The sequence below is a fragment of the Salvelinus namaycush genome, chromosome 18, assembly GCF_016432855.1.
Source record: "Salvelinus namaycush isolate Seneca chromosome 18, SaNama_1.0, whole genome shotgun sequence".
Lineage (NCBI taxonomy): Eukaryota > Metazoa > Chordata > Actinopteri > Salmoniformes > Salmonidae > Salvelinus > Salvelinus namaycush.
The window spans coordinates 38,054,932-38,115,879 of NC_052324.1; the positions used below are offsets into that span (position 1 = coordinate 38,054,932).

Below are 60,948 nucleotides of genomic sequence, written 5' to 3' on the forward strand. Positions count from 1 at the left end.
TTGGTCGAGTTCCATTGACCTCTTTACTGCATCAATACATTCCTTACGGTGCTGTCTAGCTCTAGAGTAGATCTCAACAAGGTGAAACTCTCTCAGCCTTTAGGGCTTTGCTCTGAACCCGTTGGTTAACTTAATTATCGTTCCTTTCCGTCCCTCTTTTTCCCCCTCCTCCCCTCTCCCTCCTCCCCCCTCCCTCCTCCTCCTCACCCTAGCCGAGGTGATCCGGCCGCTGCCTACCCCGACCACCGAACCCCAGCCCACCTTCCGTCTGGGCTCTATGGAGGAGGAGAGAGAGAGCCAGGCGGAGTGCCCCAGAGCAGAACCCTCTCAGCCCAGCCTACCCTCAGACCCCAGACCATTGGAGGAGTGCCTGACCATCCTGAAAAACCCTGAGGTATGGTGGGATGTACACGTACATAGCTATGGTCCACATGCACGCACGCACACTCACATACACACACACCGTTTACAACCAGGGCTATGGTCAATTACAGTCAATTTCAGTGCAGAATGGACTGTATTATGTATGATAAGTCACTCTGGATAAGATGGACTAAATGTAATGTAATGTAATGAAATGTAATGTAATGTAATGTAATGTAATGAAATGTAATGCAGAACTGATCCCCTTTTTCACAATGTCAATCCAGCGACAGTTTCTATGGTGTCCACCTGTAGGAGTATTGTATGTCTGTGCAGTAATAACCCCTTGCTATGGTCGATGGGTTTAACTATATCCCTAATGAGCTTAACTCACTTTACTCATTCACTTAGGCTCAACCTATTAGAGCAGGACAGTAATAGAGGACGTACATTCAGTGACTCCATCGTCGGACGGTCACCTGATCTACCTGTGACCCAGTGGAGGCTGGTGGGGAGAGAACATAGAGGCCAAGTTCCTTTCCAGCCATTACAATGAGCCCGTCCTCCTATTTTAAAGTTGTGGGGGGCAATGAGGAGATTTGGGATGTTTCCCACTCAGTATCTTTACCCCACTTGTTTCCATGGCATTTCCAATGTTTTGGACCTCTTTACCACATCTATCAGAGGTAGATCAGGTCACCTGATCTACCTGTGACCCATCGCCACTGAGTCAGAACTGTACAATTGAAAACCACAACTGTCACGAGTGTCCGTCTGTCATGTGTGAGATATGATCATTTTAATTTATTTTTTTATACTTATGTCACATGACAGTTAAATCAAATCATTTTAGATTTAAGATCTAGATCTTAAATAGATCAGTCAGACGATGGGTCACAGGTAGATCAGGTGACCGTCAGACGATGGGTCACAGGTAGATCAGGTGACCGTCAGACGATAGGTCACAGGTAGATCGGGTTACCGTCAGACGATGGAGTCACAGGTAGATCAGGTGACCGTCAGACGATAGGTCACAGGTAGATCGGGTGACCGTCAGACGATAGATCACAGGTAGATCGGGTGACCGTCAGACGATAGGTCACAGGTAGATCGGGTTACCGTCAGACGATAGGTCACAGGTAGATCAGGTGACCGTCAGATGATAGGTCACAGGTAGATCAGGTGACCGTCAGACGATAGGTCACAGGTAGATCAGGTGACCGTCAGACGATAGGTCACAGGTAGATCAGGTGACCGTCAGACGATAGGTCACAGGTAGATCAGGTGACCGTCAGACGATAGGTCACAGGTAGATCAGGTGACCGTCAGACGATGGAGTCACAGGTAGATCAGGTGACCGTCAGACGATAGGTCACAGGTAGATCAGGTGACCGTCAGACGATGGAGTCACAGGTAGATCAGGTGACCGTCAGACGATAGGTCACAGGTAGATCAGGTGACCGTCAGACGATAGGTCACAGGTAGATCAGGTGACCGTCAGACGATAGGTCACAGGTAGATCAGGTGACCGTCAGACGATAGGTCACAGGTAGATCAGGTGAACGTCAGACGATAGGTCACAGGTAGATCAGGTGACCGTCAGACGATAGGTCACAGGTAGATCAGGTGACCGTCAGACGATAGGTCACAGGTAGATCAGGTGACCGTCAGACGATAGGTCACAGGTAGATCAGGTGACCGTCAGACGATAGGTCACAGGTAGATCAGGTGACCGTCAGACGATGGAGTCACAGGTAGATCAGGTGACCGTCAGACGATAGGTCACAGGTAGATCAGGTGACCGTCAGACGATGGGTCACAGGTAGATCAGGTGACCGTCAGACGATGGGTCACAGGTAGATCAGGTGACCGTCAGACGATAGGTCACAGGTAGATCAGGTGACCGTCAGACGATAGGTCACAGGTAGATCAGGTGACCGTCAGACGATAGGTCACAGGTAGATCAGGTGACCGTCAGACGATAGGTCACAGGTAGATCAGGTGACCGTCAGACGATGGGTCACAGGTAGATCAGGTGACCGTCAGACGATAGGTCACAGGTAGATCAGGTGACCGTCAGACGATAGGTCACAGGTAGATCAGGTGACCGTCAGACGATAGGTCACAGGTAGATCAGGTGACCGTCAGACGATAGGTCACAGGTAGATCAGGTGACCGTCAGACGATGGGTCACAGGTAGATCAGGTGACCGTCAGACGATAGGTCACAGGTAGATCAGGTGACCGTCAGACGATAGGTCACAGGTAGATCAGGTGACTTTAGCTACACGTGCTGTAATGTTTGTTACCCAGATGTCACTTTTTGTTGTCACTTTTCATGTGAATCTGTCCACGAGAGATTACATGTACTGTAACTTTAAATGTTTGCACGCAGAAAGACCACTTGGCCAGGGTTTCTGAATAATTCAGATTTTTCAATGTTATTACATACATTTCTTATCACCAAGATCCATTGCATTGTATAATACTCGAGACTGTTTAAAAAGTGCTTTATACATGCGGTTCATTGGGTTTCATTGCATACTGCTGTACACAGAGTGTGTGTGTGTTAGTATTTGAGTTGACAAAGTCTCTGTGTGTCCTCCATAGATGGGAGCCCGATTCCTGAGCGATGATGAGGTGGTGGTTCTGGTCAACTCTAAACACATCCCTTCCTACAAGCTGGAGGCCATGATGGAGAGACCAGAGAGAGGGGTATCCATCCGTAGACACATGATCTCCTCCAAGCTCCCCAACTCCTCTGCCCTCTCCTCTCTTCCATACCTAGACTACGACTACTCTAAGGTGAGGATTTCTAGGCTTTTGTCTGAAGTTGTTGTGTTATTGATACAGTATGTACACCCAAAGGGCATTAAAACATCAATGCTTGATGCACAAAACAGTAATTCAGTTATTTGTTTGTATTTGCATAACCACCACACATACAGTACACGATGTAACGTTGATGGAAACTGAAAAACAATCTTTGTTGATGTTTTGGTTGCCAGGTGATGGGGACCTGCTGTGAGAATGTGATTGGATACATGCCCATTCCAGTAGGTGTGGCCGGGCCTCTTCACCTCGATGGGAAGCAGTTCCAGGTCCCCATGGCGACCACAGAAGGCTGCCTGGTGGCTAGCACCAACCGGGGCTGTCGTGCTATCTCCGTGAGTTACAGTGTTATATACTGTAATACAGCATACTGCACTAGACAATGGTAGAAGTACTGTATACCAGTAACTACATATGGAAGTATATATTAAACAGTACTACTAGGAATATTTCAGTGAAGTAGCTGTATCCAGTCTATGACCACCCTGACCTTTCCTTAACCTTTGCCCCCTCTCCTCTCCCCCAGTTGGGTGGTGGTGCCAGCAGTCGTATCCTGGCAGACGGGATGACCCGGGGTCCTGTGATTAGGTGCCCGTCGGCCTGCCTGGCTGCAGAGGTCAAGGGCTGGCTGGAGAGCACCGACGGATTCCAGGCCATCAAGGACGCCTTCGACCACACCAGCAGGTCAGAGGTCAAACTGTCTGGAATAAAAATACTTTAGATTTAGGGGATATTGAGGAGGAATGTCTCAGTTATAGAAATAGAATATAGGTGGAGTCTGTTATATAGAATGTGGGTGGAATCTGTTATATAGAATGTGGGTGGAGTCTGATATGTGGAATCTGTTATATAGAATGTGGGTGGAGTCTGTTATATAGAATGTGGGTGGAGTCTGTTATATAGAATGTGGGTGGGGTCTGTTATATAGAGTGTGGGTGGAGTCTGTTATATAGAAATATATATATATATATATATGATAGAAATGTAATTATTTTATAGCTCGGTCCACTCTATATGTTCTATTTCTATGGTCAACATTTGAAAACAGTTGTGAAGAGAGAAGACTGATGGCCTCGTCTTTTGGTTGTGTTTCCAGGTTTGCTCGTCTGCAGAAGCTCATGATTGGTCTTGCTGGTAGAAACCTTTACATCCGCTTCCAGTCCAGAACAGGAGACGCCATGGGAATGAACATGATCTCTAAGGTGTGCGTGCATACTGCGAGCGAATGTGTGTGTTAGACATGTAATGTGTGTGACTATCATGTGTCATGTTAATTAGCTGGTTATTGTCTCCCGGTGTGTGTTGTCCTGTATATGACCTGTGTGTGTTGCGTGTGTGTGTGTGTGTGTGTGTGTGTGTGTGTGTGTGTGTGTGTGTGTGTGTGTGTGTGTGTGTTGCTCTGTATATGTCCTGTGTGTGTGTGTGTGTGTTGCTCTGTGTGTAACCAGCATTGTCTCTCTATCTCGTCAGGGAACAGAGCAGGCTCTGGCCAGGTTACAGGAGCAGTATCCTGAGCTGGTGGTTCTGGCAGTCAGTGGGAACTACTGCACCGACAAGAAGCCTGCAGCCATCAACTGGATCGAGGGCCGGGGAAAGTCTGCTGTGTGCGAGGCCACCATCCCAGCTAAAGTGGTCAGAGAGGTACACCACTTTATACAGTTCAAGCTTTTTTTCTTTTGTTTTCTTTTTTTCATTCAAAATGTAATATTGATCGTCATTCCAGACCTAGGGCAAATACATATGTCGTATTTGAAAGTATTTGAGGTGTGCTCAAAGAGTGCACTCTATGGGAAATTCCATTGGTTCTATTGAACCAGTCAAACTACATCAAGCAAAGCTCAAATATTTGACATTATGTATTTGACCCATGTCCGAGCCGATCTACGCACTGTGTTTCTATGTCCGAGCCGATCTATGCACCGTGTTTCTATATCCGAGCCGATCTATGCACCGTGTTTCTATGTCCGAGCCGATCTATGCACCGTGTTTCTATGTCCGAGCCGATCTATGCACCGTGTTTCTATGTCCGAGCCGATCTATGCACCGTGTTTCTATGTCCGAGCCGATCTATGTGTTAAGTTCATGTTTTAAGTATCCCTATATTTCTGTTACTACGGGGCTATCACTCAGTCAAGAGTGCGCATGCGCAGGAAGTCTTGTCGTTGTTGGACCTAGCCTGGAGTGTAATGGCTACCTTGTAGTGTGTTCATATAGTAGAGTAAACTTTGTTAAACGGGAACCTTGTCGTTGTGTCATTTCGAGTTAACACTATGCACCGTGTTTCTATGTCCGAGCCGATCTATGCACCGTGTTTCTATGTCCGAGCCGATCTATGCACCGTGGTTCTATGTCCGAGTCGATCTATGCACCGTGTTTCTATGTCCGAGCCGATCTATGCACCGTGTTTCTATGTCCGAGCCGATCTATGCACCGTGTTTCTATGTCCGAGCCGATCTATGCACCGTGGTTCTATGTCCGAGTCGATCTATGCACCGTGTTTCTATGTCCGAGCCGATCTATGCTTTGTGTTTCTATGTCTTGAGTGTATATTCCCTGTCTATCTACCAGGTGTTGAAGACCAGCACTGAAGCCCTGGTTGATGTCAACATTAACAAGAACCTAGTAGGATCAGCCATGGCTGGAAGCATCGGTGGCTACAATGCCCACGCAGCCAACCTAGTGGCGGCCATCTACATCGCCTGTGGCCAGGTAAAAGAAGAACAGGATCTGTCTTTTCAAACGGGGATAGTTTAGCCTCATTGGATAAATGTTTAAAGTAGGAAGAATTGTACATGTATTTTGTTACATAATGTACATGGAGATATTAACATAGCTTTTTAGTCCTGAACTATAAAGCTATGTTTAATGTGTTAGGACTAGGCTAAATCTGGGTCCGGGAAACCTGCCCTATAAATGCTTTTAAATCCAGGAATATGTGTAATCTGGGTCCAGGAAACAAGTCCATAAGGTAACAAACTTTTCGTCGGGGCACTAACCGAGTCACCTATCTCTTTTAGGACCCAGCCCAGACGGTGGGTAGCAGTAACTGCATCACTCTGATGGAGACGTCAGGGCCTACAGGAGAAGACCTCTACATCAGCTGTACCATGCCTTCCATAGAGCTGGGTACTGTAGGAGGAGGAACCATCCTGGCACCACAGCAAGCCTGTCTGCAGGTAGGAACACACACACACACACAACAGTATCTAGACTAGACTACAATATTATATAGATTGGAATATTAATGTATTGTGTACATGAGTGTTTCATTCCATAAAAGAACCTCATAGCAGACATACATTTATCTATGAATGTGTGAAACGTATAAGCAAAACATTAAAAGCTCTACCTAAATACATAAACACACAGTAAATAGTTGTGTCTGCTGCAGAAGATCACTGTCCAATCAGTAAATAGTTGTGTCTGCTGCAGAAGATCACTGTCCAATCAGTAAATAGTTGTGTCTGCTGCAGAAGATCACTGTCCAATCAGTAAATAGTTGTGTCTGCTGCAGAAGATCACTGTCCAATCAGTAAATAGTTGTGTCTGCTGCAGAAGATCACTGTCCAATCAGTAAATAGTTGTGTCTGCTGCAGAAAATCACTGTCCAATCAGTAAATAGTTGTGTCTGCTGCAGAAGATCACTGTCCAATCAGTAAATAGTTGTGTCTGCTACAGAAAATCACTGTCCAATCAGTAAATAGTTGTGTCTGCTGCAGAAGATCACTGTCCAATCAGTAAATAGTTGTGTCTGCTACAGAAAATCACTGTCCAATCAGTAAATAGTTGTGTCTGCTGCAGAAGATCACTGTCCAATCAGTAAATAGTTGTGTCTGCTGCAGAAGATCACTGTCCAATCAGTGAGTGTGAGATGGTTGGCCTGCCCCTCAATGTCTTCATGTGATTCCACTCCCACTGTGTTGCTGTAGATGCTGGGCGTACAAGGTGCTAGTCAGGAGTGCCCTGGGGAGAACGCCAGGCAGCTGGCCAGGGTGGTGTGTGGCACGGTGTTGGCCGGTGAGCTGTCGCTCATGGCTGCCCTCGCCGCCGGGCACCTCGTCAAGAGTCACATGACCCACAACAGGTGAGGGTTAGGGATAGTGTGACGAGCGGTCTGTGGAGATGTAGCGATACAAATGGTTTTAATTGAAGTAGATAAAAGCGTGTCAGATCTCCACTCTACAGCGCCTTGGGAAAGTATTCAGACCTCTTAACTTTTTCCACATTTTGTTGCGTTACGTCCCCTCATCAATCTGCACACAATACCCCATAATGACCATGCAAAAACATAAATTGAAATTTTGCAAATTTATATAAAAATATTTAAAAAATGAAATATGACATTTACATCAGACCCTTTACTCAGTATTTTGTTGAAGCGCCTTTAGCAGCGATTACAGCCTTGAATCTTCTTGTGTATCACGCTACAAGCATGGCACACCTGTATTTGGGGAGTTTCTCCCATTCTTCTCTGCAGATCCTCTCAACTTCATTATGGGGTATTGTGTGTAGATTAATTTAATACATTTTAGAAGAAGACAAAACAAAATAACATAACAAAATATGGAGAAAGTGAAGGGGTCTGAATACTTTCCGAATGCACTATAGCTTAAATGTATCAATACTTTCTGTCATGTTTATTATGTCGTGTTTGTTAATTATTTTCTACAGGTCCAAGGTAAACCTGCAGGAAACAACCCCAGGTACCTGTACCAAGAAGGCATCTTGAGATGTTATGGATCATCATGGTTCTCTGGGTGTTGGGGTATAGAGAGGAGAGAGAGAGAGCCTGAGACCAACCCAACAGAACCGAGGACTTCTCTTCCCAGCACAATAGAAGGGCTAAGTCCCAAATGGCACCTTGTTCACATTGATAGGGCTCTAGTCAAAAGAAAGGGCACTAAAAAAGGAAATAGGATGCCATTTTGGACAAAGCCAAGAACAAGGAGCATCATGTCTGGACAGAAACACAGATACATATTGCATATTTAACACTATTTCATCATGTTTTTTAAAAAACATACTGTGATTCACTGTGTTTTCCTCCTCTAACATCAGTGTACTTATCATCATGCCTCATTGTGCTGGAAAGTGGAAACACAACATCTGAAATCAGACAGATTTTCCCTCTCTGGAGTATTTTTGTATCGTGAATGAACTTTTTATTTTTTACTTTAAAGCAGTTGACTATGAAGACTTACTCATCACTGACATGTATATGTTAGCACCAGGCTTTGTTTTTTTATTATGCTTGGGTTGAAGGTTCGATGCCCGAAGCATTTTACTGGGTAGCTAAGAGTTGAGTATAGCCACAGCAGAAGTGACACAACGGTGTAGAGTTCTGTTAGCCTGGTCCCAGATCTGTTTGTGCTCTTGTCTAACTGTATTGTCATTGCCAAGCCAAGCATGTTTAGCATGACAATTCCATACGGAGTTGGCAAGAGAGCAGAACCAGACTGGCACCCAGGCTGGAGTTCTGTACCGTAACAGAACTCAAATTATAGATTGGCAAATGTCTTCAAAGAAACAACGACATTCAACGAAAGCTGGAGATTGTAAATGTGAAAAAAGTATACCCAAACGTCTTGATTAATGTACTTGCAAATTGTTTTAATTGCCAAATACAGCCTTCGTAACCTAGAAAAAGTAATTCCCTAAAAACAAAGCTTTAGCCTATTTCTCTTATAAGAACTTGAGTTGTAAACAGTGTGTAATGCTAGGGAGAAAATGTAAAGAGACATTTAGCACTTGTTAAGGTTCGAGAGACACTGGTGTGTATGCAGATGAAGGTGCTATAATAAGCGATGACGTTGGCTTTAGTGGGTAGATGGGCCGTTGTTACTGTGGAAAAGAACAATGTGAACAAGTGGCACTGACTACACGCAAGACAACTAACCGGTTTGACTTCAAATGTCTGCCACTCATAAAAATGGATGCCGCCTCCTGTGTAACGAGCGACAGTATGTACACTATGTTCTGTTTCAAACCCATGTCTTTGGATGGTCAGAAACGGTGGGGAAAGGGAAACCATTCATGGTTGATTGTGTGAGTCACAGACTGCTGGTTTGTCCACATTTCTAATGGCGAATGTGGAGATCTGATCTGAGCATTATACTTCTTTAGTCAATAATGCACATATATTTTGTAATAAAAAAAGGGAATTTACAATAAAAATGTACAATAGAAAACAAAGTTACAGTTTTTATTGACTTGTTGAACTGAAGATATGATCTTTAAATGTTGTGGCAACCACTGTATTTTAGGTTTAACTAACTAAATAACTACTGTATTTTAGGTTCAACTAACTAAATAACTACTGTATTTTAGGTTCAACTAACTAAATAACTACTGTATTTTAGGTTCAACTAACTAAATAACTACTGTATTTTAGGTTTGGCTAACTAAATAACTACTGTATTTTAGGTTTAACTAACTAAATAACTACTGTATTTTAGGTTTGGCTAACTAAATAACTACTGTATTTTAGGTTTAACTATACCATGATTATTGTCTTTGAAACTCGAAGGTATCAAGGTTTCTCTTCACAGACATCACGATGTCCACCAATGGGACAAAGGGTGTTTTAGTGAACCGTCAGCACTTAAAACTTTTCCAACCTCATGAGGAACCCCTGTTATTATCTAAGTCTACGGAAAAACCACTGTGTCCTAGTTGAATTCCACTTGAACAGGTTATTGCAGACTCAGTTCAACGTTGGGGGTCATAGCTGATAGCTCAATCAATATTTTAGCATGTGAATACTGTATGGGAACTTAATGACCAGGCTTGGTGACCACACACACACACACAGTGAAGCTACTGTAAGCTACTGTCAGACACACAGGCAGAGCAGACCTGCTCTAGTAAAAGTGACTATTGAAACAGGATTAGAAAGCTGTTATTTTTTTCCCCCTTGACCCTAAACCCTGAATAGGGGCCGTCTGTATATATGGCTTTGAGGGCCGTTGGATTTCCACAGGGTTAAGGTTTCAGAATTCATCCTGAGTGATGTCACAATGGGAAGCCATCACCAGAGCGAGCGGCCAACCAATCAGCTCCAGGCTCATCACATCTCACCAGCACAGGGCCTGCTTATTGGCTGATTCTTCAGTGGGATGGCCACGGAAGGTTTATGAATAATGCAGTACTCATTACCTGCTTATAGGGTTGTGTCCCAAATGACACCCTATTACCTATAGGGCTCTGATCAAAAGTAGTGCACTATATAGGGAATATGGGTGTCATTTGGGACAAGACCCATGGAGTCTGGCACTAAGCAACAGGACAGAACAGGGAGTGTCCCCTTAGGTCTGGAATAAGCACTGACTGCAGTCTCTATGTTCACAACTACAGTTCTTTACTTGACAGTACTTTGTGTAGATATATTTCATCATGGCTCTCTAGTCTAGTATTTTATGTGTACTACATTTTTACATTGACTGTCTTGTGTATGTTTTTTTACTCTCACAAAACATATTCCTATGTATGTATTCCGATACCTACAAATGGCCAAATAAACTTTGAACAGCAAATATGCATCACATGAAAATCTACTGTGGCTCTCTGTGAAGCTCTTTGAGAAAAAACTCTGTGAAGCTCTCTGTGAAATTTAAATAACATTTCAGCAGAGCACAATATACACTGAGTGTACAAAACATTAAGAACACTTGCTCTTTCCATGGCATAGACTGACCAGGTGAATCCAGTTGAAAGCTATGATCCCTTAATGATGTACCTTGTTAAATCCACTTCAATCAGTGTAGATGAATGGGAGGAGACAGGTTAAACAATTATTTTTAAGCCTTGAGACAATTGAGACATGTATTGTGCACGTGTGGTAGGTGTGTGCCAGGCGCACCGGTTTGTGTCAAGAACTGCAACGCTGCTGGGTTTTTCACCCACAATAGTTTCCTGTGTGTATCAAGAACGATCCAGTATAACCAGGAGACAACCCTTCCTGATGTCACTTTACAGCAGTGGTGTAAAGTACTTAAGTAAAAATACTTTGAAATACTACTTAAGTCGTTTTTGTGGGTATCTGTAACTTTTACTCCGCAACATTCTTAAGGAAAATATTGTACGTTTTACTCCTTACGTTTTCCCTGACACCCAAAAGTACTCGTTACATTTTGAATGCTTAGCAGGACAGGAAAATGGTCCAATTCAAGCACTTATCAAGAGAACATTCCTGGTCATCTCTACTACCTCTGATGTGGCAGACTCACTAAACACACATGCTTTGTTTGTAAATGATGTTTGTGTTTGGAATGTGCCCTTTGCTATCCGTCAATTAAAAAAAACAAGAAAATGGTGCCATCTGATTTGCTTAATATAAAGAATGTGAAATTATTTATACTTTTACTTTTGATACTTAAGTATATTTAAAACCAAATACTTTTAGACTTTTACTCAAGTAGTATTTTACTGGTTGACTTTCACATTTACTTGAGTAATTTTCTACTAAGGTATCTTTACTTTTACTTTTAAGTATGACAATGTGTACTTTTTCCACCAATGAGACAGTATAACAAGGAGACAACCCTTCCCGATGGTAATTTACAGACAGTATAACAAGGAGACAACCCTTCCCGATGGTAATTTACAGACAGTATAACAAGGAGACAACCCTTCCCGATGGTAATTTACAGACAGTATAACAAGGAGACACACCCTTCCTGATGTCACTTTACAGACAGTATAACTGTCACGCCCTGGCCTTAGTTATCTTTGTTCTCTTTATTATTTTGGTTAGGTCAGGGTGTGACGAGGGTGGTTTGTGTGTTTTTGTCTCGTCTAGGGTGTTTGTACTGTCTAGGTTTTTTTTGTAGAGTTATGGGGTTGTGTTCATTATAGGTGTTTATGTAAGTCTATGGTTGCCTAGATTGGTTCTCAATTAGAGGCAGGTGTTTATCGTTGTCTCTGATTGGGAACCATATTTAGGCAGCCATGTTCTTTGGGTATTTTGTGGGTGATTGTTTCCTGTGTCAGTGTTTGTGCCACACGGGACTGTTACGGTTTCTTCACGTTTATTGTTTTTTGTATTGGTGTTCATAGTTCAGTTTTCTATATTAAAACATGGATACCTACCACGCTGTGTATTGGTCCGATCCTTGTTACACCTCTTCAGAGGAAGAAGAGGAAGACAGCCGTTACAGAATCACCCACCACAAAAGGACCAAGCAGCGTGGTAACGGGCAGCAGCGACAGCAGCAGCAGCGTACTCACGACTTCTGGACATGGAAGGAAATTCTGGACGGTAAGGGACCCTGGGTTCAAGCTGGAGAGTATCGCCGCCCTCGTGAAGAGCTGGAGGCAGCAAAAGCCGAGAGGCGGTGGTATGAGGAGGCAGCACGGAAGCGAGGCTGGAAGCCTGAGAGTCAGCCCCAAAAATGTATTGGGGGGGGGGGGGGGGGGGCTAAAGGGGAGTGTGGCGAAGTCAGGTAGGAGACCTGCGCCAACTTCCCGGGCTTACCGTGGAGAGCGAGAGTACGGGCAGACACCGTGTTATGCGGAAGAGCGCACGGTGTCTCCTGTACGTGTGCATAGCCCGGTGCGGTACATCCCAGCTCCACGTATCGGCCGGGCTAGAGTGGGCATCGAGCCAGGTGCCATGAAGCCGTCTCAAAGCAGCTGGTCTCCAGTGCGTCTCCTCGGGCCGGGGTACATGGCACCAGCCTTACGCATGGTGTCCCCGGTTCGCCAGCACAGCCCAGTGCTGGTTATTCCACCTCCCCGCACTGGCCTGGCTACGGGGAGCATTCAACCAGGTAAGGTTGGGCAGGCTCGGTGCTCAAGAGCTCCAGTACGCCTTCACGGTCCGGTATATCTGGTGCCACCTCCTCGCCCCAGCCCAGTACCACCAGTGCCAACACAACGCACTAGGCTTCCTGTGTGTCTTCAGAACCCTGTTCCTCCTCCACGCACTCGCCCTGTGGTGCGTGTCTCCAGCCCGGTACCACCAGTTCCGGCACCACACACTAAGCCTCCTGTGCGTCTCCAGAGCCCTGTACGCCCTGTTGCTGCTCCCCGCACTAGCCTTGAGGTGCGTGTCCCTAGCCCGGTACCACCAGTTCCGGCACCACGCACCAGGCATACTGTGCGCCTCAGCAGGCCAGAGTCTGCCGTCTGCCCAGCTCCGTCTGAGCTGCCGCCTGCGCTGCCCGTCTGCCCAGCGCCACCTGCGCTGCCCGTCTGCCCAGCGCCACCTGCGCTGCCCGTCTGCCCAGTGCCGTCTGAGCTGTCCGTCTGCCCAGCGCCATCTTAGCCGCCCGTCTGTCCTGAGCCTTCAAAGCCGCCCGTCTGTCCTGAGCCTTCAGAGCCGTCCGTCAGTCAGGAGCCGCTAGAACCGTCCGTCAGTCAGGAGCCGCTAGAGCCGTCCGTCAGTCAGGAGCCGCCCGCCAGACAGGAGCCGCCAGAGCCGCCCGCCAGACAGGAGCCGCCAGAGCCGCCCGCCAGACAGGAGCCGCCAGTCAGCCAGGACCCGCCAGTCAGCCAGGACCGGCCAGAGCCGCCAGTCAGCCAGGACCGGCCAGAGTCGTCAGCCAGGACCGGCCAGAGTCGTCAGTCAGCCAGGACCGGCCAGAGTCGTCAGTCAGCCAGCACCGGCGAGAGTCGTCAGTCAGCCAGGACCGGCCAGAGTCGTGAGTCAGCCATGACCTGCCAGAGTCGTCAGTCAGCCATGACCTGCCAGAGTCGTCAGTCAGCCATGACCTGCCAGAGTCGTCAGTCAGCCATGACCTGCCAGAGCCGTCAGTCAGCCATGACCTGCCAGAGCCGTCAGTCAGCCATGACCTGCCAGAGCCGTCAGTCAGCCATGACCTGCCAGAGCCGTCAGTCAGCCATGACCTGCCAGAGCCGTCAGTCAGCCATGACCTGCCAGAGCCGTCAGTCAGTCCGGAGCTGCCCCTCAGTCCGGAGCTGCCCCTCAGTCCGGAGCTGCCCCTCCGTCCGGAGGCGCCCATCAGTCCAGTGGGGTTAATTTGGAGGGTCGCCATTAAGAGGAGGCCACGGAAGCGGGAATTAACTATTGTGGGGTGGGGGCCACGTCCAGCGCCAGAGCCGCCACCATGGACAGATGCCCACCCAGACCCTCCCCTATAGGTTCAGGTTTTGCGGCCGGAGTCCGCACCTTTGGGGGGGGGGGGGGGGGGGTACTGTCACGCCCTGGCCTTAGTTATCTTTGTTCTCTTTATTATTTTGGTTAGGACAGGGTGTGACGAGGGTGGTTTGTGTGTTTTTGTCTCGTCTAGGGTGTTTGTACTGTCTAGGTTTTTTTTTGTAGAGTTATGGGGTTGTGTTCATTATAGGTGTTTATGTAAGTCTATGGTTGCCTAGATTGGTTCTCAATTAGAGGCAGGTGTTTATCGTTGTCTCTGATTGGGAACCATATTTAGGCAGCCATGTTCTTTGGGTATTTTGTGGGTGATTGTTTCCTGTGTCAGTGTTTGTGCCACACGGGACTGTTACGGTTTGTTCACGTTTATTGTTTTTTGTATTGGTGTTCATAGTTCAGTTTTCTATATTAAAACATGGATACCTACCACGCTGTGTATTGGTCCGATCCTTGTTACACCTCTTCAGAGGAAGAAGAGGAAGACAGCCGTTACAATAACCAGGATTCAACCCTTCCTGATGTCACTATACAGACAGTATAACCGGGAGACAACCCTTCCTGATGTCACTATACAGACAGTATAACCAGGAGACAACCCTTCCTGATGTCACTTTACAGACAGTATAACCAGGAGACACACCCTTCCTGATGTCACTATACAGACAGTATAACCAGGAGACACACCCTTCCTGATGTCACTATACAGACAGTATAACCAGGAGACACACCCTTCCTGATGTCACTATACAGACAGTATAACCAGGAGACAACCCTTCCTGATGTCACTATACAGACAGTATAACCGGGAGACAACCCTTCCTGATGTCACTATACAGACAGTATAACCAGGAGACACACCCTTCCTGATGTCACTATACAGACAGTATAACCAGGAGACAACCCTTCCTGATGTCACTTTACAGACAGTATAACCAGGAGACACACCCTTCCTGATGTCACTATACAGACAGTATAACCAGGAGACACACCCTTCCTGATGTCACTATACAGACAGTATAACCAGGAGACACACCCTTCCTGATGTCACTATACAGACAGTATAACCAGGAGACAATCCTTCCTGATGTCACTATACAGACAGTATAACCGGGAGACAACCCTTCCTGATGTCACTATACAGACAGTATAACCAGGAGACACACCCTTCCTGATGTCACTATACAGACAGTATAACCAGGAGACAATCCTTCCTGATGTCACTATACAGACAGTATAACCAGGAGACACACCCTTCCTGATGTCACTATACAGACAGTATAACCAGGAGAAACACCCTTCCTGATGTCACTATACAGACAGTATAACCAGGAGACACACCCTTCCTGATGTCACTATACAGACAGTATAACCAGGAGACAATCCTTCCTGATGTCACTATACAGACAGTATAACCGGGAGACAACCCTTCCTGATGTCACTATACAGACAGTATAACCAGGAGACACACCCTTCCTGATGTCACTATACAGACAGTATAACCAGGAGACAATCCTTCCTGATGTCACTATACAGACAGTATAACCAGGAGACACACCCTTCCTGATGTCACTATACAGACAGTATAACCGGGAGACAACCCTTCCTGATGTCACTTTACAGACAGTATAACCGGGAGACAATCCTTCCTGATGTCACTATACAGACAGTATAACCGGGAGACAACCCTTCCTGATGTCACTATACAGACAGTATAACCGGGAGACAACCCTTCCTGATGTCACTATACAGACAGTATAACCAGGAGACAATCCTTCCTGATGTCACTATACAGACAGTATAACCGGGAGACAACCCTTCCTGATGTCACTATACAGACAGTATAACCAGGAGACAACCCTTCCTGATGTCACTATACAGACAGTATAACCAGGATTCAACCCTTCCTGATGTCACTATACAGACAGTATAACCGGGAGACACACCCTTCCTGATGTCACTATACAGACAGTATAACCAGGAGACACACCCTTCCTGATGTCCCTATACAGACAGTATAACCAGGATTCAACCCTTCCTGATGTCACTATACAGACAGTATAACCAGGAGACAACCCTTCCTGATGTCACTATACAGACAGTATAACCTGGAGACAACCCTTCCTGATGTCACTATACAGACAGTATAACCAGGAGACACACCCTTCCTGATGTCACTATACAGACAGTATAACCGGGAGACAACCCTTCCTGATGTCACTATACAGACAGTATAACCAGGATTCAACCCTTCCTGATGTCACTATACAGACAGTATAACCAGGAGACAACCCTTCCTGATGTCACTATACAGACAGTATAACCGGGAGACAACCCTTCCTGATATCACTATACAGACAGTATAACCGGGAGACAACCCTTCCTGATGTCACTATACAGACAGTATAACCAGGAGACAACCCTTCCTGATGTCACTATACAGACAGTATAACCGGGAGACAACCCTTCCTGATGTCACTATACAGACAGTATAACCTGGAGACAATCCTTCCTGATGTCACTATACAGACAGTATAACCTGGAGACAACCCTTCCTGATGTCACTTTACAGACAGTATAACCTGGAGACAACCCTTCCTGATGTCACTATACAGACAGTATAACCGGGAGACAACCCTTCCTGATGTCACTATACAGACAGTATAACCGGGAGACAACCCTTCCTGATGTCACTATACAGACAGTATAACCAGGAGACAACCCTTCCTGATGTCACTATACAGACAGTATAACCAGGATTCAACCCTTCCTGATGTCACTATACAGACAGTATAACCAGGAGACAACCCTTCCTGATGTCACTATACAGACAGTATAACCAGGAGACAACCCTTCCTGATGTCACTATACAGACAGTATAACCGGGAGACACACCCTTCCTGATGTCACTATACAGACAGTATAACCGGGAGACACACCCTTCCTGATGTCACTATACAGACAGTATAACCGGGAGACACACCCTTCCTGATGTCACTATACAGACAGTATAACCAGGAGACAATCCTTCCTGATGTCACTATACAGACAGTATAACCAGGAGACAACCCTTCCTGATGGTACTTTACAGACAGTATAACCAGGAGACAACCCTTCCTGATGGTACTTTACAGACAGTATAACCAGGAGACAACCCTTCCTGATGGTACTTTACAGACAGTATAACCAGGAGACAACCCTTCCTGATGGTACTTTACAGACAGTATAACCAGGAGACACACCCTTCCTGATGTCACTATACAGACAGTATAACCAGGATTCAACCCTTCCTGATGTCACTATACAGACAGTATAACCAGGAGACAACCCTTCCTGATGTCACTTTACAAACAGTATAACCAGGAGACACACCCTTCCTGATGTCACTATACAGACAGTATAACCGGGAGACAACCCTTCCTGATGTCCCTATACAGACAGTATAACCAGGATTCAACCCTTCCTGATGTCACTATACAGACAGTATAACCAGGAGACAACCCTTCCTGATGTCACTATACAGACAGTATAACCAGGATTCAACCCTTCCTGATGTCACTTTACAGACAGTATAACCGGGAGACAACCCTTCCTGATGTCACTATACAGGCAGTATAACAACCCTTTTCAATGCACACAATCCATTAAAGGAGATAGAGAATTCAAAAAATATTATTATTTCAAAGTTTCCAAAGACATGAGTAGTTTTGATCTGAAAACACCAGGATTATTCAGATCCTGTCCAGGAGACTTGCTTGTGCAGCAGCCTTCATTAACACACCAGACAATAATCTTGGTCTTCATTCTGGACCATAATTTAATGATTCAGGTGTGTTACTGCAGGGCTGGAATGAAATCCTGCACACCCATATCCTCTTCACAGTTCACACTACTGAGCAAAGCTGAGCTGTACTGTCTACACACCCACCCTAGTTACTGGAACCAGGCTGGAAAGGACAGCGTGAATATACGTTTTTGTGTTTTTGTGAAAATGTTACAAGTAGCTCTCCAGGACCAGTTTGAGAAACCTCCATATACCCACTCTGTACTCTTTGACTATTTATGTGGGAATACCGCCCTCTGGTGGTGAATCAGTTATATTGCATACATCTGACCACACCGCTCCAATGACTGTAATTTCTCCTCGGCACTGCAGGTAGCGTGGCAGTGACACAAACAGACACGAGCTTATAGGCGAGTGCACACTGTTCGAATCGCACGCGTCTTCCTCGCACAACCAAAACAAACATGGATGGAGCCATTCATAGAAACAAGAATACATATTAATAAATTATTTCTATGGAGCCAGTGGCACATAACACAAGCGGAACATAACACAAGTTTGATCTACCAAGTGTGGACGTCTGCATGTGTTCAATAAAGTTTAAATAAACACATAAATAACTGGTTTGCTAGCGGAAAGTTATCCACAAAAATGTCAGAAGAAACCAATCTTGTTGAAATTGACAATGGAAGATCAAGTAGAATTTTTAAATCACTGCTGCATGTGTTGGCCACGGCCACCCAGAGATGAATGGAAGAATTGCCAATGGGGAATTCACCTTTGTGTTTGGGTCACCAGAATTTGTCCAACGATTATGCCATGTGGACAATCCTGGAGAGTCCTTTGTATGGACAGCGACTGGTTGGAATGGTCGTGGACGGGGTCTACACAGTAGTCCGACAGTAAATTAGTTAGATAGCGAAGAAAACAATCAACATTTTTAGATGAGGATGTTTGATATACCTGGCTATATTAAAGGTAGGTCGCTCCAAGACAAAGTCCGGTCAGTGAAGAGAGACCTCGTAGGGTAAGAATTGAATACCCCTGGGCTAAGGTATAAACATTAAAACATGGGAAGTCTTGGATTGTACTAATTACATGGAGATAGTATCAATAAGCAGTTCATATAGATGGAGCTGTTCTGTCCTGAACGTCACAGTGAATGGGTGATGTACTGGATAGGATAACTAGCTTGGTCTGCCATACATTTAAATAATTGTAATATAGGCTTTGTTTTTATTATGTATGATGATTCACAGTCTCACAATTGATAGAGTGGTGTCTCCTGCTCCCAGCGATGTCTGTAAAGACTGACAGTTTAATGCAGCTAGGTGTCAGCTAGAGATGACGTGCAGGAGGATAGCGATGTGCAGGAGCTTGCAGGGACTTGTAGTTTTGCATGGTGTCTACTTTGATGCTAATTAGTATTTTAGAATCTGAGAGTAAATAGAGCTGAATATATTGATAAAAGTCACTTGACCTAAAGAGATGTACACAGTTATCAAAATGTCACACCAGGGTGAGCCTACACGAAACACAGCCCTTATTTTAATTTTACCTCAACTAGCCTGTACCCATGCACACTGACTCGGGACCGGTGCCCCCTGTATATAGCCTCGTTATTGTTATTCTTATTGTGTTACTTTTTATTATTACTTTTTATTTTTGCCTACTTGGTAAATATTTTCTTCTTCTTGAACTGCACTGTTGGTTAAGTAAGCATTTCACGGTAAAGTCTACACTTGTTGTATTCGGCACATGTGACAAATAAAGTTTGATTTGATTGGAAGTGTTTCTAAAATGGAATGGTGGAAAAACGATTGGAACCATTTCCCTTGACTGCTAAGTTTTATGGGTATTGTGATTCAAACTGTCAATAGTGATGGGCATTCCGGTTCTTTTCAGTGAGCCCTCTCGTTCGGCTCAGCTCACCAAAAAGAGCCGGCTCTTTTGGCTTCCAAACGGCTCTTTAAAAAATATATGTTTTGTATTTTTTCAAGTCAAATAGTTAGCGATAGTTTGACTATGATTGGTGTTAAAACCATTCTAATTAAATTATTAAATGAAATCATACTCTAGCTTAACCACAATCTATTTAAAAATGCAATGGTTTGTTTTGAATTTTTAGTATTTTTACATTTTCATTTAAAGTATAACGTTTTTAATGTACATAAACAAAGTGCATATAAATGTAACCATTCAAAACGAATACAATCTGAACAGCATAATAGAATATTGCACCATATCAAAGAAAAATAAATAACAATGTGCAAAACTGCAGCAGCCCACTTTAAACATTAAACTGGTCCCTCTTTTCTCTCTCTTCTTTATTGCCATGTTATAACCAGCAGCACACAGCAATGCATGACCATATTTTGCTTTTATGAGAGATTTGCATTCAGAAATGCAAGCTGTCTCACTTCCGAAGGGCTGATGTGGTTTCTTCTCTCAGTAATTATTTGTCCTGTTTTCGAGAAGACCCTCTCAGAGGGAACGGATGTGGCCACTATGCAGCGTCTCCCTGTCATGACTTTAGTAAGCCGTGGGTAGACCGAGGCCTTGTTCTTCCACCAGCTCAGAGGATCTGCAGATCTTTGAAGGAGGGGCTCCTCCAAATTGGATCGGACCTCCATTTGCGAGCCGGCTCCCAACGTTCACCTACAAGAGCTGGCTGGCTCTTAGAGCCAACTCGTTCGCGAACGACCCATCACTACTGCCGTATTCAATGCTCTAACCACTAGGCTACCTGCCGCCCCAAACAAACAACGAGAGGTCTCAACCCCTGAGTGATTTTATTTTTTAGAACCAATCGCACAGTTTCTGCGTGAATACAGCATTTAAAACGGCCTCCGGTCCAGACCAGAGTGTCACAGCTTTCCCTAACGCTGTGAGCCACATCAGCCAGGCTAATACTGCTTTTCTACTCTTTACAATACAAAACTGTGACTGAACTGTGTGTAATACTATTTGATCTCCAGGAGAACACTATGGCGACAGAAATAGCCAAATACTTGGTTATGGCTGTGACAGAGTTCAGGCCTTCCTCGTCTATATACTACTAGACTAACGTTCTGAACACATTAAAGACAATTAATTGACTTTGTGCAGCTGAGTATGGAGCCACTGACCTACCTGATTCTAAAATTCTCTGGTTCCTCCTGAACTATAGCAATATTGAGGCAAAGAGAAGCGTAAGAGATAACAGTGAGATAGTTGATGTCTAGAAGTCCCTCCCTAATCCCAGGGCACGAACATCAGAGGCAGAAATATCACCCCCTCCTCAAAAAAATGATAACCTCCCCTGTTATTGGTAATGGTGAGAGGTTAGGGTATGATCTTTGTGCCTCTGTAACTTTCTCAATTATCATTATTTACGATTAATTCATGATTATCCGTAATCATGGTAGCATCCAGACCACTTTAATACACTTAAGTGAATTTGTCCAAATACGTATGACACCTTCAAGTGGGGCGACTAGATACATAAAGATATTTCATTTATAAAAGGTAAAACACATATGGGTATGAATATACCCTCAAATAAAAAGGTTACATTCTCTACTGTTGCCTCATATGAAACATTTGATCAATTCCAAAATGCCAAATTAAAAGTTTTAGCTTCATTCATAAATATTTAAGGAAGTGTATTTGTACTTGGTGTGCATGGTCCCTGACAAATAAAATGCTAATTAACTACATATTAATGTTTTAATTGTATCTGTACCTAATAAATGCATAGAAAACTATTTGACAATAAATACAACTACTAGAGAAATACAGACACACCTTTGCTTTGGTAGACTCCAGTACTGTACTTCCAAGTACCTTTTTAGTTAGTATACTGTATATTCAGATACACATTAATGAAAAGCACATTAACATTTGAAGTACAGACAGTAATACTGGACATCAAAATAAACCCTCAGGCATGGAGTAATCCCCAGGCGAGAGAGGGAGACAGAGAGAGAGAGAGAGAGAGACAGAGAGACAGAGAGACAGAGAGACAGAGAGATGAGTGGTGTGATTAGAGTAGCAGTGACAATGATCGGAACATTTGTTCACCTTGATTCAGTCATGTACATTGTTCCCCAATAGATTGATACCTTAGACTTAGTCTGGGTACCAGTCTCTTTAGCTAACATTCCACGCCAAAGGCAATGACAAGGAGTGTCAAGGAGTCAAATGTTAGCTAAAGAAACTGGTACTCAGGCTAGCTTAAACTTCTGTCTCAGTACTGTAGATGTGCACTGTCTTAACATTCATTAAACCGTTAAAAATAAATTACGTTTCCACTTTTAACTAAAGAAATTAAAGACATATGTTCACATAAATATAAATATTTACATGTTTTGGAGTGGAGGTACTATTCCCCATACTCATCAGTAAAATACATAAGGTAATAAACTATAATCCATTGAACAGTGAGCACAAACCAACGTCAATTAAGGCTATAATATCTAGCTACATTCCATGATTTTCACTGTAAGTGCATAATACTTTATCAAGATGCTGGCAGAAGACGACTTCAATCGATATATAGTACAGTTTACAGACAGATGACATGTACCAGTGTTTCAAGTGTTTCAACTGTCCATAAGGTTCATTGGTTTTGTTGAAGCACGTTTTTCAATCACACTGACATATTAAAGGCAGGCATACAGCAGGCCATGTCTCTTGTTTTTACATACAGTATATACTGGGAATGAAGGATCTAGGGTTGCAAAATCCCAATCACTTCCCCAAAATGTCCAGGTTTTCCAGAAATCTAGTTGTCAGATTCCCGGAATCAGGAATAAGCACAAAATCCGGAATCCTCCAACTCAGATTTTTGGAAAACATGGACATTTTGGGAAAGTTCACAGAATTTTGGAAACTCTATTTTACATGTGTGTGATTTTGGAAACTCTATTTTACATGTGTGTGATTTTGGAAACTCTATTTTACATATGTGTGATTTTGGAAACTCTATTTGACATGTGTGATTTTGGAAACTATTTGACATATGTGTGATTTTGGAAACTCTATTTGACATATGTGTGATTTTGGAAACTCTATTTGACATATGTGTGATTTTGGAAACTATTTGACATATGTGTGATTTTGGAAACTATTTTACATATGTGTGATTTTGGAACTACAGGCACTTTTGCAATTCTTATGAAAATTTAAAAAGTTGTTTCTTGAATACGTTTCTCATTTTGTCAGGAATCATACACTGGTATTGGATGTGACTATTTTATTCAACAATACATGGATTTGACTGTTTTTCCAGAACCTTCTGCAGATATCATTAGCATCACATCATAAAACATTATATTTTACTTTAAAACTGAATGACAAACAATGGTTTTATTTGATCTGTCTATATGATTTGGTGCTACCACAATCAGAAATATATATTTTAATTCATTAAACCATAAATATGGGCCTTTTGCTGGCTGAGCTTCTATACCGGCACGGAGGCTACCATCAACAATGTAATTTCTTGTTGAAATTGTTATATATTTATCATTTTTACAATAGTTCTATTGAGAACAAGTGCTTTACACTTGACATAGACAGAAGTGTGCTATTTCATGTGTAAATATATTTTTTCTTTAGAATGCTGTGTGTCCACCCGGCACAGCCAGAAGAGGACTTGCCACCCCTCAGAGCCTGGTTCCTCTTTCTAGGTTTCTGCCTTTCTAGGGAGTTTTTCCTAGCCACCGGGCTTCTACACCTGCATTGCTTGCTGTTTGGAGTTTTAGGCTGGGTTTCTGTACAGCACTTTGGGACATCTGCTAATGTAAAAAGTGCTTTATAAATACATTTTATTGATTACATTGTGGCTGTGTGGCAGTAATGACGGGGTAATGGTGTATCGCATTAGGATAGTTGTTAAAAATAAGTGGAAGGAAATGGGGGAAATGGATATCTACAACATAATTGATTGCTATAAAGACAGTATAATCTCATGTAGTAAGCAGTCATGAGCGGAGGTATACATTTTATACAGAAGTTATACAAAAAGTCACTACTTTGTAATGGTAATAACCCGGAAATCGTCAATACCGACACATTTTGTGTTGGTAATGACACTTTACTAATTTTTGGGATTGAACTGCCAGGCCATAAGGTTTCTTACTTGACTTAAACCCTTTTGCTTTCAGGGGAACATAGGTCATTCACAAACTTCCCCTATGCCGTTCGGAGTTAGGTGGTTTTCTCCACTTCCTTCAAGGATGATTCTGCTTCTTTTAGTTCTGCCTCCACAGACCTTCTCCAGCTGTTCCTGGGTCTTCCTGGTTTTCTTTAACCCCTGAGGGTTCCAGGTTAGAACCTGTCTGGTCGTGTTGATGGGGCGTTTCCTCAAGGTGTGCCCAATCCAGCCCCATTTCCTGCATTTTATTTTGGATTTCATTTAGTTATTGTTGTGCGACTTCCTAGAGTTCTTTGTTTCTTGTGGTGTTTGACAAGTATATTCCCAGGATGTGTCTTTGTCTGAAGTCTATTGCTCTTGTTACGTTTGTGTGTCTCCACGTTTCTTCCCCGTAAAACTGATTTGACGTTGGAGTTGCAGATGCGTATTTTATTTCTTGTTGAAATTATCTCGGAGGTCCATATTTGTCTTGACATTAAAAAAAAATATGTTCTTGCCTTCCCTATTCTTGTTTGTATGTCTGTCGCTGCCCCCGTCTTTCCCGATTACACTTCCCAGGTCAGTGAATATATGTTACTTCTTCCAGTATATCTCCTGTCCAGGTTTATGGTGTTGTCTGTTGTTTGGTTGATGCTCATTACCTTGGGGTTTAATGTGCTCATGTTAAGTCTCAGGGTCGTTGCCAAAGTAGCCCGTTTTGTGGTTTTGTTCTGCATATTTTGCATAAAATCTTTTCCAATGATCACATATTTTCTTGTTGAAATACATAGCAGAAGATCAAAATTCAGGGTGTGGGACAACTGCCTTCTCAATGAATAAGAAAAAGGCATCTACAACTAACCCATCTCAATGTATTGTTGGAAATAAAACCTATAGTGATCCTGATGTTATTTCATGTGTATATAATAACTTTTTTGTGAATGTGGGTTCCTCTCTGTCAAAGAAAATAGAGAAAACTGATTGGAAATCCCTTGGATTACATTAAGGGACATTTCCCTTCTCAGCTTCAGTTTGATCCTCCTGATGTAATGGAGGCGATGATGTAATGGAGGCGATGATGTAATGGAGGCGATGATGTAATGGAGGCGATGATGTAATGGAGGCGTAATGTAATGTAGGCGATGATGTAATGGAGGCGATGATGTAATGGAGGCGATGATGTAATGTAGGCGATGATGTAATGGAGGTGATGGAGGTCATTTGTAATTTAAAGATATCAGCATCAATTTGTTTATGCAAACGGCTGTACATCTACCAGGGCCAAGATATCCTGTGGCGTCCCACAGGGTTGAATAATTGGAACGTTGTTATTCCTAATCTATATCAATGACCTTGCTGCTGGTTCTTCTACCGTATTTCTTCCTAATTTCTCTTTGCTAAGGATACCAATTTGATTTTATCACACAATCATTTTCATTCACTAATTAACTAATTAACTAAGCTACGTCAGGCATATGGTCATATGTTCTGAATGGTCCAAGATAAACAAATTATCTTTAAATGTAAAAAAAACGTTCTTGTATTCACCAGTAAGAATAAGAAATATTGTTTAACAAAAAAAGAGCCAGAATCTCAATTGGTGGGAATGAAATGGAACAAGTCACATCCACTGTGTTCTAAGTGATGAAAAGGTATCCTGGAAAGATCCTATTCAATTTGTCTGCAGCAAAGTGATGAAATGTGTTGGTATCATCAGAAAGATTAGAGGCTTGGTTCATCAGGCTTGCTTCCTAACTCTATACTATAGCTTAATTTACCCATATCTCATTTACTGTAATATTGTCTGGGCCAGTACTGTACATATGCCTCCTACCTACACAAATGACTCCTCATACAAAATACATTTACAAGACTAGCCACCTCCTCTAATTACCTGGCTCTATCTGCACCTTCGTTTAAGAAACTCAATATCTTGTCTATTAATGACATTAGTGTATGCCAATTATGCATTTTCATCTAGAAATACTCATACCTCTCAGATAGTTTACCAAAACCCCTCAATGGATTCTTCCAGGTTCATTCTGAAATCCATCTATACAACACACTGCAATAACCTTCACCTTCCCCACTGCCGCACCTCACATAGTCAATTCTCTATCCGATATAGAGGTACCATACTCTGGAATTCTTATCTTCAACATTGCCAAAACCTCATCATCCCTCAATAACTTCAAGAGAAGACTGGGGGTCAACCTGATGAACCAAACTACTCAGTAATCTCCTCCATGAAGACTGGAGGTCAGCCTGATGAACCAAACTACTCAGTAATCTCCTCCATGAAGACTGGGGGTCAGCCTGATGAACCAAACTACTCAGTAATCTCCTCCATGAAGACTGGGGGTCAGCCTGATGAACCAAACTACTCAGTAATCTCCTCCATGAAGACTGGGGGTCAGCCTGATGAACCAAACTACTCAATAATCTCCTCCATGAAGACTGGGGGTCAGCCTGATGAACCAAACTACTCAGTAATCTGTTATCTGTTTTAACAAACCTTTTTTATTTTGGTACTTAGCAACATCCGGCGCCGACAGAGATGGCCGCCTCGCTTCGTGTTCTCGAAATTGTTAGATTACTTGTTTAAATTGTTAGATTACTTGTTAGATATTACTGCATGGTCAGAACTAGAAGCACAAGCATTTCGCTACACTCGCATTAACATCTGCATGTGACAAATAAAATTTGATTTGATTTACTTGTATTGTATATCGTTTTTTTGTGGTGATTTTTATATCAGTCCTTGGGCTTACAACCACACCTGCACACTGTTGAATTATTATCTGTATTGTTGTTTATCACTTGTTTTCTTTGGTGCAAATAAATTAAGCTCAAATTAAACTAAATGCGAAACAGTGACCCCCAGCAAAAAAAATATATACGTTTACGGTTATTTGACTGTCAACTTAACATATGTAAATTAACAAGACACCCCTGGGACACCAAAAGGCCTGTAGTTGCAGAATCGGCCATAAACAGCAACAAGCCGCTTCAAATTACACAACAACATGGAATGTCATTCTAGTGCCGGGGATCCCAACCTAGGGGGCACGGCCCCCTATAGGCGCCAACGTTTCGTGGGAGGGTGGCACAGGACCTTCCTTGATTTGAGTGGTAAAAAAAAAATGCTTTAAGCAACAAGCGGTAAAATGCCAGAGGAAGACACGACTCTGATGCACATGGGAATTAATACCTTTGGTTTGTCTCTATAACATTCAGAAGCTAAGCTACGACATTCTAATGCCGAGGAGTCAAAGAAATGGGATCTTATATACAAGGGATCTTACACAATGTGTGACTCGGTTGCTATCAATTGATCTATTCACTTTCTGTAAAAGAGAATATGTATAATTCAATTGAGGGGTCATATAAATGATCATAAAACATATTTGGGAACATTTGGGGAACTCGGGTCTGGACTTTATCTTCCTTATCTATTATTCTTATTCATATGTAAATAGCCTATCTGAAAGATGTCATGAGTCTTGTTAAACTACGTTGAATTACAGGAAATGAGCTTCAAAACCACATTTTCCTAGGTCCCTCAAATAAAAAAAGTCAAGCTGATGGTATATTTAATATAGCTTATCTCTGTAAACAGTAATACATGTGAAAAGGAACCTCTGTTGTAGTGCATTGATGCTTAACGATACAATACTTTGTTACAGTGGATATTAGCTTTCTCACAGGTCTTGTTTAACAATACTAAATATAGATTTGTTTTCCCTGAAAATAAAACTACTGGTATGTCAACATATGGATTTAAAATGTTCAACAGAACTGTGTGATGACAAAAAGAAAATACACACTCAAAATGGCCTGAGGAGGAGGAGGAGAGGGAGAAGGAGAGGAGGAGGAGGGAGGAGGAGAGGGAGAAGGAGAGAGAGAGAGGAGGAGGAGGGAGAGAGAGAGAGAGAGAGAGAGAGAGAGAGAAGGAGGAGGAGGAGGAGGAGGAGAGGGAGAGAGAGAGAGGAGGAGGAGGGAGGAGGAGGGAGAAGGAGAGAGGAGGAGGAGGGAGAGAGAGAGGAGGAGGAGGGAGAGAGAGAGAGGAGGAGGAGGGAGAGAGAGAGGAGGAGGAGGGAGGAGGAGAGGGAGAAGGAGAGAGGAGGAGGAGGGAGAGAGAGAGAAAGAGAGATTACTTAGGTTTAGGTGTAATTACTTACATTTAAAAATAAGCTCAACTGGACACCTAAGGGGGGCAGTGAATGAACTGAGAGAGAAAGCATGCAGGCATTCTACGCCATTAAAAAAACAATTCGAATTGAAATACCAATTAGCTAAAACTGATTGAATGTGTCATTGAACCAATTGCAATTTATGGCAGCGAGGTATGGGGTCCACTTGCAAAAATTTTACCCAATGGGACAAACACCCCATTGAAACCCTGCATGCAGAGTTCTGTAAGATTATCGTACATTGTCAGAGGAAAACTACAAACAGGGCAGAATTAGGACAATATCCACTAACAATAAAACTTAAAAAAGAGCAATATGCTACCTGTCCTGTTGGGGGAGGACGCAGAGAGCTGTGGGTTGGCAGCGCACTACATTTGTATTTTATATTTAACTAGACAAGTCAGTTAATAAGAACAAATTCTTATTTACAATGACGGCCTACCCCGGCCAACACTGGGCCAATTGTGCTCCACCCTTTGAGACTCCCAATCACAGCCAGTTGTGATACTGCCTGGAATTGAACCAGGGTCTGTAGTGACGCCTCTAGCAATGAATTGCAGTGCCTTAGACCGCTGCGCCACTCGGAAGCCCAAAATTGCTGCCTGCCATAAAATGAGGGGCAGTGTCTGACAGACCAACCAACCTGCAATGTCCTCTATGTTATTGTTATTGTTTAATGTATGGTTATTTATACCCTTGATTATTGTTGTTATTGATTATCCCGTTAATAATCTTGAGTATTATTATTTGAATTATGTTAAAATGGTAAATGTATCACTTAAAGTACACTTTGGTAATATGTACATTGTTACGTCATGCCAATAAAGCAAATTGAGAGAGCGAGAGAAAGAGAGAGAGAGACAGAGAAAGAGAGAGAGAGAGAGAGACAGAGAAAGAGAGAGAGACAGAGAGAGAGACAGAGAGAGAGAGAGAGAGACAGAGAAAGAGAGAAAGAGAGACAGAGAAAGAGAGAGAGAGAGACGGAGAAAGAGCGAAAGACAGAGAGAGAGAGAGAGAGAGAGAGAGAGAGAGAGACAGAGAAAGAGCGAGAGACAGAGAGAGAGGATGAATCTCTGAAGTCTTTCCTTATTTTGAGAAGGTTGTTCAGCACTGCAAAATAATACGCCCTGCTCTGTGGCTATGTACCCTGTTCAGCACTGCAAAATAATACGCCCTGCTCTGTGGCTATGTACCCTGTTCAGCACTGCAAAATAATACGCCCTGCTCTGTGGCTATGTACCCTGTTCAGCACTGCAAAATAATACGCCCTGCTCTGTGGCTATGTACCCTGTTCAGCACTGCAAAATAATACGCCCTGCTCTGTGGCTATGTACCCTGTTCAGCACTGCAAAATAATACGCCCTGCTCTGTGGCTATGTACCCTGTTCAGCACTGCAAAATAATACGCCCTGAACAATAAACTTCAATGACGTTCATCTATAGTACATATCCCCGGTCTATGAGATGAGATATCTCTTCCATAAACATACTGTATTATTGTTCAAGTAAGCCAGTTGTTATTGACAGTTTGAATGCTTCTCCATTCCAGGGACTCAGTCGTGGAACTCCTGGTTTCTCTTCATTGTACGTCCTAGCTCTGTTCCAGGGCGTTACGTGCAGCTTGCTGATGTTGAAGTCTCAGCATCAGCAAGCCACACATGTAACCCCCTGGATCAGAGCTACATACGTTTGTTTGTGAGCAGCATATGGAACGGTCCATGGTCAGATGAAATCCCTCAGTGCCGGACCAGTGGGGTCTGTTTCAGTGCTTTCAAGTTTTCACTGACCATGGTTGGGGGTAAGACTCGGGCTTGTGTCCCAAAGTGCACTATATATGGAATATGGTGGCATTTGGGACGGACTATAATCTAGGACAGGCTAGCAACTCAGTAATCTCGGTTACCTAGAAGTAAAATTATCTAATTTCCTGTTTTACTTCTGGGGGGGGGGGACAATTCTGATTAACTTTGTGCAAAGGAAGCGAAGTCTCCTCCTTCCCAAACGGAAACTCTCAGCCAAACCTAATTTCACCAGTGTTGATCATGGACATTTTTTTTTTTGATTTTGACTTTGTGGCTGTGGAATCTAGTGGAAACCGTTTATCATCTGCACACAGGCTTGAAAATCACTGCATCAGTTTAAGCACCGCCTTCACCCAATCCTGATTTGTCCAAATAATCAATGACGTAAACTCAAAACGAAGAGCTACTGCTGCTTGTAATCACATAATTCTACGTGAGCCTTGACAGATTCTTGCCCGTTTCATCTGTCCACGAGAATCTGTCCACGAGAGATTAGCAACTCAGTAACGTCTGTCACGATTGGCTGCTGGCCCCAGATTCCGACCCACCCCTGTTCTTCAGAGACTGCGATTGGCTGCTAGCCCCCCTTTCTGACCCACCCCTGTTTTTCAGAGACTGCGATTGGCTGCTAACCCCCCTTTCTGACCCACCCCTATTTTTCAGAGACTGTGATTGGCTGCTAGCCCCAGATTCTGACAGACTCCTGTTCTTCAGGGACTGTGATTGGTTGCTGGCCCCAGATTCCATCCCAATCATTTTCTTCAGAGACTGCGATTGGCCGGGGAGCAGGACCTCGACAGTAAAGCTAATGCGTTTGGACTGGAAGATACTGTAGGTGTTGTCAAACCGCAGCACATCTGGAGAAGCAAAAGAAAACAACTTAGATGTCTCTCCTCAGTCAAGTCCTTCTACACCTTGACCATTGCCCTTGTCCTCTTTGGCAGCGTTTACACAAGCAGCCCATTTCTGATCTTTTGCCAAATGATGGCAAAAAAGCTGATCTGATTGGTCAAAAGACCAATTAGTGGAAAAAGTTCAGAATTGGGCTGCCTGTGTAAATGCAGCCTTTGTATCCCTGTATGCCAGGCCTGGTTATCATGTGCCCCTGCCCAATTCTCCATGTGTGACTGTAACCTTACCGAGCCGAGCCAAACCAAGCTGTATAGTGTCTGGAACCAAAAATACCCAAGCTAGCACAGTATGGTTTGGATCAGCATGTTATTGTGAGAAGGGTTTACGTGTAGTCCCTTATGTCGCCCTGTCTGGCTGTCGTGTACTCACAGATTCCAGGCTCGCTGCAGGTGAGAGAACCGTCCTCAGGCACCAGGTGGGTATTGTATCTCTGGCTGGGAACCACCTCCTGCATCTGCGATGCGTTCTGCCTCTGCCCCATCTTACCCTTCATAAACACCCCAAAGCCGATGTCTGCCCCATCACTGGAAAACTGCCACCTGCATGGGACACACACAGGAAACAGCAGGAAGAAATATGAATGGATTTAATTTTCCTTTTGGCTTACACTATACACAACACACATACAGTAAAAGAAAAAGAATGAGGAACAGAGATGGTGAGGGAGGGATAGAGAGGTTAACAGGTCCCCACTCACCGGAGCACACAGCCAGGGAAGAGTATCTCATACTCCAGTTGCTGTGAGGAGCCTCGGCTGACTGTCAGACACTGTTCATAATCCACCTTCACTGACTCCCTCACGAAGTAGGAAGCAGGTACCGGCCCTGCGTAGTGGATCTGGAACACATTGATACAGTGTTAGAGGATGGATGGTGTGGGTCCAACTGAGAAAAATGCTATGAAAGTCAGCAGGAAAAAAGTTAGGGGAATAAACACGTTTTTTTCTTTTCTTTTGAGGGAAGGAGAAATAAAAGGATATAAAAAAAGAAAGGCTTACTTACAACTATGAACATTTCTGAGGTTTCATAGTTTGGAAATGAGAGTCCAGAGTATACGCTTCTGACGTCCATTGTTTATTTATTTGCATAAAAACAAGAACAGCAAATTTTATTTGACCACACTGACTGCCCTCATTCTACTGGTTAATCTAGTCTTCCTCTGTAGTAACCCTAAACAGACATGAGAGGGAGCCCTCAGCCCTACCAAACACATGAGAGGGAGCCCTCAGCCTTCAGCGCAACCAAACACATGAGAGGTAGCCCTCAGCCTTCAGCCCTACCAAACACATGAGAGGTAGCCCTCAGCCTTCAGCCCTACCAAACACATGAGAGGAAGCCCTCAGTGCAACCAAAAACATGAGGGAGCCCTCAGCCCTACCAAACACATGAGAGGGAGCCCTCAGCCCTACCAAACACATGAGAGGAAGCCCTCAGTGCAACCAAAAACATGAGGTAGCCCTCAGCCCTAGCAAACACACGAGAGGGAGCCCTCAGCCCTACCAAACACATGAGAGGAAGCCCTCAGTGCAACCAAAAACATGAGGTAGCCCTCAGCCCTAGCAAACACATGAGAGGGAGCCCTCAGCCCTACCAAACACATGAGAGGAAGCCCTCAGTGCAACCAAAAACATGAGGGAGCCTTCAGCCCTACCAAACACATGAGAGGGAGCCCTCAGCCCTACCAAACACATGAGAGGGAGCCCTCAGCCCAACCAAACACATGAGAGGGAGCCCTCAGCCCTACCAAACACATGAGAGGGAGCCCTCAGCCCTACCAAACACATGAGAGGAAGCTCTCAGTGCAACCAAAAACATGAGGGAGCCCTCAGCCCTACCAAACACATGAGAGGGAGCCCTCAGCCCAACCAAACACATGAGAGGGAGCCCTCAGCCCTACCAAACACATGAGAGGGAGCCCTCAGCTTAACCAAACAGACGGAAGAGTAAAACATTTTAGTTCCAGCAGTAACTGAAAGCTACCAACAGGGGGCAGTAAGGAGTGGTATATTCCATGTGAGTGGAGGGAGAGAAAGATGTGTAACGGATGTGAAATGGCTAGCTAGTTAGCGGGTACGCGCTAATAGCGTTTCAATCAGTTACGTCACTTGCTCTGAAACCTAGAAGTAGTGTTTCCCCTTGCTCTGCAAGGGCCGCGGCTTTTGTGGAGCGATGGGTAACGATGCTTCGTGGGCGACCGTTGTTGATGTGTGCAGAAGGTCCCTGGTTCGCGCGAGGGGACGGTCTAAAGTTATACTGTTACAGATGGAGGATGACGGTTCACTCCAACTATGAGATGGTTGAGATTAACATCAGTCCACAGTTAATACCTCTCCCCCTACTGTATTTATTTATTTATTTTGCTCCTTTGTCTCTCCTTTGTCTGTCTCTACTTTGCACATTCTTCCACTGCACTACCATTCCAGTGTTTTACTTGCTATATTGTATTTACTTCGCCACCATGGCCTTTTTTTTGCCTTTACCTTCCTTATCTCACCTCATTTGCTCACATTGTATATAGACTTATTTTTCTACTGTATTATTGACTGTATGTTTGTTTTACTCCATGTATAACTCTGTGTTGTTGTATGTGTCGAACTGCTTTGCTTTATCTTGGCCAGGTCGCAATTGTAAATGAGAACTTGTTCTCAACTTGCCTACCTGGTTAATATAGGTGAAATTAAAAATTCACACAGGACCATTACATGTCTGGGATCACACAGGACCATTACATGTCTGGATCACACAGGACCATTACATGTCTGGATCACACAGGACCATTACATGTCTGGATCACACAGCACCATTACATGTCTGGGATCACACAGCACCATTACATGTCTGGATCACACAGCACCATTACATGTCTGGATCACACAGCACCATTACATGTCTGGGATCACACAGCACCATTACATGTCTGGGATCACACAGGACCATTACATGTCTGGATCACACAGGACCATTACATGTCTGGATCACACAGGACCATTACATGTCTGGATCACACAGCACCATTACATGTCTGGATCACACAGCACCATTACATGTCTGGGATCACACAGCACCATTACATGTCTGGGATCACACAGCACCATTACATGTCTGGGATCACACAGCACCATTACATGTCTGGGATCACACAGCACCATTACATGTCTGGGATCACACAGCACCATTACATGTCTGGATCACACAGCACCATTACATGTCTGGGATCACACAGCACCATTACATGTCTGGATCACACAGCACCATTACATGTCTGGGATCACACAGCACCATTACATGTCTGGGATCACACAGCACCATTACATGTCTGGATCACACAGGACCATTACATGTCTGGGATCACACAGCACCATTACATGTCTGGGATCACACAGCACCATTACATGTCTGGGATCACACAGCACCATTACATGTCTGGATCACACAGCACCATTACATGTCTGGGATCACACAGCACCATTACATGTCTGGGATCACACAGCACCATTACATGTCTGGGATCACACAGCACCATTACATGTCTGGGATCACACAGCACCATTACATGTCTGGGATCACACAGCACCATTACATGTCTGGGATCACACAGCACCATTACATGTCTGGGATCACACAACACCATTACATGTCTGGGATCACACAGCACCATTACATGTCTGGGATCACACAGCACCATTACATGTCTGGATCACACAGCACCATTACATGTCTGGGATCACACAGCACCATTACATGTCTGGGATCACACAGCACCATTACATGTCTGGGATCACACAGCACCATTACATGTCTGGGATCACACAGCACCATTACATGTCTGGGATCACACAGCACCATTACATGTCTGGGATCACACAGCACCATTACATGTCTGGGATCACACAGCACCATTACATGTCTGGATCACACAGCACCATTACATGTCTGGGATCAGCACCATTACATGTCTGGGATCACACAGCACCATTACATGTCTGGGATCACACAGCACCATTACATGTCTGGGATCACACAGCACCATTACATGTCTGGGATCACACAGCACCATTACATGTCTGGGATCACACAGCACCATTACATGTCTGGGATCACACAGGACCATTACATGTCTGGATCACACAGCAAACCGTGGGGAATGTTGAGAGCTGAGCACTAGTGATGCGGTTATATCCACGGTGCAGGTGGCTTTAGGAAAGAGAAAACAAGCTTTACCGATGCGAACTAGATTGAAGGATTAATTCTATCGATGTATGTTATTATTCTGGTGAGCAAGAGTTTATTTAGTCTTCTAGGGCAACATACAGTATAATGACAAAAGAGAAGCTGCATGTGTCTAATTATAGACAAGTTGAAAACAGCCCAACAAAATGTTTGAAATTATAAACAGTAACATAGGCCTATCTAAAAACGACATGTCCAAAAATATTTTGGTCATCTCTGACTGTACAGTGTATTTTCTATATTAGTGGTTTAGGGTCAGGTGAGGGCCTGACATTTTCACTTTATCACATAAAGTCGTGCGGTTGCGGATGGATTATTAGCAATTGCAGGTGGTTGTGGGTGAACAAACTGCTGACCCGCGCATCACTACTGAGCACGGGTGCAGACACAAACAGGCCCAAACGCATTTGTGGCACTGCCAACGGTAAACGTGTTAAAAATGACCTTTCAACTTTGACTGACTGTTGCATAATATGCCTTGTACACTGTACTGTACACACAGACCCCCTAATCTAATCTCTCTATACAGTAAATAGGTGATGATATCTGCACGACCTTCCAGCATCTCACAGTCACAGCAAAAGTTGCAACATTCCACACATAGAATGTAGAACTACTAGGACCTGTGGAAGTCTTGACCCTTGATATGATAATACTAGTAAAATATATCTGATGAGACTTTGGTCTGAACTAGGCCAACAAGGCGTTAACCTAGTTCAGACCAAAGTCTCATCAAACACATTTGAATTGCTTTGTCATGTCTCTACATGCCTCTTTGGATTGAGCATCAGTTCTTCACATTCACAGAGAAATCAACAAGTAAGAAATGCTCCACCAAGTACCTGACCGAAACATAACAAATAAAGTAATGGGATAGCTAGAAAGTATGGGGCTAGATAGCTACCAATGATAAAAAGCAAACTAAATTCCTGTTCACATGTTGAAAATGGCTAAATGACTCAAAAATGGAATGGAAGTAGAGAGTTTCAGTCCTTAGAATCTTAGTCTTCCTGAAGATTCCAAAGTCATTCCAAAAATAGTTAAAGATTCCAAGAGTTCTATGAGATTTTCCTGGGCCTCATTTGGAATGACAAAGACCTGTCCTCCTCCTGCTCCTCATCTCCGGTTAGGAAGACATCTCTACCTATGTATCTACAGAAACATCAGACATAAGATCAGTTTTTCTGGGTAATGAAATGACCAATTTATCAGTCAGCATGTGTCTGCCCAAGCCTGCATCTAGACAACAACTAACAACTGCATTTAATGGCATGAAGATGACTAAAGGGCCATTGGCGGTGGTGGCTAGCAGCGAGGTCCAAGGTGAAAAGGTAGGACTGAACTGTAGAGCAAGAAGAAGCAGATCCATGACAGCAACATTGTCTAACATAAAATACCCAATCACCATCAGACTGTACCCCGTGGAAGCAGACCCAAAGGAAACCATCTGGAGCTCCTATAACATCTCAGTGACCAGAAGGAATGAAGAGCTTGTCAAGACTGGTTGTGAATTGTTTCTTGATGCTGTACAGTCCACAATGTCAACGGATCACCCATAGGAGTTCAACTGTCCGACAGAGACTCCTTATCTAGCCCCATTGCCAGCAGGATGTAGCTTATGAATCACTAGTCCTGCCTACTGCATCTTGTGGTCACAGGCAGCAAAGCAAAGCTGCTCTCATCTCGCAGCCTAGTATCTAGTATGCAGCATCCTACTGCAAAACCACTAAGGCAGGTGTGGAGAAACTACTAAATGCTGAAACTGCAAGTCAGAAATATAGTCACCATGTATGAAAAACAAAAAGCACCCAAAAAACTACTTAAGAGCAGTAATGAGTCCTAGAGCAGTAATGAGTCCTACTTCCTGGTGGTGTGAGCTCACCTTGTTCCTACAGCGAGGGTCCCCGTCAGGGTCGGTGAGTTTCCCTCCGTACGCGGCAGGAAGCTGCTCCGGGTCTATGTAGTTCAACAACACCTCCTGCCAGTTGGCTGCACAACACACAGGTGAGGAGAGAGCCTGATGTTACCTTTTTACATTTCAGTCATTTAGCAGAAGCTTATTCAGAGTGGATAACACTTAGTACATTCATAACCTTCATCTACATGTAGGGTTAAGATGGGTATACATACTGTATGTATTCACAACATAGTGTGAGCTAATAGAAATGGCATCCGTAGAGCTGACAATTCTTTACTCAGCGTTCTAAAACAGTACATTTTTATGGGAACATTCCGATGTCAATAAGGAAGTGTCTCACCCCCCAGGATGATGATCTTGTTGCGGGTGATCTCACTCAGGAAGTGCTTGATGAGGTTGTAAGCCACAGGGAAAAGCTTAGGGGCTGAGGAGAGGTGGAGGGGAGGAAAGGACCATGTAAACGACAGTATGGTGCGATACACTGGTGTCTCATACAGGTTTAAGAGATGATAGACACAGTTGCGCAGCGGTCTAAGACACTGCATCGCAGTGCTAGAGGCGTCACTACAGATCTGGGTTTGATCCCCGGCTGTGTCGCAGCCGGCCGCGACCGTGGGACCATGAGGCGGCGCACAATTGGTCCAGCGTCGTCCGGGTTAGGGGAGGGTTTGGCCGGCTGGGATGTTCTTGTCCCATCGCACTCTAGCGACTCCTTGTGGCGGGCCAGGCGCATGCACGCTGACTTCAGTCGCCAGCTGTACGGTGTTTCCTCCGACACATTGGTGCGGCTGGCCTCCGGGTTAATCGAGCAGTGTGTCAAGAAGCAGTGCAGCTTGGTTGGGTTGTGTTTTGGAGGACGCACGGCTCTCGACCTTCACCTCTCCCGAGTCCGTACGGGAGTTGCAGCAATGGGACAAGACTGTAACTACTAATTGGATATCACGAAATTGGGGAGAAAAAGGGGTAAAAAGTACCACAAAATACACATAATGTACAGTTGAAGTCGGAAGTTTACATACACTTAGGTTGGAGTCATTAAAACTCGTTTTTCAACCACTGCACAAATGTCTTGTCCAAACTATAGTTTGTTAACATCTACTTTGTGCATGACATAAGTCCACTCAGCAAGGAAGAAGCCACTGCTCCAAAACCGCCATAGAAAGCCAGACTACGGTTTGCATGGGGACAAAGATCTTACTTTTTGGAGAAATGTCCTCTGGTCTGATGAAACAAAAATAGAACTGTTTGGCCATAATGACCATCGTTATGTTTGGAGGAAAAAGGGGGAGGCTTGCAAGCCGAAGAACACCATCTCAACCGTGAAGCACGGGGGTGGCAGCATCATCTTGTGGGGGTGCTTTGCTGCAGGAGGGACTGGTGCACTTCACAAAATAGATGGCATCATGAGGGAGGAAAATTATGTGGATATATTGAAGCAACATCTCAAGACATCAGTCAGGAAGTTAAAGCTTGGTCGCAAATGGGTCTTCCAAATGGACAATGACCCCAAGCATACTTCCAAAGTTGTGGCAAAATGGCTTAAGGACAACAAAGTCAAGGTATTGGAGTGGCCATAACAAAGCTCTGACCTCAATCTTATAGAAAATGTGTGTGCAGAACTGAAAAAGCCTGTGCGAGCAAGGAGACCTACAAACCTGACTCAGTTACACCAGCTCTGTCAGGAGAAATGGGCCAAAATTCACCCAACTTATTGGGGGAGGCTTGTGGAAGGCTACCCGAAACGTTTGACCCAAGTTAACCAATTTAAAGGCAATGCTAACAAATACTAATCGAGTGTATGTAAACTTCTGACCCACTGGGAATGTGACGAAAGAATAAAAGCTGAAATAAATAATTCTCTCTACTATTATTCTGACATTTCACATTCTTAAAATAAAGTGGTGATCCCAACTGACCTAAGACTGGGAATTTTTACTAGGATTAAATGTCAGGAATTGTGAAAAGCTGAGTTTAAATGTATTTGGCTAAGGTGTATGTAAACTCCGACTTCAACTGTATATATATTTTAAATAAAGAGATGTGAGACACACTATACAGGTAGGTTTACCACTGTGATACTAAGACGTTTCACAATTTTGTTGTAGCCCTGAACTTGCTCACCCGATTCACACAATCAAGGGCTTGATGATTAGTTGACAAGTTGATTCAGGTGTGCTAGCTGTGGAATAGTTCAAATACCTGGAACGGTAGAGGGTCCCCGAGAAGAGGTTTGAAAACCCCCTGTGCTAGTGGTGATGAAACTTACCTTTGATGACAAACAGTCTCTTGAGGCCCTCTGGGTAATTGTCTTCAAACATGGTCAGGATCTGTAGAGGTAAAACAACAACACAACGATCACACCGTATCATCACATTCACACTCTGGATTCAACAGAACAGTGTGTGTGTGGTGTGTGGTGTGTGGTGTGTGTGTGTGTGGTGTGTGGTGTGTGTGTGTGGTGTGTGTGTACCTCTCCGTAAGTCTCGATGGCAGGCTTCCATAAATGTTTGAGACCCAGACCATCACAGTCATAGATCATAGTGATGGCTTCAACATGCCTCCCCAACTACAGCAGAGAGAAAGAAAAGGAGACAGAGGGAGAGAGAGAGAGAGGGAAGGAGAGAAAGAGAGAGAGATTGAGCGAGAGAGCGATGGAGAGGGTATCAAAGTGTCATCTCAGATCTGTAACCCTAGGTTTTCAACATGACAAAGATTCTAGACAGGAACACTTCATTAGCGGTATCTAATCTCAGTAAGGTTAGTGCCAGGAGATTGTATCTAATCTCAGTAAGGTTAGTGCCAGGAGATTGTATCTAATCTCAGTAAGGTTAGTGCCAGGAGATTGTATCTAATCTCAGTAAGGTTAGTGCCAGGAGATTGTATCTAATCTCAGTAAGGTTAGTGCCAGGAGATTGTATCTAATCTCAGGAAGATTAGTGCCAGGAGATTGTATCTAATCTCAGTAAGGTTAGTGCCAGGAGATTGTATCTAATCTCAGTAAGGTTAGTGCCAGGAGATTGTATCTAATCTCAGTAAGGTTAGTGCCAGGAGATTGTATCTAATCTCAGTAAGGTTAGTGCCAGGAGATTGTATCTAATCTCAGTAAGGTTAGTGCCAGGAGATTGTATCTAATCTCAGTAAGGTTAGTGCCAGGAGATTGTATCTAATCTCAGTAAGGGAACTCCCCCCTCAATTGTACAAAATAACATGGCAACTTATTGGCACCGAGCGGACCATATACACAATGGGATTGTGTGGGATTTCACATTACATCCGGCGCTGTTTCGTCCAAAGTTGATGGCAAATGCCATATTGTAAATGAGCTGTGTAACACCCCAAAAATCCTATAGTGGGCGAGTGAGTTCCATCTTAATTTTTCATAGGCTTACTGTAACGCAAGTCAAGACCCCAGAGCCAAATTTTGAAATTTTGAAAGTTTTGGCAAAAACTTATCACCCCCTTAAAAAAGTGCTTTCTGGACCGTTTTTCGAAATATTTTCGATTTTTATGTCAATTACACATGTGTAAGAACTGTATGAAAATACTTTTGTCAAATTTTATTAACATAATTTTTTGGACATTTTTATTTGGACTTAAGGAATTTGTTTTGTGCATTTGGAATGTGATTTCATAGGAAGTCAAAAGTCAAAAGTCAAAAATGTCAAAAATGTGGAAAAAACGTATAACCTCCTTTAAAAAAGTGCTTTCTGGACCGTTTTTTGAAATTCTTTCGATTTTTAGGTCAATTACACATGTATAAGAACTGTATGAAGATACTTTAGTCACATTTTATTATCATAATTTTTTTGAAATGTTTACTTGTACTTAAGGAATATGTTTTGTGCATTTGCAATCTGATTTAATATGAAGTCAAAAATGTGAATAAATTAGAAAAAACTTATCAACCCCTTTAAAAAAGTGCTTTTTGGATTTCATAGTCGAAAATAACATTTTGTTTTTAAAAGGCCAAAATGAAGCATTTAAAACCGTTTTGAAAAATGACGCCTGGTAACCCAAAACATGAAACATAGAATATTTTTTGACTTTTTTTGGAAACCTCCTTAAATCACTCAGGCCGGACCCCCATTGACCCGAGAAGAAAAAACAAAACAAAAATTCCAGAAGAAAAAACAGAATATTTTCTGACTTTTTTTGAAAACCTCCATAAATCACTCAGGCCAGCACACATTGATTTTTGGCCGAAGAATAGTGCTCCCAGAGCGGGTATGGAAGTCTGGATGGCCCCTAAAAGCAATTTCAACCATGGCACCTGGTAACCCCAAAAAAATACCAGGTGCACGAAAAGTTTGGACTTAGAATATTTTTTGAGTTTTTTGGAAAAACTCCATAAATCACTCAGGCCATTGACTCGAGAAGAAAAAACAAAACAAAAAATCCAGAAAAAAAACAATATTTTCTGACTTTTTTGGAAAACCTCCATAAATCACTCAGGCCAGCACACATTGATTTTTGGCCGAAGAATAGTGCTCCCAGAGCGGGTATGGAAGTCTGGATGCCCCCTAAAAGCAATTTCAACCATGGCACCTGGTAACCCCAAAAAAATACCAGGTGCACGAAAAGTTTGGACTTAGAATATTTTTTGAGTTTTTTGGAAAAACTCCATAAATACTCAGGCCATTGACTCGAGAAGAAAAAACATAAAATATTTTCCATGAAAAAAAACAGAATATTTTCTGACTTTTTTTTTTTCTGACTCCATCCTTGCTGTGTGTGTCTGTGTGTGTGTGTGTGAGCTTTTCTTTGACATCTGTTTAGAGAAATTACTGATTTACAGTTCATGAAGGTTGCCTAATCACATACTTAAAGTTTTGGAAAGATCTGACTTTTTTAACCCTTTGAAACAGCACCTATGACCCCATTTTAAGGCACTTCCGGTTGTCACAGGAAGCTATAAGTAAATACCTATCCTGATCGTGGTATGCTTTTACAGAATCCTGAGTTTTAAGTCTATACGTTAAGAACTGACTAATTTACACAGGGTTGAATGCACTATAAATCACAAACTGCTGGTTGGGTATGGCAGAACACTTTTAGGGTGATTTTATCACTTCCGGTTGCTCCAGGAAGCTTAGAATCAACACAGGTAGACCTCATAGTGGCTTGATGGATTGTCATTGAAGACAGGTTCATAAGACATTCATAACCCACATAGGGTTTATTTAAAGAATGCACGTTACATTTGCATATGATTCAACAGTGAAAAACAACACATCATATTGCAAACATAACACACTGTTGAATCATATTGCAAACACACACTGTTATATTTGCAATATGATGTGTTGAATCATATTGCAAACATAACACACAGTGTTACATTTGTAATATGATGTGTTGAATCATATTGCAAACATAACACAGTGTTACATTTGCAATATGATGTGTTGAATCATATTGCAAACATAACACACAGTGTTACATTTGTAATATGATGTGTTGAATCATATTGCAAACATAACACACAGTGTTACATTTGCAATATGATGTGTTGAATCATATTGCAAATGTAACGTGCATTCTTTAAATACTTTAGAAATACAAAATTGAACGTCCTGATGACCTCAGGATGGCCGGGCAGTGTTAGTGGTTCCTCTCCATCGCTCGTTGCGTGGAAATTTCATCATGTCGATTTTGGTGATGGTACCCCCCCGTTGAAACATATTGCAAATGCACAAAAGTCAACTAGCAAGTCAGTGTCCATCAGTCAATTGGATATTGTCAGACACCAAACTGATACCATCTGACACTAAACTCACTTTTTCCAACTCCTTTAGAAGCCAACTATAACATATTTCAGAGCAGGCCCAAAATTCACAGCGCCTTCCATTTAAACCATAATAAAACAAATAATACGTAGTTATGTTCTAGCTGCGGGTCCAGTTCTCACATTATGTTTAGCCCTATGTGAGGCGACCTCGAATCCCAAGTTTCGGCTCGATAGGTCATTCGGTGCCCGAGCAATACCTTAATTGGTGCTGAAAATCCACTTTTTTCATTGCCTTGCTACGGGGTCCTTGAATGAGCAATCAAACAGGCTCGTTGGGGTCTGACTCTATGGGCCGAGCCGGTTTCAATGCACCTAGTCTTGAGACTCTGGGACTTCTCTAAATGTTGTCAGTTTCGTTGAGCTGAAAATGAATTGAAAACATAGCAAATACACGAGGCTGTTTATCGGTCTGAGAACCTTCTAGAGCCACATAACTCACCGTGCACAATCAACCTGAGGTCTAGAACAGGTTTCCAAAGTTTCAGAACTCTAGGTCTAACGGTTCTTTAAAAGTTGGAACAAAAGTAACTACCACAGGCACTGTCTGCCTCTTAGCCCCTCAGTGTGTCCCTCCATCATTTCTGTTTGGGTGTGTAAATTTTTCTTTGAAATCTGATGGGACTAATGACTGATTTACAGTTCAGGAGGGTTGCCTAATCACAAATATGAAGTTTTGGAAAGATTTGACATTTTTAACCCTTCAAAACAGCCCATTTGACACCAATTATGGCACTTCCGGTTGGCACAGGAAGCTGTAAGTAAACACATATACTCACTGGAGTATGCTGTTGGAGAATCCTGAGTTTTAAGTCTATATGTTAAAAATTGACTGATTTACATAGGGCTGAATGCACTATTTCTCTCAAACTGCAGGTTGGATATTGCAAACACTTTTAGGGTGATTTTAACCACTTCCGGTTGCTCCAGGAAGCTTAGAATCGACACAGGTAGACCTCATGGTGGCCTGATGGACTGTCATCAAAGACAGGTTCATAAGACATTCATAACCCACATAGGCTTCAGGTTGAATTTAGGGGAGCAGTCAATGTATTCCAATGGGGCGAAATGTCATTGTAAACTGTTTGATGTAAACACCTTCTTTTAACTGTCAAGGGTTAATGCCACAAGGTCAAGGTTAGGCTTGCACAGATCGGGAGGACCTTAAGAACATTCCTGAGGTGAAATTGTGTTTCTAACCTTAACGGTTCTCTCTCTGTGTCCCAAAAGCAAATAAAATTGACATTGAGGTCAAAGGGTCATTTGGGTCCGTTCTCTTGTAACGGTCGCTGCGCTCAGACCGAGCGAGCTACGGTCAAGCGGGGCATCTTGTTGAACTCTGCACGGCCTGGAGATAATAGTAATGCCATTGCAGGCTTTGTGTGTCGTTAAGCACCGTACTTTTTCACTCCATCATTGCTTTGTGTGTGTGTTTGTGTGTGAGAGAGAGCTTTCCTTTGACATCTGCTTAGAGAAATGACTGATTTACAGTTCATGAGGGTTGTCTAATCACACAAATGAAGTTTTGAAAAGTTCTGACCTTTTTAACCCTTCGAAACAGCACCATGACACCATTTTAAGGCACTTCCGGTTGGCACAGGAAGCCATAGGTAAACACATGTCTTGACTGGGGTATGCTGTTACAGAATCCTGAGTTTTAAGTCTATACGTTAAGAATTGACTGATCTACATAGGGTTGAATGCAGTGATTTTCAAAATTGCAAGTCATGTATATCTGGACACTTTTTAGGGTGATTTTAACCACTTCCGGTTGCTCCAGGTAGCTTAAAATCAACACAGGTAGACCTCATAGTAACCTGATGGATTGTTATCAAAGACAGGTTCATACGACATTCATAACCCACATAGGCTTCAGGTTGAATTTAGAGGAGCAGTCAATGTATTCCTATGGGGCGAAATGTCATTGTAAACTGTTTGATGTAAACGCCTTCTTTTAACTGTGAAGGGTTAATGCCACAAGGTCAAGGTTAGGCTTGCACAGATCGGGAGGACCTTAGGATTGTTCCTGAGGTGAAATTGTGCTTCTAACCTTAACGGTTCTCTCTCTGTCTCCCAAAAGCAAATGAAATTGACATTGAGGTCAAAAGGTCATTTGTGTCCGTTCTCTTGTAACGGTCGCTGCGCTCAGACCGAGCGAGCTACGGTCAAGCGGGGCATCTCGTTGAACTCGGCACGGCCTGGAGATAATAGTAATGCCATTGCAGGCTTTGTGTGTCTTTAAGCACCGTACTTTTTCACTCCATCATAGCTTTTTGTGTGTGTGTGTGTTTGTGTGAGAGAGCTTTTCTTTGACATCTGTTTGGAGAAATGACTGATTACAGTTCATGAGGGTTGTCTAATCACACAAGTGAAGTTTTGAAAAGATCTGACCTTATTACCCTTCAAACCTGACCCTATGGCACCATTTTAAGGTACTTCCAGTTGACATAGGAAGCTGAAAGTGAACACATACCCTCCTTGGGGTAGGCTCTTATATAATATTGAGTTTTAAGTCTTTATGTTAAGAACTGACTTATTTAAAGAGGGTTAAATGAGTGTGTGTTATTTCATAAAATCATATAAAATCACAGGATTCTCGCAGAGCATCGAGACCCACTTTAAAAATGTACGTCTGAACACACTGCAACTGGATCTGTGATTTTTTTGAAAAAAAAATTCCTCTTTGTGAACATCACCAAACGGTCAATGTACATTTTCTCTTAAATTACGATAGATAAATGGCTGGTTCTTTTTTTCCTGACACCGTATGCTTATGTACTTTGACATGAAGTGGTCAAATTAGCACCCTACTTGCGTTTTAACCCTTTAATCCCAGAAAAATGGCCATAACTCAAAAAGCGCCGAGGTCTCGACGCTATCTCGTTCGGGGCCAACTGCCCATTACTCCAAACCTACGCTCGCCGAGTTTCGTCTTCGAAATATTTTCAGTTTAGGAGAAAAGGCCGCGCTCGTTTGCCACGTACTCGTGCGCTTGCAATATGATTTATTTTCCCCCTTGTGGGAATTTTCGAGAATGCGGAAAAAAGTCAAAAATGTGTCATTTTTATAAAACGGAAACCGAAAGTCCGAGACGTTTTTTTGGGTGACTTCCTGAAAGAGCTCTCCGCCGCCCACGGCCCGACGCCGTCCGCGATTTTCTGCGACGTCGCAAGACGTCAGGTAAGGGACCGTACATTTGCAATGGGACTTTCTTCACTAACCATACGGCTCCCGTCTCAGACTTCCCTTAAGGTATGTAAGGTTAGTGCCAGGAGATTGTATCTAATCTCAGTAAGGTTAGTGCCAGGAGATTGTATCTAATCTCAGTAAGGTTAGTGCCAGGAGATTGTATCTAATCTCAGTAAGGTTAGTGCCAGGAGATTGTATCTAATCTCAGTAAGGTTAGTGCCAGGAGATTGTATCTAATCTCAGTAAGGTTAGTGCCAGGAGATTGTATCTAATCTCAGTAAGGTTAGTGCCAGGAGATTGTATCTAATCTCAGTAAGGTTAGTGCCAGGAGATTGTATCTAATCTCAGTAAGGTTAGTGCCAGGAGATTGTATCTAATCTCAGTAAGATTAGTGCCAGGAGATTGTATCTAATCTCAGTAAGGTTAGTGCCAGGAGATTGTATCTAATCTCAGTAAGGTTAGTGCCAGGAGATTGTATCTAATCTCAGTAAGGTTAGTGCCAGGAGATTGTATCTAATCTCAGTAAGGTTAGTGCCAGGAGATTGTATCTAATCTCAGTAAGGTTAGTGCCAGGAGATTGTATCTAATCTCAGTAAGATTAGTGCCAGGAGATTGTATCTAATCTCAGTAAGATTAGTGCCAGGAGATTGTATCTAATCTCAGTAAGGTTAGTGCCAGGAGATTGTATCTAATCTCAGTAAGGTTAGTGCCAGGAGATTGTATCTAATCTCAGTAAGGTTAGTGCCAGGAGATTGTATCTTATCTCAGTAAGATTAGTGCCAGGAGTTTGTATCTAATCTCAGTAAGGTTAGTGCCAGGAGTTTGTCCTGGTCAGGTCATACTGTATGTTCAGGAACAACTCCAGGCCCTCCACATATGAATGAAACCCTCTCATACCCTCTCAGACTGCAGCTCACACTCCTTCTGCAGAATCTCACAGTCTCTGATCTTAGACTTGATGAAGTCCTGTTTAGACGCTGACAGGAAGAGGCCCTTGGGGTCCACGGGGCCGATGACATCCCACCAGATGGGGCTTCCCTCACGGTCGTACCCACACATCCCACCTGACAGGTACTTCTCTATCACCTGGACACAAATACAATGGTAACACATTATTAAAACCATGGTAACGCACTATTAATACCATGGTAACCCACCATTAATACCACGGTAACACACTATTAATACCGTAGTAACACACTATTAATTCCACGGTAACACACTATTAATACCACGGTAACACACTATTAATACCATGGTAACACACTATTAATACCATGGTAACACACTATTAATACCATGGTAACACACTATTAATACCACGGTAACACACCATTAGTTCCATGGTAACACACTATTAATACCATGGTAACACACCATTAATTCCATGGTAACACACTATTAATACCACGGTAACACACCATTAATTCCATGGTAACACACTATTAATACCATGGTAACACACTATTAATACCATGGTAACACACTATTAATACCATGGTAACGCACTATTAATACCATGGTAACACACTGCAATAGCCATGAGAACACATTATTGATACCACGGTAACGCACTATAAATACAAGAGACCGGTACCTCTGGAGGCTGCCATTGTGTGGTGATTGTGTCTGCGTTCATGTGTTTCCTGAAGTCAAGGTGCTGAAATAAAACACGATAGAACAGTTTTTACATGTAACAGCATGTTCTTTATACCCTCCCCCCCCCCCCCTCCCTCGCTCTTACACAGGCACGCACACACGCTCACACAGACAGGACAACAGTGAGTATAGTGAGTTAAGTGGATCAGTCAGACTGCCAGAGTGACTAATACCTGCATAAATACCCCCTCAGCATGAAAGGGATATCAAATACCACATGACATAATGGTACAGTAGGCTTGGCTAAATTGTTTAATGAGATTAATGTTCCGCATTAGGGTAAATGCCGTTTTGTGAGCAGCACTTTTATGTGACACAATCCCTGCTATTTTCCATGAGCATTCCCCCACATTATTTCAGAAGGCTTGTGTAAGGCTGGCTGGACAAACCACTGGTCACACTAGGGCTAATCTAATGGTACCATTGACAATATACAACAGATAGACAATAGCCATATGTTTCAATAAGAACAACATAAGAGAGGGGTTGACTGGGAGGGTTACCTTTCTCAGCATGGCCTCTGATTTGTTGACATTGAAGTTCCTGGCTGAGAGGAGAAAGAGAAGGGGCCAGAGAGAAAGGGGGAGAGAGGAGAGGAGAAGAGGAGGGGCCGAGAGTAAGGGCCAGAGAGAAAGGGGGAGAGAGAAGGGGCCAGAGAGAAAGGGGGGGAGAGAGAAAGGGGGAGAGAGAAGGGGCCAGAGAGAAAGGGGGAGAGAGAAGGGGCCAGAGAGAAAGGGAATGAGAGAGAAGGGGCCAGAGAGAAAGGGGGAGAGAGAAGGGGCCAGAGAGAAAGGGGGAGAGAGAAGGGGCCAGAGATAAAGGGGGAGAGAGAAGAGGAGAAGAAAGAGGGGGGTGTGAATAATAGCTATGGTTGTAGATAACAGCTGATGGTGATTAGGAATGTGTGTGTGTGTGTGTGTGTGTGTGTGTGTGTGTGTGTGTGTGTGTGTGTGTGTGTTGTTATTCAACATGTATTATGTCTATTTGAGAAACACAGAGCATCTTTGTCCTCCACAACTAATGTTAAAAACATTATCAACAGACAATTACTAGCAAACAAACAGGAAATGACCCCAAGTCCCCTTTTCGTTCATGAGAAGACGATGAGAGGCACTGGTTGCGTCCAAAATAGCTCCCTTTTCCATATTTAGTGCCCTACTTATGGGCCCTGTTCAAAAGAAGTGCACTGAAGAGGGAATAGGGTGCCATTTGAGTGCACTAGAGGGAATAGGGTGCCATTTGAGTTCACTAGATAGGGAACAGGGTTCCATTTGGAAGCACATTGACTCGGTCAGCTATGGCTGTGACTGTGAAGAATTAGTTTCCATCAGGGTTGGGCCTAATTCAAATTGAAGGCATGTGATTTGAATTTTACATTCAGAAATTTACAAACTTTTAAAATAAATAGCTTCTACTTTTCACTTTATTGAGAAGTCATTGAAAATGAATGTCCTTTTTTTCTATTATTGAATTGTGATTTTAGTTTACTTCCTGAATTGACTGCCTTCAATTAGAATTGGCTGAAACCCTGGTTTCCATCTCTCTTTATATACCCAGACATTGCATTTATTCCTCACTCTGCGTTTCAGCCAATGAGCAGGGCGTTGGTTGTTTGCTGCAACTTCTTTGTTGTTGTAAAATTGCAAACAGACGTGGCTGTTTCACCATGAAGGATTCCAGCTTGAAGGGTCCGTTAGGAGATTAAAAGCAGCTGGTCGCCTGCCTGAGGGTTCCTTCCACTGTGGAACCTTATATCAGACCTCCCGCTTACAGTAGCAGCACTGTACAGTACTGACCCAGAAGTACTGACCCAGAAGTACTGACCCAGAAGTACTGACCCAGAAGTACTGCCCAGAAGTACTGACCCAGAAGTACTGACCCAGAAGTACTGACCCAGAAGTACTAACCCAGAAGTACTGCCCCAGAAGTACTGCCCAGAAGTACTGACCCAGAAGTACTGACCCAGAAGTACTGACCCAGAAGAGATAGGAGAGGATGCCAAGCAGCCTATCTAATACTCTAGCTAAGGTGATTAAGTGGCCAGCTGACAGCCGGTAGTCAGTCAGTGGCTGTGTCCCAATTGGCATGCTATTACCTATATTGCTATAATAGTGTTTAACATTATTTGTGAATGACTACCTCATCTCTGTACCCCACCCATACAATTACCTCTAAAGGTCCCTCAGTCGAGTAGTGAATTTCAAACACAGATTCAACCACAAAGACCAGGGAGGTTTTCTAATGTCTCGCAAATAAGGGCACCTAGTGGTAGATGGGTAAAAAAAAAAAAAAAGCAGACATTGACTAACCCTTTGAGCCTGGTGATGTAATTAATTACACTTTGGATGGTGTATCAATACACAGTCACTACAAAGATACAGGCATCCTTCCTAACTCAGTTGCCGGAGAGGAAGGTAACCGCTCAGGGATTTGACCATGAGGTCAATGGAGACTGGCAGCTTCATTAAATAGTACCCGCAAAACACCAGTCTCAACGTCAACAGTGAAGATGCGACTCCAGGATGCTGGCCTTCTAGGCAGAGTTGCAAAGAAAAAGACATATGTCAGACTAGCCAATAAAAATAAAAGATTAAGATGGGCAAAAGAACACAGACATCGGACAGAGGAACTCTGCCTAGAAGGCCAGTACCCTCAAATCTGGTGTTTTGAGGGTACTATTTAATGAAGCTGCCAATTGAGGACTTGTGAGGTGTCTGTTTCTCAAACTAGACACTCTAATGTACTTGTCATCTTGCTCAGTTGTGCACCGGGGCCTCCCACTACTCTTTCTATTCTGGTTAGAGCCAGTTTGCACTGTTCTGTGAAGGGAGTAGTACACAGCATTGTAGGTGATCTTCAGTTTCTTGGCAATTTCTCGCATGGAATAGCCTTAATTTCTCAGAACAAGAATAGACTGACGAGTTTCAGAAGAAAGTGCTGTATTTCTGATCAATTTGATGTTATTTTAATGGACAAAAAACTTGCTTAAAAAAAAAAAAAGGACATTTCTAAGTGACCCCAAACTTTTGAACGGCAGTGTATGTAAATTAGATATTTATGTATTTCATTTTCAATAAATCTGCAAGAATTTCTAAAAACATGTTTTCACTTTGTCATTATGGGGTATTGTGTGTAGATGAGTGAATATTTTTTTTTCATCCATTTTGAATTCAGGCTGTAACACAACAAAACATGGAAAAGGTCGAGGGGTATGAATACTTTCTGAAGGCGCTGTAGTTGCCATGTTTCACATTGGATTTATGAACTACCAAAAGGGAAAACGTTTTTAATCCTGATGACGCTCTGCACACACAAGCTCGTTAGCTAGCTAGCTAACTGTGGTCCAATGTTAAGCCATCTCTAGGAATTTCAAAGACATGCAAAGTTCCTCAATAGAAGCCGCTCCTCCGTAGGTATAATTGTGTGGGCCTAATTCAATATAATGTATGTCATAACAAGATGCTCAGCGCTTCAAGCCAAGCCCCCTCCACCCTCTCTCACTCTCTCCCCACCCGCAAAATTTCAGTCACATCTCACGCCCTACACTCTGTCCATCTCGCATGTAAACAACTAGGCTACAACTTGCCCGCTCCATAGAAAACTGCTTTATCCAAACTGATTGGTAGTAATTTAATGTCGACCTAAATGTGATTTCAGAGGTTTAAAAAGGAACATAAAGGAATGATATAAACGTGTACGTTTTGGGGGGGGGGGGGGTTCAAGAACTTTATTTTGCAGGTAGGAACAGTGGAATGGAACAAAAACAAAATGACGGTTCCATTCAGAATGAAACAGTTGTAAAATAATTTAGGTTCCAACACCAGTTCTTAGCTCTTCAGGGCTCTGAAGCTGACCTTTTTTTACAAGGAGCACATGTGCTCTTAAAGGAAAAAATGTAGGAGCACACAAAAAAATTCAGGAGCACCATATTTCAGGTTATAAATACTGCATCACCCATCTCATATGTATATACTGTAATCTATATTATGCCACTGTATCTTAGTCCAATGCCACCCTGACATATGTATATACTGTACTCTACACTATGCCACTGTATCTTAGTCCAATGCTGCTCTGACATATGTATATACTGTACTCTACACTATGCCACTGTATCTTAGTCCAATGCTGCTCTGACATATGTATATACTGTACTCTACACTATGCCACTGTATCTTAGTCCAATGCTGCTCTGACATATGTATATACTGTACTCTACACTATGCCACTGTATCTTAGTCCAATGCTGCTCTGACATATGTACAGTGGGGAGAACAAGTATTTGATACACTGCCGATTTTGCAGGTTTTCCTACTTACAAAGCATGTAGAGGTCTGTAATTTTTATCATAGGTACACTTCAACTGTGAGAGACGGAATCTAAAACAAAAATCCAGAAAATCACATTGTATGATTTTTAAGTAATTAATTTGCATTTTATTGCATGACATAGTATATACTGTATTCTGTACTATGCCACTGTATCTTAGTCCAATGCCGCTCTGACATATGTATATATTCTTAATCCATTCCTTACTTAGATTTACGTGTATTTAGGGTATATGTTGTGAAACTGGTAGATACTACTTGTTAGATATTACTGCACTGTCGGAGCTAGAAGCACAAGCATTTCGCTACACCCGCAATAACATCTGCTAAACACGTGTATGTGACCAATACAATTGATTTGAAAGCTAAAATCCTTCATTTTTCTAGCACACTGGTGGTCCTAAATTAAAATTCCAGGTCACACAACAAAATACCTGGGCTCATATGTGAGTAAAATGGTTCCACTGTAGAGCCCTGCTGTTATTGCAGGACTTTGACTGTGGAAAATCACCTTCCCCGTCAGCATATTGTGCGTATTGAATATTCTAATGATATTTTACAGCCTAACCTATGGACTGTGCATCCATTAAATGGGTTATCAGCCTACTCAGTAACACCCACAGAACACAATTAGCGCTGGATGGTCAATACACAAGGGCTGCATCTAGACAGGCAGCCCAATTCTGATATTGTTTTCCAGTAATTGGTCTTTTGACCAATCATATCAGATATTTTCAAGTCAGATCTTTGTCAGAGCTGATCTGATTGGTCAAAAGAATTGGGCTGCCTGTCTAAACGCAGCAGTAGTCATTGACTGGTGGGCTAATGTGGCTCATTTCAAACTGGCTTCAGAGTCCTGCAATAGATTAGCCTATACATCCAACTTGAATCCAGGCTTGGAGGTAAGGATGACAGCTGTGGTGTAGCCTAAAGGCGATACCGTATTAATAATAGGCCTAAGTGATATTGTATCTTCATAGCAAACAAAATTTTTTATTTCACTAGGCAAGTAAGTAAATAACTTGTTTGAGTGGTAAGGGGAAAGTCTAGGAGTGAAGTCAGGGGAGGTGCATCTGTGGCAGACCAAAAGCGGCCACTGATGTGGTGTTTCCAACAGCAAGGCTCAGTGCAACATGGCAGTGACTGACATTCCTTATAAAAGGTTTTTATTTCTTTCTTTAATGTCGAAATAAACACGTCTCCAGACCCATATCTAACACTCACAACCTGAAAATATGTTTGTACATTGTACAATCAATTGGTGAGACCGAGAGCCTAAAATTTCACATTAATTTGTACATATCCACTGTGTACATGAACTGAGGCAAAGTTGTTTCCTGTTTCAGTCACGTCATTGGCCACGTTCCTGTGGGTCAAACAAAACACCCTTGTGATTGGTTAACGATAGAGCCTCCCACTATTTCAGGTCGATGGCTGCAGGATGAAGTTGGTGAAGAGCAACTGTTGAAACTTGGAGTCAAAACTACATTTCCCTTTGATCACATGATTTTTGTTCATGCAGTCGACATTTAGGCGCAAGTGAGACAATTTTTATCCCTCGTAATGCAAAACACTTTGACAGGCGACTTGACAAAAGTGATCCGCCCATTGACAGTTGGTATTCAGCAGTCATAAAGTCTTATTTACTGTGAAGAAGTACTAAACAGTGATGTTGTCAGACAGCAGCTCTATAGAGATGAGATGATGACTTGGAATGAAATAATAAAGTCTTTAAATAAAACAAATGTAATAAATAACAACTGAAATATTGTATTACAGTAAAGTCATGTGTGTAAATGAAGGTTATTAAGTGATCAGCAGTAAAGGACAGTCCCTGCCATCATGGGACTTGTATTCATTGTTTTAGTCTGTGTTGTTACAGCGTTCAACCCACATAATGCATAGCGCAACAACAATAATAAAATCCTCGAAAACAAAATTGAAAACCGTGAATATTTTGGGGGGAATAATCTAAACGAAACCGAACGGACCTCAAAAAGCACTAATCGCTCAGCACTAGTAACTGTAATGAATTACATTTAGATCCACGGGCCTACAAAATGGGGGCCGTGGTCGAGTTGCCCATCCCTGGTCTAGACAGACCAGACCATTACCTCTGAGTGATGTTGCTATGCAACGCCAGACTTGTTCAATGTTTGCGTGGAAGAAGAAGAGAAGAACGTCAACAACCTCTGGGTTCACCCCGTCTTCCTGTCACATGGGTCACAATAGTGTATGTCCCCGGAAATATGTTGCATGAAGTCTACAGTAACAAAGCTACATAACTTTATTCTCTAAACAAAATGTCACAGTGATTTCCCATGTCATGGCTCTTTCACACAGCAGCAGGCGACTGGTGCAAAAATTTGCCTTGGATTCAAATGTCTTTCCACTTTTTTTTTAACACATTCTCATTTACAGCAACAACCTGGGGAATAGTTACAGGGGAGAGGAGGGGGGATGAATGAGCCAATTATAAAATGGCGATGATTAGGTAGCCATGAAGATACAGTATGAGGGCCAGATTTGGGAATTTAGCCAGGACACCGAGGTTAACACCCCTACTCTTATGATAAGTGCCATGGGATCTCTCAGCTTTTAAAGAACCTTTGTGAACCATGATAATTGCCCTCTCTCCCTTGAAACCTGTTTTACAGGTTTAATGTGCATTGCCCAAAATAACACAGAGAGCCTGTGTGAGTTCAACCCAGTCCCATCTACAACAAGCAGGAGCTACTCTTCCTGGGGTCCACAAACACAAAACATGACAAGTAACAAAACACTGGTACACTAACAGACAAGGACAGACACTCACATTTAAAATACTAAAGAACTAAAGAATACAAAACAATACTCTCACTCCCTGTGTTACTACAACCAGTCACTCTCTGTGTTACTACAACCTGTCACTCTCTGTGTTACTACAACCTGTCACTCTCTGTGTTACTACAACCTGTCACTCTCTGTGTTACTACAACCTGTCACTCTCTGTGTTACTACAACCTGTCACTCTCTGTGTTACTACAACCTGTCACTCCCTGTTACTACAACCTGTCACTCCCTGTTACTACAACCTGTCACTCTCTGTTACTACAACCTGTCACTCTCTGTTACTACAACCTGTCACTCTCTGTGTTACTACAACCTGTCACTCTCTGTGTTACTACAACCTGTCACTCTCTGTGTTACTACAACCTGTCACTCTCTGTGTTACTACAACCTGTCACTCTCTGTGTTACTACAACCTGTCACTCTCTGTGTTACTACAACCTGTCACTCTCTGTTACTACAACCTGTCACTCTCTGTTACTACAACCTGTCACTCCCTGTGTTACTACAACCTGTCACTCTCTGTGTTACTACAACCTGTCACTCTCTGTGTTACTACAACCTGTCACTCTGTGTTTCTACAACCTGTCACTCTCTGTTACTACAACCTGTCACTCTCTGTTACTACAACCTGTCACTCTCTGTGTTACTACAACCTGTCACTCTCTGTGTTACTACAACCTGTCACTCTCTGTGTTACTACAACCTGTCACTCTCTGTTACTACAACCTGTCACTCTCTGTTACTACAACCTGTCACTCTCTGTTACTACAACCTGTCACTCTCTGTTACTACAACCTGTCACTCCCTGTTACTACAACCTGTCACTCTCTGTGTTACTACAACCTGTCACTCTCTGTGTTACTACAACCTGTCACTCTCTGTGTTACTACAACCTGTCACTCTCTGTGTTACTACAACCTGTCACTCTCTGTGTTACTACAACCTGTCACTCTCTGTGTTACTACAACCTGTCACTCTCTGTGTTACTACAACCTGTCACTCTCTGTGTTACTACAACCTGTCACTCTCTGTGTTACTACAACCTGTCACTCCCTGTTACTACAACCTGTCACTCTCTGTTACTACAACCTGTCACTCCCTGTTACTACAACCTGTCACTCTCTGTTACTACAACCTGTCACTCTCTGTTACTACAACCTGTCACTCCCTGTTACTACAACCTGTCACTCCCTGTTACTACAACCTGTCACCCCCTGTGTTACTACAACCTGTCACTCCCTGTGTTACTACAACCTGTCACTCCCTGTGTTACTACAACCTGTCACTCCCTGTGTTACTACAACCTGTCACTCCCTGTGTTACTACAACCTGTCACTCCCTGTTACTCCCTGTTACTACAACCTGTCACTCTGTTACTACAACCTGTCACTCTCTGTTACTACAACCTGTCACTCCCTGTGTTACTACAACCTGTCACTCCCTGTGTTACTACAACCTGTCACTCTCTGTGTTACTACAACATGTCACTCTCTGTGTTACTACAACCTGTCACTCTCTGTGTTACTACAACCTGTCACTCTCTGTGTTACTACAACCTGTCACTCTCTGTTACTACAACCTGTCACTCTCTCTGTTACTACAACCTGTCACTCCCTGTGTTACTACAACCTGTCACTCTCTGTGTTACTACAACCTGTCACTCTCTGTGTTACTACAACCTGTCACTCTCTGTGTTACTACAACCTGTCACTCTCTGTGTTACTACAACCTGTCACTCTCTGTGTTACTACAACCTGTCACTCTCTGTTACTACAACCTGTCACTCCCTGTTACTACAACCTGTCACTCCCTGTTACTACAACCTGTCACTCCCTGTGTTACTACAACCTGTCACTCTCTGTGTTACTACAACCTGTCACTCTCTGTGTTACTACAACCTGTCACTCTCTGTGTTACTACAACCTGTCACTCTCTGTTACTACAACCTGTCACTCTCTGTTACTACAACCTGTCACTCCCTGTTACTACAACCTGTCACTCTCTCTGTTACTACAACCTGTCACTCTCTGTGTTACTACAACCTGTCACTCTCTGTGTTACTACAACCTGTCACTCTCTGTGTTACTACAACCTGTCACTCTCTGTGTTACTACAACCTGTCACTCTCTGTGTTACTACAACCTGTCACTCTCTGTGTTACTACAACCTGTCACTCTCTGTGTTACTACAACCTGTCACTCTCTGTTACTACAACCTGTCACTCTCTGTTACTACAACCTGTCACTCCCTGTGTTACTACAACCTGTCACTCCCTGTGTTACTACAACCTGTCACTCTCTGTGTTACTACAACCTGTCACTCTCTGTGTTACTACAACCTGTCACTCTCTGTTACTACAACCTGTCACTCTCTGTTACTACAACCTGTCACTCTCTGTTACTACAACCTGTCACTCTCTGTTACTACAACCTGTCACTCCCTGTTACTACAACCTGTCACTCCCTGTTACTACAACCTGTCACTCTCTGTGTTACTACAACCTGTCACTCTCTGTGTTACTACAACCTGTCACTCTCTGTTACTACAACCTGTCACTCTCTGTTACTACAACCTGTCACTCCCTGTTACTACAACCTGTCACTCTCTCTGTTACTACAACCTGTCACTCTCTGTGTTACTACAACCTGTCACTCTCTGTTACTACAACCTGTCACTCGACTAATCAACTCTCCACCACAGACACAGACAATATCCATGTCCAAGCTAAACAACTTGGTTTCTAAATGTTTTCTCTCTTTCTCAAACTCTCCCCCCATAACACCCAACTGAAGGCATTTACTGTAAGCAGCTTTTGTAAGTTCCCTAAAGGTCAGTTTCTATTTGAAAAGCTGTTGGTTACTTCTATGTGTTGAAAAACTATTGAGAAATACAAGTTTCAACTGCTGAAATTGTTCCGTTCAAACTACAATATCTGCGCCTGCTTTTTCTGCGTGTTCAATGTGACTTCTTCCGTAGCTTATCCCAGTAACCCAGCTAGACCTGAGAGTTTGTCCATAGACAAGCATGGTCTTATTAACAGCCTTACAGCTCTCCTAGCAGAATACTATAGTACTCCAACTCCAAGCCCACCACCATGCCATTATGAAGCAACAGTTGTAGTTAGCCTCAGTCTCCCACCAACTTTAGTTTCCTCACCTCTGAGCCAGCGCAACAGGAAGTGGTCATGATGAGCAGGAAGTAGTGGAAGAACGTCCTGAATCCTCTCTCGAAACTGCCCAAGGATGAAACAGGGTGGCAGTGATAGAGAGAAAGAGAGAGATGCCAAAGGTGTGTTAGTGATGGACAAGGGTTTAGTTGTAAACATGAATGAAAACACATGATATGAAATTAATTGTTAGAAGATAATCACAGACACTTGTCTAAAATCACATGCAATCCACCTCAAAATGTGGAAGTTAATCTATTCTTACACATTAAACAAAGCGCATAGGTCAAAATAAATTCAATAGTGTGACTTCTTGAGGGAAATTCCTATTTTCAATCATAGGTTAACAATCACTAAAATAAGTCCACTAGAGAGCATACTCAGATATCAAGTTTAATTTCATAAAATAAGACAGATGAAACCATAATCATTCACATTGCCTCAATCTGTGACACCACTGTCACACGTCTGTTGATTCTGGCATATTAAATGTGGTATGTAGAGATACATAGATAACACAAACAATCAGATAGCTGCTTGTGTGTTTGGGCTTTGCGTGATATAAACATAAACACAAGACAAAATATTAGAAAGTTGACATAAAGGACAATAACGAACCAAGACTGGAGATACTCAATTCCATACGGTATTAATAATGTTACATAATATCTTGGGAATTAATTCATGAAATAATAGGCCTCCAAGAGGTAGATGGAAAATTCAGTTAGGTTAGGTTTAAGTCAGAATTATGAGATAGTAAGTCTGGATCATGGACATTGAATAGTCCTGCAGGTCGACCCCTTTTTAAACAGGCAATCTGGGTTTCAAACAATAACAAAGCATTGACCCCGCCACGTTATTTGGTAAACAGCTGAGGGAATGTCGCATGAGAGATGTAACCACTCTCAAAGACATAGACACAAGGAATCTCAAATATGGATGCAAGGACTAACCATCCATGACATCAAAATGATAGTTTTAACCATGTTTTGAAGCTATACAGTGTTTGTTTACAATTACATTGTTTACGAACAATTGAGTAAACAAGCGTAGATGTGGGGTTCTGATGGGGTAAGACCGTTGCTCATGAGGCATTTTTAAGTTCCATTCTTCAAGAATCAATGGCTATATAGTAATAATTTAAATGTCCAAAAAAATGGATGTACCATTCCCAGGTTGCCCCTTTAATGGATAGAATTGTATTCATTAATTCTAGACATCAACTAGATGTCATCAAACAGGCACCCAACTCGCATCAACAAAACATCTCCAATCCATTAATATGGAACATATATTACCACAAACTCTCTGTCTCATTTTCCATCCTCCCCTGATTCAGAATATATAACGTTCATAGTAATGGCATGCTTGGTTCAATAGCTATTGACGGCAGAATACCGAATATCCAGTATGAAACTAATTTGACCTTGGTGCTCTCGCATACACGCCAACGGTAATTTGATATCTGTGAGTAGCAGCGCATTTACGTTCGCAGGCGATGCAGATTAGGGTAGGGGATATAGGCTACTGAATATAGTCTATTCGCGTCGCAGTTGGTGCAGCTATTGCGCTGTTTCTCCTGCATGTTGTTGGAAGACCAAGGCAAAAGTAATATGAAGTTTGGGACACACCAGTTATGCTTTTTGATAATCATATATTGATTTAACGTGAGCATTTTTCTCCAATAAACAAATTACTTGCATGAACACGTGGTTTTGTTTAGGCATTTTAGTTTGCCATTTGCCAGTGTGAAACCAACTTGATCAAATTAAACTCTCTGAATCGAACTAGGCGTACAGCGCAGAACTGTGTGAAAACGCCCTTACAGAGAAACTTCAGGGAGAACGACATGATGAAATAATATTCTATTGGTAGTTACAATTAACTGTAGTCATATGTTTTCTAGGCTCCAGATGTTACCGTCCTCAACAGTATCGGCGATTGTCACATCGACAAACATAAATAATTGCTACACAAAACCAGAAATGTAGCCTACAATACAGATATTTACCTCTTCCAATGCCCCAGCCTGCTTCGGGCTGAGGTCGCCAACCCTGCCGCTCATCACGTCTGTCAAAGCACACACAAAAAAAGCTGTTTTTCTGCCGTCAATGGAAGTTTAAGAACGACACACTGCTGTCCCAGTTGCTGGACTGACTGCAGTCGGTCTGTCACGGTATCGTACTGTATGATGCTGCTCGACGGGGGCGCTGTTCTCTTCTCCATCCCTGTCTGTCAAGTCGTAAATGTGTCAATTCCAGAGGAAACACCCACACCCTGATTTGCCTAGTTAATTAAAGGTTACACATAGCAGAGAAGCCACACATTTTACGTGACTGAGCAGACTCTCGTCTCCAGAGCGACTGGGGTTAAGCGCATTACTCAAGGACACATTTGTAGATTTTTCACATAGTCAGCTCGGGGATTCGAACCAGCAACCTTTCAGTTATTAACCCAACGCTCTTAACCGCCAGGCTACGACCAACATTCACATTGTGTAAAATAAGAATGAAACATGCCATCACAAGTTTAAACTTATCAAACGCAATTAACGTAGAGCCCTTTCAAGTTGGTGGCAGAGCAATAGGGGAGTTCTTATAGAATGCCAGAAAAAGAAGCCTCTATTTACATGTTGCTTATGAGTGCATTTCACAATACTTTTTGGATTTGAATTGGATTTTAAGGCTCGTATGAATGTCCTGCTTAATACAATGTTTGTGTCATCATTG

At 43.0% G+C, this 60,948-nt stretch overlaps 2 protein-coding genes across 2 annotated transcripts in view; one reads left to right on the top strand and one right to left on the bottom strand.

Annotated features, from left to right (window-relative positions):
• hmgcra (3-hydroxy-3-methylglutaryl-CoA reductase a) overlaps positions 1 to 9,386 on the top strand; it is a 16,794-nt gene extending 7,408 nt beyond the window's left edge. Inside the window, exons 11-20 of the mRNA XM_039013788.1 lie at positions 213 to 394; positions 2,973 to 3,167; positions 3,371 to 3,529; positions 3,721 to 3,878; positions 4,291 to 4,396; positions 4,665 to 4,835; positions 5,763 to 5,903; positions 6,212 to 6,370; positions 7,124 to 7,278; positions 7,866 to 9,386. Of these exons, the coding sequence (XP_038869716.1) occupies positions 213 to 394; positions 2,973 to 3,167; positions 3,371 to 3,529; positions 3,721 to 3,878; positions 4,291 to 4,396; positions 4,665 to 4,835; positions 5,763 to 5,903; positions 6,212 to 6,370; positions 7,124 to 7,278; positions 7,866 to 7,923 (1,484 nt within the window). The 3' untranslated portion in view covers positions 7,924 to 9,386. The remainder of the gene's footprint in view (positions 1 to 212; positions 395 to 2,972; positions 3,168 to 3,370; positions 3,530 to 3,720; positions 3,879 to 4,290; positions 4,397 to 4,664; positions 4,836 to 5,762; positions 5,904 to 6,211; positions 6,371 to 7,123; positions 7,279 to 7,865) is intronic.
• A 21,328-nt stretch (positions 9,387 to 30,714) lies between these two features.
• Positions 30,715 to 60,346, bottom strand: LOC120062944 (SEC14-like protein 2). Its single transcript, XM_039012997.1, has 12 exons — positions 60,231 to 60,346; positions 58,210 to 58,285; positions 48,397 to 48,440; positions 47,832 to 47,894; positions 47,132 to 47,320; positions 39,731 to 39,826; positions 39,527 to 39,587; positions 37,601 to 37,684; positions 37,225 to 37,331; positions 31,811 to 31,950; positions 31,483 to 31,652; positions 30,715 to 31,058 (listed from the first exon to the last, which is right to left on the bottom strand). The coding sequence occupies exons 1-12, from the start codon at positions 60,282 to 60,284 to the stop codon at positions 30,715 to 30,717; spliced, it is 1,428 nt and encodes a 475-aa protein (XP_038868925.1). The 5' UTR covers positions 60,285 to 60,346.
• Positions 60,347 to 60,948: the final 602 nt, after the last annotated feature.

Excerpts from the sequence above, each read along its gene's own strand:
- LOC120062944 (XM_039012997.1), bottom strand. The coding sequence starts at position 60,284 with ATGAGCGGCAGGGTTGGCGACCTCAGCCCGAAGCAGGCTGGGGCATTG. Across the intron at positions 39,588-39,730 it reads CCATCGAGACTTACGGAGAG|ATCCTGACCATGTTTGAAGA; the intron begins GTACACACACAC and ends TTACCTCTACAG. Across the intron at positions 31,059-31,482 it reads CTGCAGCGAGCCTGGAATCT|ATGTGCTGCGGTTTGACAAC; the intron begins GTGAGTACACGA and ends TTGCTTCTCCAG.